Source organism: Canis aureus, chromosome X (assembly GCF_053574225.1).
Source record: "Canis aureus isolate CA01 chromosome X, VMU_Caureus_v.1.0, whole genome shotgun sequence".
Classification (NCBI taxonomy): Eukaryota; Metazoa; Chordata; class Mammalia; order Carnivora; family Canidae; genus Canis; species Canis aureus.
In genome coordinates this window covers 2,669,905-2,741,993 of record NC_135649.1, presented here as the reverse complement: position 1 = coordinate 2,741,993, position 72,089 = coordinate 2,669,905, and the positions used below count along the sequence as shown (strand labels likewise).

The window sequence follows — 72,089 nt, the reverse complement described above, 5'->3', positions numbered from 1 at the left end:
CTGCTTTCCCCAAGAGTCTTTTCCAAGGACAGAGAGAATACTTTCTCCATATGTGTATGCCTAGAGCGTAGCACAGTGCCAGGCACCATATAAATACTTAAAAGATGTTTTGCCAGAGCAAGAGAGCCAACAGAGCAAGGATACATCTAAGACGTGGTTAATAACTACCCAGAAGGCAGAAAAAGAGCTCTGGAGGTGGTACTATAAGCCCACATGCAGAGCTAAAGCTGGAGAATGAATGAATGAATTAATTAATGAATGAATGAATGCGATGCCAGGCAGAGAGGAACATTTTCCACATCCAAGCATCCTTCCTTAGCCTGCTATTCTCAACATGCTTCCCCAGCTCCAAAGGCTGCTCATTAAGCTTATACTCAGTCTTCAAGGTCAACAGCCTACAAACCAGGTGAAAGACCAAGGTGAATGGGGGGGGAGAAGAAGGGAGCAAAAGTGCATCTTCTACTGTCCTTACATCATTTTAAGTGTGTAGTTTGTAGGTATTTTATAGTGTAGTACATACTACACTACAGTAATAGCATGTATATTATTTAGAAATAGGTAAGTACACACATATTTAGGTGGAGGGTGTCCCTGAGGTTGAGTCCCCCAGGGACATTGAGAAAGCCTTAGGAGTGCAGTCTCTGTCACCCTTGAACAGATAAAAATTGGTTCTGCTTGACTTGCACACACTGCTTATATGTGTACAAATCTGCCCTACAGAAGTCTTCTGGACCACTTGCACTCAACCAGTTCCCCTTCATGCACCTCCATTGCCCTGAGGACCTCTCAGTTTGACAGCTATAACTGCAAATAGCATTGTGTGGTTATTTGAGCATCATCTCTCACCCCCCAATAGCCTGCAGACTGCATGAGGCAACGGACTGACTGTGTGAGTTTGTGCTTGCTGTGGTGTCCTCAGAGCTTAATGCTGCTGAACACACAGTAGGGGCTCAATAAATACTAAATGAAAGAGTAAGCAGGCAACATCATCCATTTGTTCTAGATCTCCTACAGCACTGAGCACCAGAATATGCACCTAGTGAGTAGATATCCATAAAGCTGAACTTGTGAAATCATGTATATTCTAAAACGACTCCATTGTGAATCAGCTCAAGAAGTAGTGACTCCAAAGGGAAATTATGATGACACAGCACATGTAAGGAGGAAGGAGACATGGGTTGAATTCCTGGCCCTACCAAAGTCCAGCCGTGTGACTTTGGCAAGTCTGCCTCAATTTCTTCATCTGAAAAATGGTCATACTGGGTTCTTGTGAGATGTTGACAAAATAGCCTACACAGAATGTTTGATTCTGTGCCTGGTGCATCATGATCATTCAATACTCACCTGTGCAGTCTGCTCATGGACTTCAGCCTCCTTTATCTCTATGCCATGTCGCATGTTCAGTAGCAATGATCCAATGAGTCTTTCATCTATGTTTCTCCTTAGCATACACGAATATATATTTACCTGTTCATTCTCAGGCTGGGTCATTCAGTTTCAGTGCTAAAGCACACACATCCACACCACGAGTCCTACACATCAAGAATGACTTCTAGTTACCTAGCTGCTGAAAACATCATTTACAGATTTTTAATTCCAAAGGATTTGAATATGATAAAACACTAAATTATGTTCTAAAATTACACTCAGAACTTTTGAGTCTTGGTCAATTTTAAAACCTCCTAGAGCGGGGATCCCTGGGTGGCTCAGCAGTTTGGCACCTGCCTTTGGGCCAGGGCGCGATCCTGGAGTCCAACGATCGGGTCCCACGTCAGGCTCCCAACATGGAGCCTGCTTCTCCCTCCTCCTGTGTCTCTGCCTCTCTCTATCATAAATAAAAATAAATCTTTAAAAAAAAGCCTCCTAGAGCTTTCAAAGGCTATCTTTCAAAGCCTTAACCTTGCAGCAAGTGCTGCCCCATGACATTAGAATAGCAGCTTCACATGTGGTGTATGTATATATATACACACACATATAGGAATATTATTCAGCAAACAAAAATGACCACATTTACATCGAAGTGGGTGGATGGAACTGGAGGGTATTATGCTGAGCGAAATAAGTCAATCAGAGAAAGACAATTATCATATGCTTTCACTCAGGGGTAGAATATGAGAAACAGCTCTGAGGATTATAGGGGAAGGGAGGAGAAAGGGAAGAAATCAGAGAGGGAGAAAAACCATGAGAGACTCTTTTTTAAGATTTTATTTATTCTTGAGAGAGAGAAAGAGAGAGAGAGAGAGAGTCAGAGACACAGGCAGAGTGAGAAGCAGGCTTCATGCTGGGAGCCTGACGTGGCACTCAATCCTGGGACTCCAGGATCACGCTCCAGGCCGAAGGCAGGTGCTAAACTGCTGAGCCACCCGGGCTGCCCAGAAGAGACTCTTAACTATAGGAAGCACACTGAGGGTTGCTGGAGGGGAGGTGGGTGGGAGAAGGGGGTAATTGGGTGATGGGCATAAAGGAGGGCAGGGGATGGGATGAGCACTGGGTGTGGTATGCAACTGATGAATTATTGAACTCTATATCTGAAACTAATGGTGTACTATATATATTGGTGGCTACTTGAATTTAAAAAGAATTTTAAAAAAAAAAAGCAGCTGCACAGGAGAAGACTACCAGTGCTGACCTGCCTGAATTTCTAAGGTGTTTCTCCACATCACCCTGCCCATGTGACCAAAATGCCCACTCCAGGGTCCCACCCCTGTGAGTCTGATTTGGGAATCCAAGCTGAAGCCCTGGCCTCTACATTTGCATAGGCCCCCTGAGGGTCTAGATGCACTGGTCATACTCCATGTGAGTGTTGGTGCTGGGAAGGTGCAGGGAGCTCACTGTGCCTCCCCTAAATCCCCTAACCTCCTACAGCCTCCAGACAGCCTGTTTGTCCACATTGCGATGCCCCCCAAGGGACCACTCAGGTCCCTGCTGGCCATGGCCCCTGCAACCTGGCCATGTCCCACGCTCTCTAGGAACCTGAAGGGCAGCTGGCAGTGTGGCTGAGACTGCATATCCTGAGGCTGGTCTGCCCGTAGGGCTTTCAGCTACCCTTCTGGGAATACCACAGAGCTTCTTCCCACCCTAGCCCTGAGCACCCCTGATGTGGTACAGGTTGCAAAGAAATGGGGAAAACAGTGCCCTATCCCTGGGAGCACTCCTGCTGGAGAGTGATGCTGAGGACACACAGTACCAGCAGGGAAGCAAAGGACCAAGAGAAGGGTGGCAGCCAGTAGCCCAGAGACTGTCTCCCGTAAGCCCCCTTCCCCACTCCATCCCAAGAGCACATTTCAAGATCTCCATTCTGAGAAATGGATGAGAAAACAAACTGAGGACCACAGGAGAGGCAGGGAAATGGTGTTTATTCAGGCAAAACGGGTAATCACCAGAAAGCAAGTCAATTGAGGAACGGGACATGCTTGAGTGTGCCTACTTTCATATCAAGAGAGGGATCCCCCGTCTATCAGCTCATACAGGGACATTGCTGCATCTGAGACCAGCCTGAGTGCTGTATATGTGCCTTCCCACAGGCTTGTTAGGAAGAAATCTTCAGTATAGTTGTTTCTTAAAAAAAAAAATATTTATTTATTCATGAGAGATACAGAGAGAGAGAGAGACAGAGACACAGGCAGAGGGAGAAGCAGGCTCCATGCAGGAAGTCCGATGTGGGATCTATCCCAGGTCTCCAAGATCACGCCCTGGGCCAGAGATAGCGCTAAACCGCCGAGCCACCCGGGCTGCCCCAAATACATAAAATCTTAAAAAAAAAAAATCTACATGGTCACAGAAAACCTTGCCCTCTTAACCCAATGCTGGGCTACAGTGGTTGCAGAACGGTCTTCCCTGTCAGAACCACTTGGAGAGCTTGTTAGAACTCAGCGTGCTGGGCTCCCCTCCCAAAGCATCCAGAGTGGGGTGAGGCCTGAGAATTTGCATTTCTGAACCTTTCTAGGGGATGCTGATGCTGGAGTTCCCAGGCCTCCATCTCACCTTACAGCCCACCTCCAGCACTGGTTCAGCAGTGCCCTCAATATTGCCCGAGGTCTTTTGCCCTTTCGAGAATGTTCCCTTCCAGGATCACTCTAGGGAAATCCTCCAGATCCACCCACAGCAGATAACTTTCTCTGACTGGTCTTCCCCCTGCAACAATCCTCTGCAACATCCTGTTGCTACTCTATGGAATAATGATCTTGTGGTTTTGCACATACTTACTTTTGTCTTATCTGTTCCCCGTGCTGAGAGCTTACTTTTTTTAAAGGAAGTGACCTTGTTCTTTTTATGCCCAACAGCAAGTACAGTTTAACAGAAATGCTTCTTGATGAATGCATGACTCCATCCTGCCTTTCAGGTCCCTCCATAGCCCTGGCTTAACACTGTTTCATTCTTCTTTTGACTTTCCTTTGACTTACCCTGCTGCTCCATATTGCTTTCCATGTTGTAATAGCATCAGACAGGACAGGTGAACTGATGAACATCGACAAACATAATGTGTATAATTAATGCTAATAGCAACCAGGGTCAGTGCAATAAATACATCCCAAGGATCCAGGAAGTAGGGAATAATGCTGGAATTCTCCAAGCAGACTCTGGGGAACCCTTATGGCCCTTTCACACAGAAGTCCACAAGATCAAATTTCTTGGGGCGCCTAGGGGGCTCAGTCAGTTGAGCATCTGCCTTGGGCTCAGGTCATGATCCCGGAGTCCTGGGATCGAGCTCCGCATCAGGATTGAATTTAAAAAGAGCCTACCTCTCTCTCTCCCTCTGCCCCTCCTAGTGCACTCTCTCTCTCTCTCTCTCTCTCTCACTGTCTCACATAAATAAATAAAATCTTTTTTTAAAAAAAGGTCAAATATCTTTTCATAATGATGCTAAGGTGTTTTTGCCCTTTGCACTCTCTTTCCCAAAGGTAGAATTTTCTAGAGGCTACCTAAGTGTGATACCATAGCAAACTGAAATCAGAAACAGGTATGATTATTCATCTGTCTCCTATTAAACTAGACATCTCCATTAGAAACAACAAATACCCACCATTTGCTTCAACGTGGATGGACCTGGAGGGTATGATGCTGAGTGAAGTAAGTCAATCGGAGAAGGACAAACATTATATGGTCTTATTCATTTGGGGAATATAAAAAATAGTGAAAGGGAATAAAGGGGAAAGGAGTGAAAATATCAGTGAGGGAGACAGAACGTGAGACTCCTAACTCTGGGAAACGAACTAGGGGTGGTGGAAGGGGAGGAGGGTGGGGGGTGGGGGTGACTGGGTGACGGGCACTGAGGGGGGCACTTGATGGGATGAGCACTGGGTGTTATTCTATATGTTGGCAAATCAAACTCCAATAAAAAATATACAAAAAAATACGTCAGAGAGAGTTGCAAAACATAAAACTCTTCCCACAAAATTTCATTTGTTTTGTATAGATTTTTTTCATAAAATAGCTTATGTTAACATATAATGGTTTTATTGCTGTCGTCTTTAAATGAGTGAAGTTTTTAATTTCTCACTTTAGATTTTAATACAGCAAATATTGATATGTATAATTCACATAAATAAGAGCCCCTGGGGGTCCTCAATAAATATTGAGTATAAAGGCATCCTAAGAACAAAAAGTTTAAAAATCTGCTTTGATGCTCTACATTGGAATGAAAAAAAGAAAAAATATTCATGGTATATTACGTTATGGGGTGAGATCTTTGCTTTTTTGCAGATTACTTTATTCCCCTCTTGAGGGTGGTGCAGGTGCCACAGAACATAAATTCAGGACGGCAAGCATGGAAGAGTTTTGTAAAATCCATGCAAAACATCAGATGTTTTCACTAACAATTTCTATGCCTTAATTCAAAAAAGTCTTTTAATTCGTCTTTATGTGGGAAGGGTATAGAAATGGAGTACAAATAAGGAATTATAGCTTATGCTGGAAAACTGCCTGCGATAAAGAAATGGGTTGCATTACACTGCTTGAGCTGCTGTAACCAAGCACCACAAACCGAGTGGCTTAAACAACAGAAATTTGTTGTCTCAGAGTCCAAAGCCAGGATTCCAAGATCAAGGTTTTGGTAAGTGCCTCTGAAGGCACCGGGGCAGAACCTGCTCCAGGCTTTTATCCTAGCTTCTCCTGGGTTTGCAGAAGTGTTACTCTGATCTTTACAATATTATCCCTGTACCCATGTGTGTGTCCAAATATCCCCTTTTAATAAGGACTCATCCTATTGGATTGAACCCACCCCAATGACCTCATTATAAGTCTTTATCTTTGGTGAAGTTCCTGTCTCCAAGTAAGGCCACATTCTGAAGTCCTGGGGGTTAGGACTTCAACATATCCTTTTCAAGGGGATACAATTCAGCCCATATCCATGGACCATGATACAATTTAGAGAAATTATAAAAGAAAGAGGTATGAGTTAAAACCATGGGGTTCAAATCGAGGAAGCTAATTCCATATTTTGGTCCATGGTAATGAGGACCTGAGGTTCTCAAGTCTGAACCTTAAACCTCCTTGTTGTATTGTTATTTGTCACCATGTGCATGAAAATATTACTTGCTAACTGGGTCTTCTGCTGTTAAGCTCTCTGCTGGACCTCACAGATGCCAGGAGGGTCTGCTGGTCTGGGGGAGCAAGTTCACATTCTTTTAAGTCATTCCTGCTCACAATGTCCACAATAGCCAAACTGTGGAAGGAGCCTCAGTGTCCATCAAAAGATGAATGGATAAAGAAGATGTGGTTTATGTATACAATGGAATATTACTCAGCCATTAGAAACGACAGATACCCACCATTTGCTTCAACGTGGATGGAACTGGAAGGTATTATGCTGAGTGAAGTAAGTCAATCGGAGAAGGACAAACATTGTATGTTCTCATTCATTTGGGGAATATAAATAATAGTGAAAGGGAATATAAGGGAAGGGAGAAGAAATGTGTGGGAAATATCAGAAAGGGAGACAGAACATAAAGACTCCTAATTCTGGGAAATGAACTAGGGGTGATGGAAGGAGAGGAGGGCGGAGGGTGGGGGTGACTGGGTGATGGGCACTGAGGGGGGCACTTGACGGGATGAGCACTGGGTGTTATTCTGTATGTTGGTAAATTGAACACCAATAAAAAAATAAATTTATTATTTAAAAAAAATATTTAACAAAAAAAAAGTCATTCCTGCTCAGATGATTCAGATGGGGGGAATGATCTGGACTTGCAAGTTGTAGAACCAACTCTAATACCATTCAAAAGTCTGGGAGAAGGGGAAAGTATGGAAGAAGAGACAGAAAAAACAGAAAAGTGGATTCTTGAAAATACTCTAAAACTTGCGGCCTCACAGCCATTTGAAGATACAGCTTATGGTGATGAGCAATGTTGCTAGGAAGGAAATGAGTTTGGTCAGTGACTATAGGGAAAGAGACCCTCATGAAGAAAGACGAACGAGTCAGAAGAAAGACAAACAGGCAGAAATCCCTGCCGAACTGTGCATTGTTGTGATCACAATAGTGAGCTGACCCAGGAAAATAGTTGAAAGTTGACCAAAGGGAGCCAGGAGACTGAGGGACACTGAGCCCAGTGCCCACCGTTCCTCTGGGCACTGGAGACTCTGTGGAGGAGAAAGCCACACCCATGGGCCGCATCCATTGGAAGGAGCTGCATTCACAGGAGGAGTGGGTGGTGCCAGTGACCTTAAGCAGCCTCATGTAACCAACCACTACAGATTTAAAAACTTAAAATAATGCCCATTTATTATGCATAATTGCCCTGGATCAGGACTCAGGCATGGCCTAGCTCTCAAGGGTGCAATCAGAGAGTCAGGTGGCTGGGGTCTTTTATGGAGGTTTTGGACGAGAATCTTCCCAGGTTCACAAAGACTGTTGGCAGAATCCAGTTCTAGGTGGTTGTCAGTTTGGGGTCCCCTTTCCCTTGCTGGATGCCATCCGGGAACCATTCTCCGCTCCTAGGGGCCACCCACATACCTTCGCACATTCATTCCCCTCCATCAACAAACAAGCTTCAAATCACTCTACATTTCCCTTGTGCCTTCAGCAGGGAGAGGGCTTTGCTCGTGGAGCCCCTACCAGAGAATCCTGGATAATCTCCCTATTGTAAGGCCAACTGATTAGTAACTTTAATTACATCTTCCATGCAACTTGGCGTGTTCATGGGCATGACGCTGGGAGGCAAGCATCATGAGACCAAAAGCCTGCCTACCACAGAGGGCAAGCCCGTGTCTCAGGGAATGCTATCTTGGGAGTCTATATCTCTCATTCATCAGAGGATTGTTTTGGTTCTGTCCTCAAAATCTCTCCCTCCCTCCAAACTGCTTGCTAGCCACTTTTAACTTGTAATCGCACTAGTTCCTTTAGCAGCAGCTGGAGTTGGCAACCTCTTCCTTGAGGCAAACCACCTTTGTGTGTTTCTCCACAGAATGCTCTTCCATAGCAGCTTTCAAAGGAGTGCCCTACCTGTTATGAAAAGCTTCATTATCACTTGATGCTTGCTGAAGAAGCACCACAAGACATGAGCGAACAGGCTAGCAACAGAGCCCAGTGATGCCTACCCACCCCCACCCCCACCCCCGCCTTCCCAGGACCTCCTGGCGTCCATCTCTGGGAAAGGGATGCCCTGGGCCTGGGTGTCCCTCTGGGGGGCTGAAATGATCGAAAGGACAGCAGGTTATTTATTTATTTATTTATTTGTTTGTTTGTTTGTTTATTTATTTATTTAGTGTACATACTTAGGTTTACTTTTTTCAGATTTATTTATTTTTATTTTTTACATTTTATTTGTTTGTTTATTTACATTTTTTAATTTAAATTCAATTTGCCAACACATAGTCTAACACCTAGTGCTCATCCCATCAAGTGCCCTCCTCAGTGCCTGTCACCTAGTTACCCCATTCCCCCACCCACCTCCCCTTCCACAACCCTTTGTTTGTTTCCCAGAGTTAGGAGCCTCTCATGGTTTGTCTCCCTCTCTAATTTTCCCCACTCAGTTCCCCTCCTTTCCTTTATAGTTTCTTTCACTACTTCTTATATTCCACGTGTGAGTAAAACTATATGATGATTGTCCTTCTCCGATTGACTTACTTCACTCAGCATAATACCCTCCAGTTCCATCCACATGGAAGCAAATGGTGGGTATTCATCTTTTCTGATGCCTGAGTAATATTCCACTGCAAAATACCATGGACTTTTAGGACTTTGTTCCAGTAGCTCATTTCACATGTTACCATGCCATGATCAAGTGGGAACAAAACCCAGAGTTACCTAAACATAGTCCTCCCATCCTTTAGTGGTGTCAATTGGAACACTTTGATGTGGCTTTTCCCTGTGCCCTGAAGTACCAGACATAGGAGGTGCTCCCTAAAGCTTGACAGATGGGATGTGAGAGTGGCGCATGGGAACACTCTGGTAAATGTGTAGGAAAGAGTCACAGTGGCCACTGGAACTTCACAGTCTAGTCTATGTATGCTGGGGGCAGGGTGGCTTAGGAGCTGTCCTGGCCTCCATTATAAAGAAACCACTTGGTCCTGGATCCACAGGGGGAAGGAGAAGGGACCGTTCCCACAAGTGGCAGGGGCTGCCTGGAGGAGGTCCCCACCTCCACTGCCCGATGGCCCCAAAACCCCTGAGCCCCCACCACAGAAGAGGGACAATTGGGCCCTTTTCAGGGGTGATGGAAACAGGAAATGGGAGCCTTGGCTCTGGTCAAGGCTGGATTAGATAGACTCAGTGGGACAGCACCCTCTGAACTAGGGTGTCACGAATGCCACTCTCACCCTCCCTGTACTTGAACAACAGGGAAAAGGAAGATCCTCTTCCCCTCACACCTATGTCAGCAGCTGGTATACACCAAGTTGGGCCGGGGACAGCCACTAAGAGCCCACTGTCCCTCAGGAAATCCTGGAGAGATGGGGACACAGCCTGAGGCAACGGGCCCCAGCTCAAGCTGTGCCACTGGAGCCCCCGGAGAGGGAGGAGCTGTCCCAGATTCCCCAGGGACAGGGGTGAGGGGACAGGGCAGGGGAGTATCCTGAGGGCTGTGCCTGATAAGCTTTAGGGCCTCCAACAAAAGGCAATGCGCTTGGCTCTGGGTCAAGGAAGCACAGCCTTGGGAACACCAAGTACAATGTGGGGGACGGGAGCTCCCTGTTTCCAAACTGTGTGGTTGTTGTGGGCCAAGGCGGTGGGGTGAGAGGCCGGGCAAGGGACAGGGTCCTTGGCACAGATGCGGCCAGTGGCCTGGCCCTGCTCACCCCGAGGCCCTTGTGGCCTATCTGGAGCCTTCTCCAGACCTCTTCTAGGGGCCAGTTTCTGCCCAGGGAAGGACCCCGAAGGCCCTGGGACAAGCTGGGCGAAGGTGTCCCCTTGGCCAAGCTGATGCCTATTGGCCCCATGGGAGGCTCCTCATCTCCCTATGCAGCCACACTTGGCCCCCTGCCCGCGTGCCCAGGTCCCCTCCAATTGTAAAGCTATACCAGGCCCTTGCAGACTTGTTCCTTAGCCTCTACCAGAGAGCCTGACTCCCATAATGGGGTGGGAGTGCAGACCAGGGTCATGAGTCTTGCCTGACATGCACTTCATACCCGAACCACCTATCTGGCTCCCTTCCAACTCCCAGCACCTCTGCCGAGGAGATGTGTGACACTGAGCAAGCCTTTAAACCTACTATGTCCAGGGTCCCCATCTCTAGAAGAGGGAACATAACAAATGCCCACTCACCTCCTAGGTTCCTGTGAGGACTCTTGGAGAGAGAGAAGGCCCAATTGCTCAGCTCAGTATCTGGGATATAGTCGGTGCTTGAAAATGGAAGGTCATGGGCATGGGGGATCCCTTTTCTCCAAGGCTCTAAACCCTCCAGTGCTTTTGGAGTAGATAGCTGGTGTGTGCGGGGTCACGAGTGCTACGTTGCTGCTTGCCCTTGTTTGGCCAGCCGGGATCGTGGCTCTGATTGCCATGTGAGACTAGAAGCAGAGCCTGGGGTGCCGTGGAAGGCAGTGGCATGAACAGTGCCGCAGAAGGTATGGCATGGAGGGCACGCAGGGTGATGATCAGCCTGCACAGAGCCCAAGTGGGCATGTGCAAGAACACCTGTGTCTGGGAACAGTGAGATCAGGACCCAGTCTTAAATGACACAACATGCCCTGGACCAGGGCCAGAGGCCCCGAGGGCACTCAGTGGTCATCTCAGCTGGCTGCCAGCCCTGACAGAGAGAAACCTGCCCTGGCCACAGCCTGGCACTAGAAAGCAATGTGCTTAGAGGGCTTATCCTCCCTCTTGGTGATAGGGGCCATGGCTTGCAAGGAGATGCTAGGGACACAGGGACCCATGGATTTCTACTGTGAGAATGGGAACCAAGAGTTTGAGCCCGAGTGATCAAGTGGGGCCAGGAGTAGGGCAGCCAGCAGTGCTGGCAGCCAAAGTGCTCATGGGAAGGGCTCAGGGACAGCAGGCTTGGCTGAGGAATCAGCCCTGCTCTGGGCTCCACGAGGAAGGGCTGGGGTCTAGAAGACTATGGTGGCCTGGGGAGGAACTGCGTCTCAAATGATGGGGCTTTGGACATGGAAAGGTTCAGATGGCAGGGCAGGCTCCTGGTCACAGGGTGAGCCTGGCTGGGGGGGGGGTGCAGGGCACACAGTTCTTGATGGGTCTCCAGCCACAGGGGAACTGGGATCACTGCCCAGGCCTGAGGAAGTGGCTGGCAATCACTTGGTCTTTGAACTTTCCCCTACTAGCCCTGGGTAAAGAGCCCAGGGCCCTGGACATGGCCATCCTGCAGAGAGGCATGAGGGAGAAAAGTGCACATTCATCTCCTTCCCAGTTCTTTTACCATGGAGGGGATAAGACAGTGAAAACCTGGGAGGAGGTAGCTGCTGGGAGCCTCTCTCTTCTGAGCCAGCCCCAGAAGGAGGAGGGCAGATTCCTAGGGCCAGACTTGGGGCCGCTTGCCCAGGGTCCAGGCCTTCTCCTGTCTCCCGTCCTCCACAGAGGCAGGAAAGTGACTGCCCCACTCAATCCTAGAAGGACTCAAACCCCATAAACCCCCAACACATGCACGCACTCACCTCTCACATGTTCACACTCCTGCACATTCTGCTTGCTCACACACTGACACGGTATTACACACTGGGGTATTGTCACATTCACTCACACTCTTACACACTCTCACACATTCATTGACAGTCACACTCGCTCACACATACACACACTCACACCTGTTCAGTGAACACACATGCACAGAGACACTCTGAGTGAGGGAGAGACATCACCCCTCCTCTTGTTATGCCACCCACCCCCCACCAGATCCCGGCAGGCCGGTGGAAATTGGCCAGTTGCCATGGCCCCGCTAAGACACACAGGACAGGCATGCTTCCGGTGGGGCCTTGCCTGAAGAAGGCAGGAGAACAGAGCCCACCTGGAGAGCTCACCCCAATCCTGTAGCACACCCTGATGGGACACATCCAAGTGTCCCCACAATATGGGGCCAAGACCACCGGGCCAAGGAGGCTCAGGCATGGCCATGAACACCCTGTTCTCAACCACCTCCTGCAATCCTCCTTCCATCGCCCATGTGTCTCATTACCCAGCATCTCCAGGAGCCCCTCCATCCGCACAGCCCCAGTGTCTGCAGCTCTCGCCATTCGACCCAGGTCTCCCTAGATGCATGGTTCCTGCAGGCTGGCTGAGGAGCTGTAGGCCGGGCCTCAGCTCTCTGCAAGGTCCCCGCTCTGGCTCATTGGCTGCTCTGGGGACTGTCCTTCACATGTACCGTGGGGGTGGTCAGAGCCCCTGTCCCTTCAAAACGGCTGGAGAACACCTGTAGGCACAGACCGAGTGAGCCCCCAGGACTCCCTCACCATTTCCGGGTGAGCAGTACTATCCTCTCCCCGAACACATGCAGGGAAGGGCTCAATTGCTCCTTCTGTGCCCTAAATACTCAATCAGTTCAAAGGCAGAGGGCTAGAGCAGGCTGCCCTTGATTTGTGGTGGGCAGGGCCAGGCGGGTTGGGGCAGGTGGTTCCTGGCTCCCCAATCCTCATGATGGACCCTCCAGGGACGACCCTCCAGCCTACAGCATTCGGGAAGGGGATTCCCAGATCACCAGTGCCCTCCACTCTGGGTGGGTGCCCTCCTCAGGTCGCACTGAGGGCTCTGTGACCTGGAGAGATCCATAACTCACCTCCAAGTAGGAAGACACCACTCCCCAGGCCCCGTCTGCACCCCCTACTCATGCCCCACCGGCCTCTGCCTGCTCCCAGGACAAAGGACTGGTGCCTCAGAGTTGGCTGGCAGGGAAGTGGGGCAGGGAGAGGGTGCCCCTTCTCCTCTAGGGGCGACCCTGCCCAGGATTCCGAGTGGAGGGCAGCCCTCCAGGCCTTTCCTCCTTCCTGGCAAGGCAGAAGCACCGAGAAAGCCCCAGCCAGCCTGCCCTCTGTCCCTTGACATCACAGCCCCCCAGGGACCCAAATGTCCCTCAGTGGCCAGACTGTGACTGGCCACTTGTCAGCTGGCAGGGGTAGGCTGATCACAAACAGATGGGGTATCCCCCCACCTCGGAGTCCTGCATGCAGCCCCCGACAGGGGAGTCTGACCTCATGCCCAGACCTTTCTGTGCCCAGCTGGTCCCTGGCATTCCACATGGGACCTCTCTGACCTGTCTGAATGCCCTGAACCACTCAGCCCCGCCCAGATCCTGGGCCATCAGGCCCTGCCTGCCATCTGGCCCCCTCCCTTGAATGTCTAACCTACTTATACCTGGGGCTCCCTGAGTTTCATGTGGACCCAACCAGATATCTCTTGTGCCCAAAGTTCCAGTCACTTGGCTCCATCCAGCCCAGAGGACCGCACAGCACCTCCCTGCCCTGACCATACCCCGATGCCAACTGGGCGAACCAAGCTACTGTTGCCTCCCACCACCTCCCCCAGGAGAACTTTCCTTTGATGGCGCACAACAGAGACACGATGCAGCTGAAACACTCAATGACATTTATTGAAGAGAAACATTTACTGCAACCATTTGAAGGACAGAATGACAACAGAGAGAGGAACATCTAATGGCCACTAGAACCCATAGGTCACGGCCCCGCTCCTGCCACACCTCCTGCTCCTGCCACACCTGTAGCTCCTTTCTGACCTTCATGCTCATCCTCACTTGCAGCTCCTGTGACACCTGCAGCCCTTTCTTTACCTACAGCTCCTGCCTCACCTGCCTGGCCGGCCCTTGCTTCCATCTGGGGCTGCACAGGGAAATCGGGTCTATCCTGTGAGTCTGAATCAGGAGCCTGGGGCAGAAAGACCACAGGCCAGGGTCCTCCTTTGCCTGCTATTTGTCGGGGGATCAAACTTCGGTTTAAATACTGAGCAAACTCCACTAAGGCGACCCTGGATCCGAGCTCCTTTCTGAATGCTTTGCCCAGCACTCGGTATCTGCCCAGGGGCCACAGGGCAGCCTTCACGGCATCCTGGAATTCCTCTTCCTCACAGTCATCTGGGATGCCCAGGATGAGCAGGGAATGGTGCGTGCCTTGGCCTGCACCACTCATGCAGCACTGCCAATGCCATCATGGATACCTGGCGGGGGAAGGAGCCCAATTGGACAGGGACGCTCACACTTTTGCAAAGAGTGCAAAGAGGAGAGAGGGACATTGGTGCCAGACAGCCCACCCTACCACCCCCCACAGTGACCTGGATCTCCTCCCTGACCAATTCACACACTCTATGCTCTGGCTCTTACCCCCACCACATACCCCTCACCTCTGCAGCAAGGAGACCCCTTTTCACCTTGGTCAACGCCCCTGATCTGGCCACTGCAGCCGGAGTCTCTCCCAGTATCATCTGTAACCCCGCAGCCAGGAGCCCTCTCTTTCCTCTTCCATCCTTTCTTTCCTAGCACCTGACCCAGAGCACCCCTGCTCTGCTCAAGCAACCTTAAAACCGGTCCCGTGCCCCCCACACCCTGAGTTGGAACCTCCTCCTCTCCCACCAGCACCTGCCCCTCTGCTACTGGAGCCACCCTCCACAGCCAGGAACCCTTCCCACTCCTCCCCTCCAGCGCCAACTGGGATGCCCCTCCTGCCCTCACTGACTGCCCTGGCAGTGATCCAGCCCTTACCCAGGGTGCCCGGTAATTCTAAGGTCCCATCTGAGCAAAGTCCCCGGTCTCCTGCTCACTGTCTCTGACTCTGCAGGAGTCGTGGAACCACCTACAGGCTGCAGGGCGACTCTGGGGGCCACCTTAAAGCCCTGGAGCAAGAGAATCACAAGAACACACCTCAGCTCCGCAATCCAGGGCTGCACAGTCCAAAGGGTCTCCCAAGTCCTTGTTGCTAAGGCCACTAGGGAGACGAGGGAGAAAGATCTCAGCATCTCTGCGCAGGGCTAATGCCTGGATCAGGAGAGCATGGGAGGAGGCATCGATGTTGCCATGGCAATGAGACCTGCTTGGTAAGGGCTTGATGTGACAAGGCTTGGAGCCTCCAGAAGCAACAGGCACACCCACTGCCCTCCAGCAACAAAATATCCCTGATCCATAATTGTGGCCATTGTGTGGGGGCTGCAAACCAAGAGTTAGGAGACAGAGGAACCTATGACCAGGTCCCCAGTACCATTCCGCCTTCACAGCCTGCCCTCATTCAGCCCAGAATCTCTACAGTAGACACAGGTTGGGTGTCCCCATGTCAGGAGACTCATCACACTTTTTTACACCAAAAAGCCAGCCCTCAACCACTCAGGCAGCCATTGCGTTGGAAAGTGTGTGGCACCGTGTCATGTGAATATAGATTCACCTAACAGCTGGCTGGCCTGTACAAGTCATTGAACATCTTGTGTCCTGAATCTGTAAATAGGCAGTATGTAATAGGCTTTCCTTTTATATAGTGTTGAATTTGATTTGCTGATAGTTCAGGATTTTTGCCATACTCTTCTTGAGGGTGATTTTTCCGTGATTTTCTTTTTTTACATCATCTTTTTATCAAGATTTATTCCAGCTTCACAAAAATGAGTGAAGAATCGTTCCCTGCTCTTCTGCCTTCTGGAAGGGGTTGTGTAAGACAGATGATTTTCGACTGCCCTCCAAATCCCGCTGCAGCCATTGCCGCAACCACGATGCCCAAACAAAAGAAGCAGAATCAGCAGCAGCCGCCGCCACAATAGCCCCCGCTGCCAGAGCAGGGGGAGACTGAAGACGAGGAGGATGGGAGTCCCATTGGACCACCCAGCCTTCTGGGCCCTCCACCCATGGCCAATGGAAAGCCTGGTGATCCCAAGTCAGCCCCAAACTGGAATCCACCCACATGCCCACCATCAGTAGAATGGATAAATAAGTTCTTGTGTGTGCATGCAATGGGATACTACACTGCAATGAAAATGAATGAACTCCTGTTACAGGCAACCTGGATGAATCTCACAAACACGGTGTTGAGCGAAAGGAGCAAAGGAGCCAGACAGAAAAGAATGCAGACTCTCTTCACAGAGGTCCTCCAGGATCAAGGGGACCAATGATTCCACCACTGCTGAGCCTCCCACCTCCTCCCAGGGGCAGAGGCCCAATCCGGGGAGGCCTGGGCCCCAGGTGCAGCCCATATGGTCGTGGCTGGTGGGGGGCCAATACTGAACCTCCTTTTCCTGGACCAGGCCATGGGGGTCCTTCCAGAGGAGGCTTTCACAAAGGGCAGAGAAATCCCTGAAGGCTCAAAAGTTGGTCTTTTATCAAAAATACCTGCCTGCCCAAGGAAGGCCCCCAAGTTATGGAAGACAAATCCAACCGCCCTGTCTGCCGACACTTTGCCAAAAAGGGCCACTGTCGATATGAGGACCTCTGTGCCTTCTACCACCCAGGCATCAATGGACCTCCTCTGTGAGACTGTGCCTTCCCATCCAGGCTGGAAGGAGCCCTCTGACCTAGCGGCCATATATTTCCCTGTGGCCCTGTGACAGCTACTGTGAGGCTGTTCCACCCACCACCCTCAGTCAGTGACACCCACCCCCATCTCTCACCTTCCCCATTTGGGGTCCAGAATTTTGTTTCATCACTGGTGCCCAGCGTGTGGGCTTTCTTCCGATCCAGCCTCCAGAGACTCGCCTTCAGGGCCCCACCTTTGCTCTCTTCAACTGCCTCCTGGATCCTCTTCCCCTTCGCCGATTGCTGAACAGGAAACCTCTTTGGAGCTGTTTCTTGTGCATCTGTCCACCCAGCCCTCGGCACTGCCCTCAATTCCTAAGAGCCCTGGAGCAGTTTCCTACCATTCCCTTTTTCTAGCTGCTTGTTTTAAGTCCTTTTCGTGTGACAAACCCTACCCCCAAAGTTGCCAGTTGCTCTGTGAAACTCACCAGGTTGACCTGGGGTCAAGTACGGATGACTGGTGCGGAGTTACTCCCTGAAAGGCCACTCTCCCTGCTTTTGGATTTTGTAGATCATGCGTCAGTAGCACGGTCCCCACCACTCTGGTCTGTGATCACTGTGCTTTGTGAAACTGTGCATCCCGTCGTACGTAGCCTTTCTCAGTGTCCGTGGCATCATTGTGACTTCCCAATACTAGAGTAGGTTTTTCTGCCAAAATGAGTGAGGCTTTTGATGCCCTCTAGACTTTCCACACCTCCCAACATGGGAGAATTGTGAAACTTTCCGCAAGACTGCCTCCCTGGTCTCCCCATTCTCCTGGTGTCAGTTTTTTGGGGTTTGACACAAGCCCATGAGATGTCCTCTAAAGCCTCTTAAGGGCTCTCCTATCTCCTCTCCAGCCCACTTTAGTTAGAGTACGTCATTGTGAGGCCACTAGCTCTTTCGTCTGAATTCTGTGAATCTCCACCTGGCCTACCCTTGGGTGGTACCTGGACGGTACTGTCGCCCTCGTCTAACCTTCTTCCCTACATCTCTGGCACTGGTTGTTTTCTGTGAAAACGGCAGTGAACAGGTTCGGTTTTGCACTGGCCCTGAGGAAATGGGTCAGGAGTTGTGTGGCCAAGAGGGAAGGATGAGAGCCATTGGAGAACTGAGAATGAATTTTTTTTTCTTATTAACATTTTTTTATATTAGTAATAAATGCAGTGGAAACAAGCAAAAAAAAAAAAAGATGATTTTCGTTAAGCATTTGCTAGAACTCACCCATGAAATCATCTGGGCCTGGATTGTCCTTTTGTCATGTGTATTCATTTTGTTTTTAGGAATGTTTTTTGATAGTAAATTAAATTTATCTATAAGTAATAGGGCTATTCATATTTTCTGCTTGATCTTTAGTTAATTTTTCTCAATTGCTTTGTTTCCAAGGACTTTGTCAACTTTATCTAAGTTATCAAAATTATTGGCATGAGGATGATCCTAATAGTCCCTCATTATTCTTCTAATACCTATATGATCTGGTGATATCCCTCTTTCATTCCTAATATTGATTAGTGTCTTTTTTCTTTTTTCTAGATTAATCTTGCTAAGTGTTGTGTATTTCATTGCTTTCTAAAAAATGTATGGCTCAGTCAGTTGGATGCCTGACTTTTGGTTTTGGTTCAGGACATGCTATCATGGATTGTGAGATTGAGCCCCATGTTGGGGCTCGTGCTCAGCAGGGGAAGTCAGCTTGAGATTCCCTCCCTCTGCCCTTCCTCCTGCTCATGCTATATGTCTCTCTCCCTCTGTCTGTCTCTCAAATAAATGGATAAATCTTTTTTTTTTTAAATGCATGGCTTTGGGATGCCTGAGTGGCTCAGCAGTTGGGCGCCTGCCTTTGGCTCAGGGTGTGATCCCAGATACTCAGGTTCGAGTCCCACAGTGGGCTCCTTGCGTGGAGCCTGCTTCTCCCTCTGTCTGTGTCTCTGTTTCTCTCTGTGTGTGTCTCTCATGAATAAGTAAATAAAAATCTTTTTTAAAAATGTATGGCTTTATAGGGGTGCCTAGGTGGCTCAGTTGGTTAAGTGACCAACTCTTGATTCCACTCAGGTCATGATCTCTAGACGGTGGGATCTCTCTGGCGTTGGGCTCCATTCTCAGCAGGGAGTCTGCCTGAGATTCTCCCTCTCCCTCTGTTTCTCCTGCCCCCACTCATTCTATAAATAAATAAATAAATAAATAAATAAAATCTTTTTTAAGATGTATGGCTTTGCTAATTTTCACCACAGTTTCCTGTTTCATTTATTTCTGCTTTTTTACCTCTGTTATTTCCTTTTTAAAAATTTAGTTTGGATTTACCTGGCTTTTCTTCTTCTAGCTTCTTTAGATGGAGCATTAGAGCATTGATTTTATGCTTTTCTTCTTTTCTAATATAAGCATTTAAAGCAATTAATCATCCTCTAATCACTTTTTTACCAGCCTCCCACTAATTTTGATGTTTTATTTTTAGTTATTCCAAATGAAATATTATCTAAATTCCTTTGTGTTTTCTTCTTTGATCCATGAGGTTTTTTTTTTAGAGGTGTGATGTTGAAATCCAGATATTTAGAGATATATTATTGTTGTTGATTTGTGATGGAACTCCATTGTGGACTCAAATAACTTATTATGTAAATTTTCAGATTTTCAAAATTTGTTGAGACTTGTTTTTATAGCTCAGCATTTGATCTATACAGGTGAATGTGCAATGCACCCTTGTAAAGAATATATTCTGCTGGGATGCCTGGGTGGCTCAGTGGTTTAGCACCTGCGTTTAGCCCAGGGCATGATCCTGGGGTCCCAGGTTCAGGTCCCACATCGGGCTCCCTGCATGGAGCCTACTTCTCCTTCTGCCTGTGTCTCTGCCTTTCTCTTTCTCTGTGTGTCTCTCATGAACAAATAAATAAAATCTTTTTAAAAAAGGATATATTCTGCAATTGTCAGGTATGGTGTTTTATAAATATCAATTAAGTAAAGGTGGTTGCTAATGTCATACAGATATTCTAAATATTTTCTGATTTCTTGTCTAGTTGTATCAACTGCTGAGGAAAGGGCATTAAAATCTCCAACTATAATTGTGGAAATATCTATTTCTTTCCTTGTTCTGTCAAATTTCATTTCATGTATTTTGAAGCTCTGTTACTGGGTGTATAAAAACTCATGAATTTTTTGTGGTTCTGATTAATTGACCCTTATATCTCAGATAATAATCTTTGTCTTTAATTCTACTTTGGTATTAACAAAGCCATTTTCACTTTTTTATGATTTTATTTATTTATTCATGAGAGACACAGAGAGAGAGAGAGGGGCAGAGGGAGAGGCAGGCTCCGTGCAAGGAGCCCAATGTGGGTTCGATCCCGGGACTCCAGGATCACACCCTGGGCCGAAGGCAGGCACTAAACCACTGAGCCACCCAGGGATCCCCCATTCTCACTTTTTTATGCTTACTCTTTACATAGTATATCATTTTGCATTCTCTTACTATCAACCATTTGTGTCTTATATTAAAATTGCATCCTTTTGTAGACAACAAAAGCCTTGCCCATTTATCTGTTCTGACAAGATCTGCCTTTTAAGTGCTTATCCCATTTACATTGAATACAGTTGTTGATATGGTTAAACCTAGGCATATCCTTTTACTATCTGTGCCCTCTATTTTGTTCTATGTTCTCTCTTTCCTGTTAATCATATTTTTTTAAATTTCCATTTCCTCTTATATTTTTGGCTATACCTCTTTGCATTGTTTTTCAGTTGTTGCTCTAGACATTAATCCTTAAGTTCTCACTATTTACTTAGAGTTAATATTGTACATAAGTGTAAGAATCTTTCCATCATACAAATTCATATCCCCTTTACCTCATCCTTTATGCTATAATTGCCATATATATTATATCTACATATGTTATAAAACCTATAACGCACTATTACATTTCTTACCTTAAAAAGTCATATGTATTATAAAGAATTTAGGAGAAAACTTTCTTTAGTATTTACTCACATATTTACCATTTCTGGTGTTCTTTATCTCTACCCAAAGATCAAGGTTTCCCTCTACTATTATATTTCTTCAGGTTGAAAGACTTCCTTTAGCATTACTGTTAATGCAGGCTCCTGATGAATTCTCTTAGGTTTTACTTATTCTCAAAATAGACTTATTTCACCTTCATTTCTGAAGAATATTTTCCTCAGATATAGAGTTCTGGATTGGAAGGTTTTTTTTTTTCTTTTATCACTTTAAAGATGTTGTTACACTGTCTCCTGAATTGTTTATGTCTGTCTTCACTGAAACAGAAAAGATATTTTCTGTTGTTTTCTGATGCATGCACGTGACTAGAAAACATTCAGACCCTGAGGCTCATGGAACATGACTTTTTTGGCAGGATGGTTTAATGGTTTTGGTTGCTGTCTTAATTTAAAAAAATCTATTTGGTTGGGACACCTGGGTGACTCAGCAGTTGAACATCTGCCTTTGGCTTGGAGTGTGATTCCAGGGTCCCAGGATCGAGTCCCACGTCAGGCTCCCTGCATGGAACTTGCTTCTCCCTCTGCCTCTTTCTCTCTCTCTCTCTCTCTCTCTCTCTCTCTGTGTGTGTGTCTAATAAATAAAAATAAAATCTTTAAAAAAAGACCATCCAGTGAATTTTTCACTACAGACATTGTGTTTTTCAATTCTAGAATTTACAGTTTGCTCCTTTCAATAGTTTCTTTTTTCCCTGTTAAAATTTCCTATTTCATAAAGTCATTACTATTCCCTTGGAGTATGTATATTTTGCTTTTACATTTTGACATTTTACATTTTTGCATATTACGCCTTACATTTAAAATTTTTACATTACACACTTGATAATAGGTTAACCATAGTGAACATAATGAATGAAATAGCCAAAGTGTTAAAGTAGTAGGGTTGTTGTATATAATCCATTCATTCATTTATTCATGTATTCACCCATTCAACAAGCATCTACTGTGTACCTACTGTGTCAGGCATTGTTCTAATTGTTCAGAATTTGGAGACAAACTGGAAATGGTCCCTGTTCTTAAAGAGCTCTCAGAATAGTAAGAAGAGGTAGGCATGTATATGAATTGGTTAATATGATATTATGGGGGTAGGGCTTATACAAAGTACAACAGGGACACCAAGTGGGCCAATCTACCTTGGGGAGGTGGTCAGGAAAGCCCTTACAGTGAAAGTGACCCTTGAACCTGGCATAGAGGAGCTTGAAGAATATTAAAGAAAGGTGACCAGTGGGCAGACAGACGTTGGGAATTGAAAAGCAGAAGAGAATTAGGTCCTAGACATTCAGGTTTGATGGTCTATAGCTTTCAGGTGGTTGTGTGAGGATAAGGGAATGGCTGAGATTTCCCCCAGATGGCATGACAGGCAGCATAAGAAAATGAGGGTGAAATGAGTTGGTCTGAGCCTTCGTCAATGAGGGAGACTGGGGCAGATTATGTTGGAACTGAGGACCAGTCTCCAAGCCTGAGAATGCAGAATAAGTTTATCTTTATACTTTAATAACACAGACTCTGGACTCAGATCGGAGTTTTAATGTCAGCTGTGTGACCTTAAAGAGATGGCTTAAACTCTATATGGCTCAGTTTCCATAACAATAGAATGGAAGTAATAATAGTAATAATAGTACCTGCCTCGGGGTCATTGTAAGAATAAGATGAAATAATATTTATAAAACAGTGCCTGGCACATACTGAACAATCATCAAATGGTAGGTGTTGTTATCAATTCATTATTTAAATGGATGTGAAAGACTAGGAACAAATTTTAATTTCTTTACCACTAGATTGGAACACAGATACATTATTCAAGAATATTCAAGAAATATTTTTCAAGGGGCACCTGGGTGTCTCAATCAGTTAAGTGTATAACTCTAGATTTTGACTCAGGTCATGATCTTGGGGTTGTGGAATAGAGACCTGTGTTAGGCTCCATGCTCAGCATGGAGTCTGCTTGAGTTTCTCTCCCTCTCCCCCCAAAAATAAATAAATAAATAAATAAATAAATAAATAAATAAATCTTTTTAGAAAGAAATATTATCAAGTGTCTATGCCAAGCATGGTTTTTTGTTCTACTTGGGGAAAACAGTATCTGTGACCTTAAGATCTTAACTGGACATTAAGAACTCAAGGGATCTGAAACTTCAGGGGGGATGCATTATTTTTACTAAACTAAAATTTAACAATTCCTTCTATTATGAATGTAAACAACAAACCATAGTAGTATTAGCATTATGTGTGACTTTGTCACCACCAGATGTATTTTCATATCACATTAGTTATTGTAGGTATCTAGAAATACTTACTAGAAATAGCATTACTTCAAAAAAAAAGAAATAGCATTACTTCAAAATTAGGGAGTTAGTAGACCACTTTAGATACTGTTATTTTATATGTTTATGAAATATATATGTCACTGTAAAAATATAATTATGAGCATGCTTTATATCCATAAGCATATTTAGAAAAGCTGTTTTGAAAATATTGTCTATGAATTACAGTGTCGGGATCATCTCAAGGTCAGTTTCCCTTAAGAATTATTTTTCTTAAAAGTATCACCACATTGTTTATGGTTTTTTCTAGTAATTAAGCATCATATCCTGGACATTGTCAGCAATGTTTTCTAGTAGCTCTGGCTTCTTGCTTTCTGTTATATTTTTCCAGAGAGGTGGTGGTGGTATCACTGCTGCTGCTTTAGCAGGCAGTTAACTTAGCTAAGCTCAAACCCTAAACTGTCTCCTCTTTGTTGGGCATCAAGTGTAATTTCTGGTTAGTTCTTTTCTTGGAGTCTGCCCTGTGCATGCCCAGAGATTTGGGCAGAGTGTATATGCTAAATTTGGATTCCCTGTCTATGGTTCCCTCCTTTCCAGGATTTTCTCTCTTGCTTTCCCTTTGAAATGGTCACCATGAACTCTGTCCTCTGGGTCCCTGAGTTTCAGCCACCCAGCATGACATCCTCTGTGGCCTGCCCAGAAAACTCAAATTCTATGCATTTTTTAAGAAAGAAATAATGCCAATATTATACAAACTCTTCCAGAAAAGTGAGGAGGAAAGACTACTCCCAACTCATTCAATGAGGCCAGCATTGCCTTTACATCAAAACCATACAAAGACATATGAAAAGAAAACTACAGACTGATGTTCTTTATGAACATACTTGCAAAAATTCTAAACAAACTTTTAGCAAATTGAGTTCAACGAAATACAAAAATGATAACATAATATAGCATATCCTATCATGAGAATGCAAGCTTGGTTTAAACATTTGAAATTTTGTCAGTGTAATCCAGCATATTCTAAACAAACTAAAAAAATTTTAAAAACACATGATTTATGTCTTAGTCTATTCAAGCTGATATAACAAAATACCACAAACTGGATGCCTTATAAACAACATAAATTTATTTCTCACAGTTTTAGAGGCTGGAAATTGAAAATCAAGGTACGAGCATGGTCACATTCTGGTGAGGGCTCTCTTCCTGATTCATAGCCAGAACCTTCTTGTTATGTTCTCACATAGTGAAGGGGCAAGGCATCTCTGGAGCCTCTTTTGTAAGGGCATTAATCCTACTGGGGCGTACTTACTTCCCAAAGGCTCCACTTCCTAATACCATCACCTTTGGGGGCTAAGATCAACATATGAGTTTTTTTTTTTTATTTATTTTTTATTTTTTTAACATATGAGGTTTGGAAAGATACATTCAGACTATAGCAATCTTCTCAATAAATGAAAAAAAAAAGAATCCACCATCTATTCCTGAAAAAAACTCCCAGAAAACTAGAAATAGAAGGAAACTTCCTCAACTTCATAAAGAACACCTACAAAAAAAACCTACCACTAACATTCCGTAGTGATAAAAGACTGTGTGCTTTCCCCTCAATATCAATACCTCAAAAGACTGTGTGCAACAAGACAGGGGTGTCCACTCTTACACTTTCTGTCCAACATTGTATTGGAGGTCTAAGCCTGGTAAATTAGACAAGGAAAAGAAATAAACAGCATCCAGATCGGAAAGAAAGAAGTAAGTTGTCCTTATTCATAGATAACGGGATTATCTAGGTAGAAAATGTGATGGAATTGTCAGAAGAGTTACTAGAATTAATATGTGACTTTAACAGGTTGCAGGATATAAGATCAATATATATAAATCAATTGTATTTCTATATAATAGCAATGAACAATCAGAAATTTTAAAATTTCAAAACAATGCCACTCATAACAGCATCAAAATATGCAATATTTAGGAATAAGTCTGACAAAAGACATAAAAACCTGAACACTGAAAACTACAAAATATTGCTAAGAGAAATTAAAGACCAAAGTGAAAGAAAGAGACCTTGTTCAGGGGTTAAAAGACTCAATATTGTTATGATATCAATTCTCCCCAAACTATTCTACAGAATTTAATCCAATCCCAATCCAAATCTCAGCAGACTTTTTTTTTTCTGGTCACTAAGATGATTCTAAAATGTGTATAGGAATGCAAAAAACCTGGACTATTAAAACAACACAGAAGAAAACAAAGCTGTAGAACTTAAACTATCTGCTTTCAAAGATTGTTAGAAAGCTACACAAATTAAAACTATAAAGATAGAAAATACAACAGCAGAACAGCAAAGAGAGTCTTGAATCTACACATTTACTGATATTTGATACAGGCACACACACACATACACAAAAAAAAAACCCCAGTAAGGAAAGATAGTCTTTTCAACAAATGATGCTGGAAGAGCTGAATATCCACAGGCACAAAAATGAACCTGGACTCATATCTCACACTATATTCAAAAATCCACTCAAAATGGATCAGAAACCTTAATAAGTATAAAACCTAAAACCATAAAACTTCTAAAGGAAAACAAGATCTTTGTGACCTTGGGTTAAATTAAGATATCTTAGATGTGACACCCAAAGCACAATTCATAGAAGAGCAAATTGATAAATTTAAAATCATCAAAATTTAGAATTTCTGCTCTTGAAAAGACACTATGAAGAGAATGAATAGACAGACTGGGAGAAAATGCTTGCAAAGTATCTACCTGACAAAGGACTTGTATCTAGAATATGTAAAGAACTCTTATAACTCAATGAAAAGAAAAACAACCCACTTATAATAAAGAGGGCAAAAGGATTAAACAGATGTTTCACCAAAGAAAGGTATATGATGGCTAATGAGGACATAAAAATATACTCAGCATCATTAGTCAGGGAAATCTAGATTAAAAGCCGAATGAGATTACACTATACACTTGTTAGAATGGCTAAAATTAAAAAGACTGAACATACCAAGTACTGATGAGAATGTGGAACTGGAACTCTCCTACAATACTATTGGGAATGTAAAAATGGTACAACCACTTTGGAAAACAGTGTGGTAATTTTTGAAAAATTTAAATGTACCTCTACTGTATTATCCAGCCGTACCACTCTTGGTATTTACCCAAGGAAAAATATGTACATATAAAGGATTATACACAAATGTTTACAGGAGCTTCATTTGTAGTTGCCCTAAACTGGAAACAACTCAAATGTCCCTCAACCAATGAATGAATAAACCCATTATTGTACATCCAAAAGAACATTGATTTTATGGTTCCATTTCTATAAAACTCTAGAAAATGCATACTACCCTATAGTGACAGAGAACAGATCAGTAGTTTCTTGAAGATGAGAGGAGCCAGGGAGCAAGGACAGGAGAGAGGGAGTATAAGGGACACCAGGAAACTTTGAGTGTAATGGATGGATATGTTTATTGCTTTGATTGTGGTGATAGTTATATATATATCAAACCTTATCAGATAGCACAGTTTAAATATATCCAGTTATCATATGTCAAATATACCTCAAAATGTTTTTTTAAATACACCTACAAGTAAATAAAAAAGACAAACAACCTTATAAAAGTGGGCAATCTATCTGAACAGACACTTTACAACAGAAAATATAGAAATGGCCAGTAAGCACATGAAAACATCATACTCAACATGATTAGTCATCAGGGAGATGATAATTAAAATCACAATGAGTTGCCACTTCACACCCACTTAAATAGCTAAAAATAAAGGCTGACAACCACAAATGTTGAGGAAGATTGGAAAGAAAAGGAACTTTCGTGCATTTCTGGTGGGAACATAAATTGTACAACCACTTTACAGAATATTCTGGCAGTTTCTTATAAAACAACTATCCCATGACGTGGCAATTCCCTTTCTAGGTACTTATCCGAGTAAAATGAAAGCATATGTCTACACAAACTTGTACACAAATGTTCTTAGCAGCCTTATTTATAATAGTCCAAAATGGAAACCGCCCAGATCATAAACTGGTGGTGAATGAATAAAGCAACTCGGATACATCCAGAGAATGGAATACTACTCAGTAATAAAAGGAAAGAAGCAATGACACATTCAACAACATATATAAATCTCAACATCATACTGAATGAAAGAACCCAGATACAAAATAGTACATTCTGTATTATTCCATGCATATGAAGCTCTCAAATAGGCAAAAGGTATTTATGGTGGAGCAAAATTAGAGCCACGGTTGCCTCTGTGTGGGATTGTGGCAGCAGCTGACTGGAAATGAGCACAGGGGAAATTTCTGGGGTGTTGAGTGTTCTGTATTTTAACAGGAAACTGGAGCATGCATTTGTCTAAACCCCCTACATGGGGCGGTTAAGATTTGTGTGTTCCGATGCGGCAAATTTTACCTCCAAAGAACAGCACACAGGTATTCATCTCTAGCTAATGCTATGCCTGCTGAAGTGTTTGGAGGCAAAGCCTACTGGTGTCTGCAGCTCACTTTGAAATGGATCAGTAAAATGAGGATGACCTTGCAATCAAGCAAGTAGAGCATCAAGCTAATTGTGGAATATTAGTGATTGGTCCTTAGGTACAGATCTTTGCATCGATCTGTATATTACAAAGTCTTCATAATAAAACCTGAAGGAGGGGATCCCTGGGTGGCGCAGCGGTTTGGCGCCTACCTTTGGCCCAGGGCGCGATCCTGGAGACCCGGGATCGAATCCCACATCGGGCTCCCGGTGCATGGAGCCTGCTTCTCCCTCTGCCTGTGTCTCTGCCTCATTCTCTCTCTCTCTGTGACTATCATAAATTAAAAAATTAAAAAAAAAAACCTGAAGGAAAAGAAGAGTAAAGTCATTAACACATAATGGATAAAATTGTTTCAAGAATATTTAAGAAGTTGGTTATCATCATTGCTAGTAAAGCATTAAATGCTTATTAATAACGAATGAAAAAAATGTTAAAACATTTTGCTCAGACTCAATTCTAGTGCCCAGCCTAAGCCCACCAGTATGGCTCTTCTTTTCCCCCGTGGCTAACTACAATCCAGCATTTTCCTTTTGATTTTTTTTTAAGATTTTATTTATTTATGACAGACACAGAGAGAAAGAGAGAGAGAGGCAGAGACACAGGCAGAGGGAGAAGCAGGCTCCATGCAGGGAGCCCGATGTGGGACTCGATCCCGGGACACCAGGATCACGACCTAAGCCAAAGGCAGGCACTAAACCGCTGAGCCACCCAGGGTTCCCCTCCTTTTGATCCTAGAATATTCCCAATTTGTTTGCACTTGCTGTTCCTTTTGCCTGCAGATGCCCTTCCTGTCTTCAACAACCTTCGTCCCATGGTTGAGTCCTTGTCATTCAAGTCTCACATCAACGGTAGCCTCACTGAGTTCCCCTGCGTATCAATCCGAAACATCACCGTCATTGAAGCTCTTCCCAATTCTTATCACTCTTAGGTGTTGTGTTGTATGTTGATCCTTGTTTGTTACTGTCTTCGACACAACTGCCTACATTTCTGATGCCTGGCAGCCAATTCTTCGGAATTGACAGCTTCGGAACTGGCTGTCACTACTTGCAACGCCCCCCCCCCCCCGCCTCGCATCGAAGAATCCTGTTGGGTTTTTTTTCATAGTATGACCTATCTTGAAATTAAGTCAGATACTTCCCCCTCTACCCCCGTTCCCACACACGTGCACGCATACACACACACACACTCGCGGGAGCTCTTGGGCGCCAAATGCGCGTCCCTTGAGGGCAGGGATGCGGCCTGGTTTTGCTCACAGGCGTGTTCTTACCGCCTGGCCCAACAAGGGATCACAACAGCCTTCGTGACTCAGTGAGGCGCTTTGACCCCTCCCGTGAGATCTGGCTTTGCTCGGCTTCGCTCGCCATTCCCACTCCTGACCCTCACCTCCAGAAGGCTCCCGAGGGGGCAGGGTTCTTTCCATTCCTTCCTTCCTTCCCTCACGGGCTAGTAGGTTCATCCACTCATTCATTCATTCGTTCGCTCGTTCGTGCGTTTGCTCATTCATTCACTCGTACATTCATTCCAGGCCTCCCCCCTCCACCCAGGCGTCTGGGCCGCACGCGCAGATCCCCCGCGGGCGCGCCTGGCCCTCCCCCCGGGCCTCGGCCCCGCCCCCGCCCCGCCCCGCCCCCTCTCCAGGCCAATTGGGACCGGCTGGCCGGGCGGGGCCGGGGCCGGGGCGGGGCCTTGCTCCCCCACTACCCGCGGCGGCGCCCGCGGCTCCGGAAACGCGCCGTGGGGCTGCTGGGCTCAGCCGGGCGCGGGCGGCTCCGTGGCGTTTCCTGCCACGCCGGGCCTGCCTGGGCCGCGCCAGCGCCGCTCCGCCGAGGGCCGCGCGTCTGCCGCCACGGGGCCCGGGTGAGCGCGGGGCCACGGGACGGTGTGCCCAGGCTGCGGGAGGGTGTGCAGGACTGGGCCACGGGAGGATGCGCAGGGGCGGCCTGGGAGAGCGCGCGGGGCTGAGGCGAGGGTTCCGCAGAGTGTGCGGGGGGTGGAGGCCAAGCGTCTTTGGGGGGCGTCCCGGGGCCCGCGGGAAGCTGCTCGGCCCTGAGGCCATCCGAAGTGAAGGACGAGTCCCAGATGGCGGGTACGAGGAGGCCCGAAGGCCTTGTCGCGGCGGGCGGCGGGCGGCGGGCGGCGGGTGGGGGGCGGCGGTCAGGGGCGGGAATCGCGGATGTGCCGAGGCCTAGGCTGCTTTGGGGGAGATACTAGGAAGCAGGAACTGGTCATTATGGGAAGGAGGGGATCCTTGCCCCAAGGAGGCTGAGGGGGAGGGGGCGGTGATTAGGTTAAAGGGCTTTCCCAGACTGCTGGGGGAGGGGCTGAGCCGCAGTCAGGGGTGCTGGGTGGACGAGCTGGGGACAGTTCCTGCTGATGGAGTTCCTCCTTTCCTTTTGGGTGGGGGTTGAGCCTCAGGTTGGTGGGGAGGAATGGGGGGGATAGTCCAGAGCCCAAGAGCTGTGAGGGAGCGCTGGGGAGCTGCGCTTGCTGGGTGAAGATGAGCTCAAGGCTCTAGGTCTGAACAGGGCTTGTTCTGTCGCCCTTCTGGGGGCCACCATCTCCTGCTCCCGTGCCTCCCCCCTCAACTCCTGTGCTGCCTCCTCTAGTCTATATTTGGGTGATTAATTACATGTCTTTTTCCATCCTACCCCCACAAATACACACTTGCCTGCGCCCAGACCCATGGCCCCTTTCAAACAACCCCCCCCCAAATGCTGGCCCTCTTCCCAGAGGTCCCACCCTGTTCCAACTGACGCCCTCCAGCCAGCGTTGGCCTAGCCTGGCTGCCAGCCCCCTCCACTCTCCTTGGTCAGTGAAATATTTTCTCTTAAACCTCAGACCCGACATTTTTCCTTTACCAAAGGATTTCAGATGAGATTGCCAGAACAGCACCCCCTCTGGGTACTAATGCTGCCTCACCCCATTTCCCATCCTCCCCTCCCCTCCCCCATTGAGCCTTTAAGTAGAAGCAGCTTGCACACTGCCTGGCACAGTCCAGTCCATTCCCCACAAATGTCCCTGGATCTATGTTTAGAATCCTATGGAACAGTGATTTGCAGCCTTCTTTGCCGGAGAGACCCCTTGGAAAATCACTAGGAAGCAGTAATTCTCTTCCCAGAAGTCTGACAGCAGCACAAACACTGGGATCCCACACGGGAAGCTCACAGGCCTGAATCCTGTCTGCTGACTTCTGGTGGTGAGAAAGACTCCAGATTCTAGATAGGCCAGTATTAACAAGGCACAGTACTACAGCCCAGGCCCCAAACAAAGTGTTGCTTGCAAATGCAGATTCCTTGGCCCTACCCACACTGCTCCTCTGCCCCTTGAGTTCTTACAGGGTTCCAGCGCACTTGATCCAGGCCTGGTCCTAACTTGCCTGGGCTCCCCAAATGAGCATCCCTCATACCCATGTAGACTCTCATACCCAGGGCAGTGTAACCTAAACGAACTCATACTTCCCATTTATTTTGATTTTTAGAAAGATGCCATGCGTCTTCTTGGGAAAGAGGGAACATAAACCTTTTCTCAGTTTAAGGACAACAAACACTACAAAATCCCCTTCTGGTCTACCTTCTGGCTTTTTATAGAAGGGAAGGAAAACGGAAACCTAAAAGAGAGAAGGACAGGTGCCCAGGCAAAGGGAGAGAGGAAAACTGGGGAAGATGGAGACAGATGCCTCCCACCCACGCACATGGAAAAAGACACACACAGACACAAACATCCCAAGAGAAACAGACTTTCCTGGTGAAACACCCTCTCCTGGCCCTTTAGGATTCTGTCACTAATAGCCGCAGTGCATTTGCACACAGCACAGGTGGGCCCTGTATCGGGACCTCAGCGCGAGCCCAGGGGCTCAGGTCCGCATCCTGGCCTCGCCTGGCTGGAGTGGATCGGGATCCCAGCAGTGCGTGTTGTCTCAGCCTGTCCTTCGGTCAAGCACTCATGACCCAAAGACATGTTCCTGGAAGGTGCACCCAACTCTGCTTCTGCCCCCCCACCCCCGAATTATTTCAGTCCAACAGGCGGGGACTTACCTGCCTGACTTATCACTCAGAATTGTCTGGAGACACAATGAGCCATCCTTGACCGTCTCTTTTGGGTAAGCCTGGGAGTTTACAGACCACATCTGCTGGCCTTAAAGCTGGTCGTGCTGTCAGAGGCCCCATGGGTGAGGATGCAAGATGATGCGAGATGTCCTTCCCTTTCTGGAAGCACTTATATTTTCATATATGCCGGTGTCACTGAACCGTCTTTGCCCAGAGACAGTTCTCAGTCTAAGCAACAAGACTCAGAAGAGAACAGATACCCAGTAAGGAGAATTTGGGATCTAGGTGATCCTTTGTCTGGGACAGAAAGCCGTAGGCACCCATCTGAATTAGATGCTGAAGACTGAGGTCTCTTGTCTGACCTATAAAGACGCCTTCCAGGGCATTTTTGCTCTGGCCCAGAACTGAACTGAACACCACAAGCTACCTATTGTCTTCCAGGGCCTAAGGACATTCTACTACAGGTCCTTACTTAGATATTCCAGGGAATCTAGGTATTTCCAGCCTCCCTTAGAAGTTTCTGGAAGCTGCTAGATTGATCTACTTTGGGTAGCCTTGCTGCCTCTCCCCTGTCCCACTGCCCAGACAAAAATGGCACCTGCTGGGAAGTTGCATGACTGTTTGTGCCATGGAATTGATCAGATACTGCTCTTTTAAGCTCAGATGCAAACTTTGCTGGTACATTCTGAGGAGGGGTTCTGAGCTCAAATGCACCCAGAAGACACCCAGTTCATACTCCTTTTGACATGAGTTGGCTTTTGTCTCCATCAAATCCAACTCTTAATTTCTATTCTTTCATATCAAAGTGGAATGGTTATTTTGGTTCTGTTAAACATTTCTGATTCTAGACAGAAAATTCAATTTGAAGAAGTTGATTAAAATTTACACTGCCACCAAAAGCACATATCGGAAACATTTCTATGCTCACATGAGCTCTCATGTTGTAGAGTCCATGATTTTTGATTGTCAGGCAGTGGGTTAGCGTCGAGAGGATCTCACTGTGTTCTTCGAACAGCTAGTGTCTGTGGCACTTCGCTTAGTCCGGGGTGGAATCCGAAGTCAACCTTTGATAGGGCCTTTACTCTCCGGAAGTGTACAGTCATTAGACTACTTCAGATCCCACTTAAAGAAGGCAGATAATATTTATATTAAGAGGCAGAGATTTGTTTTCCCTTAATCTTTCTCCAAACTGCCATTTCCTGGGTGGGTGTAGGAGTGCCCCTTATGAGACTTGGGTGAATGAAAGTGCCTTACAGTCAAGGTCAGCCTCACCCTCTGTACCCATCAGGTGCATTACTATGGTTTCCTGTTCTTCCTGGAATTGCTTTGCCCTTGACCCCTGAAAGTCCACTCTTGGAAGGCGGTGGACATCTGTATTTGTCACTTTTGTCACAGCATCCAGCTTCTTTTCCAGATCAGTTCCACCATTTCAAAGTAGAGCGATTGTATGGCATGGCTTCTAAGTGATCGGATGATCTTCGGGATTGGTGATCATTTTACTGTTAACTACAGTGGGGGTTAATGTGTATTTAATCTTTTTTAATGATCTTTCCTTTCCTTTCTGTCTCCTAAAGGTTTTACCCAATACACTTGGTTAATAATACAGAATTTGGCTCCTTTTCTGAAAGCAGGGCTCACTTTTTCCCTCCTTTTTTGTGAGAACTTTGTAAATGATCCCTGTCTATCCATGAGTGCTGTTACTGTGGGTGGTGATCTGAAGTTCTCTTGGGTTAGGTCCCCTGGGCAAGCCTTGGACAGGAAGGGCCACTCCTGTTGCTACGAGGGAAAGGATAATCATTCACTTGGGGGTTGTGGCTTCAGGATATCAGCAGTTAATCATGCCAATTAAGCAAAAACACTTCAATAGGATCTGCTCAATTAGAACACTTCAGGAGGATGTGCTCAATTAAACATGGGTGGCTTGAAGAACTGTGTATGAGTGTGTAAGAGAGAGAATGATATGTGTGACTATTGCCCAGTGAGGGTCTGTATATCAGTCGGATGATTTAAAGCCAGTCCCCAAAGCCCATATATACCATTAGGCTATGAGGACATTCAAGAACTGCCTATTCTCTGGGTCTGACCTAGTGTTAGAGGGCTGCATATTTCTTTTCTTTGGTGTGGCTCGAAAAGTCTTAGATCTTGGAAGCTGGACCTTAGGCAAGTTACTTAACCTCTTAGATCCATGACTTCCTTCTGTATAAAATGGAGGTAGTGATAACTATAGGTTGCAGTAATTAAATTATGTGAAGGGGGAAGCACAGTACCAAACACGTGATAGGTGCTCTGTAACTAGAGGTTTGCTCCATTTAACAGGCCTTCCCCCTACAGTTTATCCCATGTCCACTCAGTGCCAGGAGCTCCTGCAGATGCTGGGGACCCAGGGATGACCAAGAGAGAGAAGGCCTCTTTTCTGTGGGAGGTGACATTTCTCCTGGGGAGCCCAGTGAAGACAATTTCATTTCAGAGGATGATTTTTAGGTAGTGAAAAGTGTTATAAATGAACCTTGATCGGGCTCAAGACTGAAGACACTTTGAGGAGGGGATACTTGAATGAGGCCTGAATTCTTAGCAAAGAACTACCTGTGGCGTGTTCAGAGCCCTGAGGGGCATCACCTTGGCATCTTCAGGACAGAACAAATGCTAGAGTGTCTGGAAGGGATGACTGAGATGTGGGGTGCAGGATTTGGGTCCAGTGGGCTGGGCCAGGGTCTTAGGCTCTGGCTTGAGGACGGTGAGACCAGTTTATAACAGGCCATCTTTTTCAGAAGGTAAATGTGAGTTGTTCTGTCCATTCCCTCGAAGTGAGTTTTCTTGAATTGTGTAAGTAATCGATGACCAGTTTGTTTTGTACTGGAAGCCAAAGCCAAAGCAGACTTCACATTCATCCCGGGAAGAATCCAGCTGCTCAGAGGGGACCCTCCCCAGGTGACAGTGGGACACAGAGGCCTTGGCTGCTAGGTACCTGGGGCTTCACTCACACCAGTGAAGCACCTGTGCTGGGCACTGGGTTAAAGGTGGGAGTGGGGCTCCTGTGGATGTTGAGACCAAAGGAGGCCTTCCGCTCACACTCACCCGCGGCACTGAGCCTGGGGAGACGAGCCCAGGAAGTCCCTTCCCCAGGGTCCTATCTCTAAGCTTTCTGGGACTGCCCACACATTCTTATCAGCCTCTCTCCTCTGTGTCTGCCCTTCCCATGTGGGTACCTCAGGATGTTGCTCAGCTTCGAGGCCCATTCCCCATTGTCTCCTTGGCCTCAACCCTGCTCTCTCCCAAGCTGAGAATCTTTCTTATCTAAAGCCTACCCAAATCTTCGTAAATTTTTATTCTTTTCTGATTACTAAAGAAACGCAGCTTGGTTCCTAAAAATTCACAAGGTACAGAAACAGAAAGCAGAAGACCTTGCTAAATCTAGACTCTACCCCAGTATGGCGCACATTACAGTACAGGTGTGCTTACTTTAGCTACAAGTCACTCTGTTTATTCCTTTTTTCTCCTAAAATGTTAATATATATTTAGCTGTTCTCTCCCCTTCCCCTACTCACTTTGGATTTTTTTTTAATAAAGTTACTGTCTGTCTGTATCTTCTATGAAGGATTTGCATTTTTTTATCTGTGTCATCCGTATTAGCCACCTGTTGATTTTTTTTTCATTTTTCTTTCTTTTTTTCTTGTTTTCTACCACTTGTTGATTTTATATTCAAGCACTCCGGTTTTCTCCTGCTCTAAGTTCTAGGACTCTTCAGTAAGGTCTCCAAAGCTCTGAGCCACATTCATCATTCACTCCCGCCTCTTATTTTTGACATTGGGATTATTTAGACCTATAGTATATTGTTTTCCACCCTTTTACTTTTCACCTATCTATGTCTTTACAGGTAAAGTCTTTACATCTAAAAGTTTCTTACAGACAGCATAGAGCTGAGTATTGTTTTTTAATATAGTCCAATAATCTCTCCCTTTCATTTGGAGTGTTTAGCCCATTTACATTTAACTTAATTATCCATGTGGTTGGATTTAAGTTTGCCATCTTGATATTTGTTTCTGTTTGTCCCATCTGTTCTTTTTCCTTCGTTTCTTTACTTTTCTTCTTTTGGATTATTTTTTAGAGTTGTATTTTATTTCCACTCCTGGCTTAGCATGCACCAGAGTCTCAGAGGGCTTCTTAAAACACACAATCATGTTTTACTTATATGTATGTTATAAACCCCATAGTACCTTATTATTATTTTTGCTTTTAATGGTCAGTTATTTTTTAAAAGATTTAAAAGTAAAGGGGGTAAAAGTGTTTTACATTCCTGGTCTTCTTCATTCCTTTGTGTTGATCCAAGTTTCCACCTGGTATCATTTTCCTTCACCTGAAGAACTTTTTTTAAAAGATTTTATTTATTTATTCATGAGAGACACACACACAGAGAGAGAGAGAGAGAGGCAGAGACACAGGCAGAGGGAGAAGCAGGCTCCATGCAGGGAGCCCAATGTGGGACTCGATCCTGGGTCTCCAGGATCATGCCCTGGGCCAAAGGCAGTGCTAAACCATTGAGCCACCCAGGCTGCCCCACCTGAAGAACTTTAATATGTCTCATAGTACATGTCTGCCGGTGACCAATTCTCTTAGCTTTTTGTCTGAAAAAGTTTTATTTGCCCTCATTTTTGAAGAGTATTTTCTCTGAATATCGAATTCTAGGTTGACAGGGTTCTTTTTTTCCTTTAGCACTTTAAAAATGTCATTCAATTGTTTACTGGCTTGGACATTTTCTGATAAGAAGTCTGCAGTTACTCTTATCTTTGCTCCTCTTGTTTATCACGGGGTTCCCCTCCTCTCCCCTCCCCCCACCCACCCCTGGCTGCCCTAAGATTTTTCTCTTTATCACTGGTTTTCAGCAATTTCATTATGATGTGTTTTGGTGTACGTGTGTGGTTTTTTTAGTTTTGTCATCTGTTTAGTCTTGATAGGGTTTGGTTGGGCCTATTTCTTGAATCTAGTTTTCATCAAATTTGGGGAAAAAATTTCAACTATTATTTCTTCAACTATATTTTTATCATCTCCCTCTTTTCCTCATCTTTTCAGATTCCAGTTATATGTGTGTTAGACAATTTTCTGTTATGCCCAAGTCACTGAGACTGTTTTTTTAAATATCTTTTTTTCTTTTTGATCTTCATTTGGTATAGTCTCTATTTTCTATCCTCTAGTCTTTTTTGGGGGGAGGGGGAGTCATTGTGTCTAATCTGATGTTAATCACACCCAGTGAAATTTTCATTTTAACTGTTATAGTTTTCACCCCCAGAAGTCCCATTTGGATCTTGTTTATATTGTCCATTTTTTTCATTATGTTTGTTTTTCTTTCAATATTCATGCGTAGTTAAACTAGCCATTATCCTTCTCTGTAAGTTCTACCAATAATCATTTTTGAGTGTTTCTGTTGACCTGAGTTTCCTTGCCATGGGTCACATTTTCCTGGTTCTTGACATTTCAGTAATTTTTTATTGGATGTTGGGCATCATAGAGATTATATCATTGAGTGTCTAGATTCTGTTGTTTCTCTTTGAAGAGTGTTGGACTTTGTTTTGGAAAGTAGTTATTTGTGGAACAGCTTCATCACATTGAGGCCTATTTTTAAGCTTTTCTAGAGCAGGTTCAGGGTAGCTGTGGCTTCAGGAGTCTATTATAAGTCCTACTGCTAAAGCATGGCTCCTCTGATTCCCAACTGAATGTCCCAGGTGATCCTGGAGGACTCCCTACTCTGGTTGCTTGGACTCTGAACATCTCCCTACCTGTGTGTGTCCTCTGATTGTTCAGCCTAAAGCTTCCTGGCCATTCTTTTCCTAGCCTTTGGGAGTGTTATTATGTATGTGTGGCTTAGGAGTCAGAAAAGGCTCAAGGGGAGCCTTATGCTGATTTTTTTTTTTTGGAGCTCTTTTTTTCCTGCGAAGTTCCCTCCTTTCTGGAACTCTGCTCTACAACTTCTAGCTGCCTCAGCTGCTCTTAATGCTAGTCTGTGTCTTGATGAAGCCACCAGGCTCTATTTGAGTCCACCTTCCCTGCACTCAGTCTGGAAATTGCCTCCAGGCAGAGCCAGGGCCACGATAAGGCTCTCACCTCAGTTGTTTCTCTCGAGAGATGGTGATCCTGCACTTCCTGCTGTTCAGTGTCTGAAAACTTGTTTCACATTCATTTTGTCCAGTTTTATACTTGTTTATGGCAGGACATTGTCTGTTCCTTGTTATAATATCATGGCCAGAAGTAGAAGTGTCTGTCTATCCCTTTTAATATAATATCTAATTTTGTGTAAAAGTCTTTCTGGAGCGTCTGGGTTTTCTACTCCGTGAGCTAGTATAAGAATGCCTCCTTTTCACTTAGTTATGAATGGAATTGAATTGACCGGCCATCAGAACAGAAACTGTGTTCCTCCTGTTTCTTTGAATTTGCCGAAACAGGAGGCCTATATAAGGCACATACATTTGTGGTCATATAATTATAACATTTCACATATTTTGCAATCTGGAAGAAAAAGGTAAATTGTTCATACTGTTCAGATCTTTTATTCAGCAACTTTGTGTTTGAAGATCTTTGAGGCTTCTTTTTCTAGCTGTTTTGTTTAACTTTTCATTTTGGCATATATTTCGCAGAAATGCTCTTGTGTGCACCTGTCTCACTGTCACCTACTTGATTGTTTCAGTTGGGTGGGCTGTGAACCTTAAAGGGCCTGGCCTCTGGCCAACAAGACCTGGATCCTGCTCTTTCGTTGCCCATCTTCCTTTCAGTGGCCCCGTTTTTTTTTGTCACCCTTCCAAAGTTGGAAAGATCTTTCACTTGTCACTTAGTTATTTCTTCTGATACTCTTCTGGGGACACTTCCTTCCTGCGCAGTGGTAGCATTGACCTCTTTGGGGCTGGCTGCTAAGAGGCCTGTGGCCAGCCTGCCTCAGAGAGCCAGTCTCGCTGCCATTGGCTATCCATCTGTGTCTATATTCTCTGGGCCGTTTCTAGGCTAACATTTGTTTGTCTTCTCTGGGTTCTCTCTGGCCTGCCTGTATTAATTCTTTGCCAGCCTATTCTCCCCAGTGTTTGGAGTATGTTTTCTTAGGTACACTCATGCTCCGGCTTGTCACTCAGCTGCAGTGCAAGCGAAGCCTGAATAAGTTTTAAAACCAGGGAAAAGGAAACCACTAGGCTTGTCCTAGGGAGCTCAAAGGCAGGGTAGCTGTCACTCATGGCTCTTTTCACTTCCCTTAGCTCTGCCTGCCCCTCAGAGTCTTGCCCTTTCCCAGGATGGACCCCCTGGAAACCAGGTCCTGGCAGGCCCTCTTGAAATACTTGAGGCCCAGGTGAGCTGTGCTTCTCTCTGCCTGGTTAGGAATCTGTCACTGCTCCCTGATTCTGGCCTTGGCCTGTATGTGTTTTCCCAGCATGACATACTACAGGACCAGAACTCCAGCTTCTGCCTTCCCTCCCTCTGCTTTCTTCCTCAGAGTCTACAGAGAAATGGATGCCTGCTGGGGTTGTAATTCCCATTGAGCTGGGGGTGGAGAGCTGCATTTCAGTCCAGGAAAGCGATTGAGCCGAGGTCCCTTGGGAAGACAGTGGGAGGCCCGGGCCCTGGCCCAGGTCTTGTGATGCTTGGTCAGATTCTCTTTCCAGGACTTCTCGAGGCTTATGCTTCAATCTCCATGCTAGCAAAACACACACCACTGCAGACCCTCGCCTCTTATCCCTGCTCTTACTAGTACTGCCCCTGCCTCATTCTAGAGTAGTTAGAAGGACTACTTATCCCTGGGAATTCTTTCAGGATTCAGTGACATTTGATGACGTGGCACAGTACCTCACAAAAGGAGTGGCTGAGACTGGACAGTGAGAGGAGGATGTTGGCATATTGCAGGAGTGCAACCTCTGGGTAAGGATGCCCCAGCCCTTCACCACTTCTCACAGCTGAATGGTCCTCCACGGCTGGGTGTGGGATGAGGGCCACCTGGAGTAGGCCTACACAAGCTTGCCTTCCGGGGGCCTATGCCCCCCACGTTGGGGATTGGCTGGAAGAAAACCCAAAGGGTTTTGTCACCCTCAACCTTTTTTTCCACATTTCAGAGTAGCAGGGCTCCCTCCCACTTCCTAATGGCATCCAAAGAAGCCCCCTCAGTGCTTCCTTGGCAAAGAAATGAGAACAAACTGGACACTGTCATTTAGAAAAAAATTTTTTTAAATCACAAATGACACCAAAATTGCGCGGCCGATTTGTTATAGCATATTGTCAAGAGTGAGGTTGACCCAGCAAGGTCGTCTGCCCTCTTCCCTGTGCAGGAGTTCCTGTTTTGAATCCTCCCTGGTGTGAGGACACCTGCTGCCGGCAACCGCCCATCCCTTAATGCAGATTGGGCGAAGCATTCTGGTGAGTGAGGGAGAAAGAAACCGGAAAAGTGAACCCATCGTGGGGTAAAGCCCGCTGCGCCTTTGGGGAGGGCTGTGGCTCCTTCTCAGCGTAGAAGGCGGGGAGCTCCTCGGGGCTACTTTGGTGGCAGGGAGTGTGGGACCCTAGGGACGTCGATGCCCCTTTCGTCTGTGGTCCTTGCTTCTGGGCGGATGGGCACCAGCCATGCTGTCCCCCGACCCCAACGTCCCCTGCACCCCGTCCTTACCCCCGCCGTGCTTGGGCCCCAGGGTCACCAGCCGTCTCCGGAGGAATGCGATTCTTGACAGAGGATCGCCACTTCGGTCCCTCCTCCTCTGCAGGGCGCGGCGTCTTGCGGTGCTGGTGTCCGAGCGGAGCGCGCGGCTGAGCCCTGAGCCGGTGGTGGACGATGGGCGAGGACGCTCAGCCGCAGGAGATGGCGTCCACGAGCTCCCCGCGGGCCGGCGAGCCCGGCCCTGAGGTCAGAGCCAACCGGGACCCTGAGGGGCGGGCGGGCGGCCTGCAGGAGCTGCCCATGGAGCACCACTTCGCGTGTAAGGAGTGTGGGGACGCCTTCCGGCTGAAGGTCCTCCTCGTCCAGCACCAGAGGATTCACAGCGAGGCCAAGGGCTGGGAGTGTGCGGACTGTGGGCGCGTGTTCCGGGGGGCGTCCGAGTTCAACGAGCACCGGAAGAGCCACGCGGCCGCCGAGCCGCAGCCGGGCCCCAGCCGCGCCCCGGAGGCCGCCCTGGAGAAGAGGGAGCAGGTGGAGAGGGAGGCGAAGCCCTTCGAGTGCGAGGAGTGCGGGAAGCGGTTCAAGAAGAACGCGGGCCTCAGCCAGCACCTGCGCGTGCACAGCCGAGAGAAGCCCTTTGACTGTGAGGAGTGCGGGCGCTCGTTCAAAGTGAGCACGCACCTGTTTCGCCATCAGAAGCTGCACACGGCCGAAAAGCCGTTCGCCTGCAAGGCGTGCGCCCGGGAGTTCCTGGACCGCCAGGAGCTTCTCAAGCACCAGCGCGCGCACACGGGCCACCTGCCCTTCGACTGCGACGACTGCGGCAAGTCGTTCCGCGGCGTCAACGGCCTGGCCGAGCACCAGCGCATCCACAGCGGGGCCAAGCCGTACGGCTGCCCGCACTGCGGCAAGCTGTTCCGCCGGAGCTCGGAGCTCACCAAGCACCGCCGCATCCACACGGGCGAGAAGCCGTACGAGTGCGGCCAGTGCGGCAAGGCCTTCCGCCAGAGCTCCAGCCTCCTGGAGCACCAGCGCATCCACACGGGCGAGCGGCCGTACGGCTGCGGCGACTGCGGCAAGGCCTTCCGCGGCCCGTCCGACCTCATCAAGCACCGGCGCATCCACAGCGGACTGAAGCCCTACGAGTGCGACAAGTGCGGGAAGGCCTTCCGCAGGAGCTCCGGCCTCAGTCGCCACCGCAGGACCCACAGCGGAGCGAGGCGCTGCGAGTGCAGCGAGTGCGGCCGCGTGTTCAAGCGGCGCTCGGCGCTGCAGAAGCACCAGCCGAGCCACCGCGACTAGACGCGGCCCCGGGGCGGGCGGCGGCCTCCTGCGAGGGGGCGGGGGGCGAGGCCCGGGAGGGGCAGGGCAGAGTCAAAGGAGATGAACACTTTTGTAGCGCTTCTATATTTTCTCGTCAGAGAGGTCGGAACCGATTTATACCGTCACCAGCAATTTCTAACTGTCCGTGTTGCCCATTTTGCCTATCGAGAGTAGCTTCGATGACGTTCTGATTTATTCTGACTAGCTTGACTCGCTTACAGCCCCTGCAGGGTACTTAAAGCCACGGGCCTGGAAACGGAGAGGGAGAGAAGAGAAACGTGCGTGTGCCGGGGCGGAGGGGGGCTCGCGGCCCGCCTCTCCGAGCCACCCCCTCCGGGAGCCAGACGCAGAGCGCGTCGGCGACGGCCGCCACATCATGTGACCCCAACTTGCCTGAAGACAAGAGAGCCCCAAAGTCGTTTGGCCTACTTGAATTTAGAAATGTTTAGGGATGTAAATAGAACACTCAAAGAAAGGTCTTATAATATTTAATTTATTAATTCAGTTCTGCATACATACTGTAAATCACATATTGCATAGAATAATATATTAATTTAGAGAATACCCCCCGTTTTCCCTCACGCCACTCCCGAAGACCATCGTATTCTAAATCCTCACGTGCGTTTCTCACCACCGTCCTCACCGTCCTCACCACCATCGTAGCCCCTCTGGAGTCACCCGACAGTTTCAAAGCACATCCAGTGGCTTCCGTTCATCCAAGCTGTGTGCCACGTAGCACTGTGACAATCCCTGCACAAGGCCCTCTCTAGAAATTTCCTCCCAAGCCATAAGTACACGGTCACATTACATTAGGACAACTGTTGTTGTTTTCCTTAAATTCATCCCGTAGCTCTACAACGTAACCACTTAACGTGTTTTGCTTTCTGAAAATGACCTTCAAAAGACTTTTCTGAAGCATCTATAACTTGTCATCGTGAGGTCATATGCCTAGGAATAAGTATTGAATCTGGGTTAAATTTCTTTTGCAGTCATTTTTCTGAAACCAATTCATTCTGGTGACTTCCATGTGCGTCCAAAACTAGCATCGATTGGGGTCTGTTTTCGGGCTAATAGGTCTTGTCCTCAAGCAGCACTATTTGGTTCAAACTCAAGTAGTTGAGAGAGCATCCCCGTAACAGGGACATCTCGAGGACTCCAGTATAAGCTGATGGCTCGTTTTCAGGAATGTGAGCCTCCCCGCAAACGGAGCCAGCCCTCCGTTTTGGGCTCTGTAAAACAGGGGTGATCACAGGACTACCTCCTAAGGTTATCGTGAGAACCGCGACGCCACGCCTGGCCCGAAGGTGCACCCTCAGTGAAGGTCATCTGCCGTCACCACCATAATTATTGCTGTCATTCTATGGCTCATTAGTACCAGAACTGGGGATGGACCCAGGCCTCCTGACTCCTAGTCTCATCTTCTTTCTCTCATGCAATGACTTAAATCGTGTTCCCGTTTTCTTGCATGCAAATCGTACGTTCATCTCCTTTGACCAGTTATCAAGTTACCTTTGGATATATTGACTTTATACAGCAGTTCTTTCTAGATCGATTGTGATTATCTTTTTTCCAGTTTTATTGCTTTTGCCCTTTGTAGCCGTTTTATTACATTTTTGTCATGCAAATTTTAAGTTTTCATATCCGAGCACTCACCGTTGTCCGTTAAGCCGTAACTTTCATTGCTTCAGTACTTAGATACGATGATGTTTTCTTCTAGAATTTTAATTACAAATGAAAAGCTGAAAGCCCTGCCCCACCAGAAGGTGGATGCACCAGGTGGGCAGGCTGGATGGGAATGGGCCAGAGAAGCAGGCTCTCTCCTCATCCAAGATGCAGACTCTGTGCATGTCTGTGGGCAGTACTTGACTCTCCAACCTGGCCACGCAGACACGCAAGAGAAACTTCCATCTCGGATTGGCCAGAACATTCTGACTGTTCCTCAGTATAGCCCTACCTGTCAGCAGCAGGGCTGGGCCTCCACTAGATCAACGGGGGGTGGTCCAAATGTGGTCTTGGCTGCACCTGGCTGTCCTTCAAGCTTCTGGGAGCTTTGGCCATGCCCAGCATGGATTCAGTGCCTGAGCAGCAGATCCCCCCCCCAAGACACATCTCCTCGAACATAAGAAGACTCACCTAACTGATGCTGTCGTGTGGATTGCATCCTCCTCTCAGTGAGTGACTCTGGAACCAGAAAGAGGTCGGCTTGGTGGCTTTTGCTTTGGGCAACTAGGGGGAAATTCACCCACATGTTCTGATGTTACCTCCTGCAGCTATACCTAAGAGGAACAACAGAGCAAAGGCTCGGAGAGGAACCGTGCTCCTCTGATGCCGTGTGTGTCTCGGTGATAGAAGCTGGCCAATAATAGGCCCCAGCTATGACATTCAGCGGCCATGCCCAGGAGGGGCAATAAAACAGGGGTCTGGAGGGCAATGATGCCCTTCTGATGGCCCATGTGGCATATACATAGAAGCTGATCGTCCCGGGGTCAGGCTGTTCCTTCCAACAGCCTCCCTCGAGAGGAACAGCAGCAAGGGCTGGCCAGAAACCTGACCCCCAGTGACCTGCAGAACCTGCAGGTGGAAGCCAGCCTCACTGGGGCTGTGGTGTGACTTCCCAGCAGCTGTCCCCTGGGGCCTCTAGAGGGCCCATGGAGGAAGTGTACCCTTCTGATGGGCCCACCCAGGTTGAGGCAGAGCTTCCCGGCAGGCACATCTGGAAGAGCTTCTCAGGCCCCCATCCTGGGAAGCAGGGTCCCACGGTGACCCCTGTGACCTTAGCCAGAAGGTACTCTGGAGTGGCCCCCAGGCCACAGTGGTGGCTCTCTGTGACGTCTCCACCCTGACCCTCAGGCTGGAGAGAAGCCAACAGCACTTGTTACATAGCCGCTCCTTTTGCTCTGTGGCTTCAGTTCTTGCAGTAGTTGTGAAACTGTGTCTGAAATCACTGCTTCCTTCTGCATCCGTTTTCTCTTTTCAAGCTGTCAGGACATGTTCGACACAGCTGTCATCCGGTAAGGAATCTGACATTCACGAGGGGCAAGTCTGGCGACTGTCGCTGGAAGTACTCTGCCATTTCTTGCTTGTTCACTAGCCATTTTGCCAGCTTTCATGAAGGATCCAGATACAGTATTAACTCAGAACTTAGCGTTGTCGCCACCGCTCCATTCCTCCCCAGCAGGCAGGACACGGCATCCTGGCAGTCGTGCCGTCCTTGAGGTTTTTCCGTTCTCGGTTCTGTCGTTTTCTCCAAAACCAACCCTCCTCTAGAGTTAACACTAAAGACCGCGTCTTTTCTGCCACTGTGTTTGCGGGTGAAGTCCGTGCTCTCTCCCGCGCAAGCATGCGTGGCTTTAACGTGTGTCCCGTAGTTGTGCCAAGTTTCGTTTTTTGCCTCTGGTAACTTGGGGGTGGATTCCTTGGATTCTGTAGGTGTACTGCTACGTCAGATGCAAAATGTGATCAAGCTTCCTGTTGTGTGTGCTCGTCTATGCATTTGTGTATCTACCTCATTTCGTTTTTTTTCTTTCTAATCACACACATTCCTTTTGCAAGGGAAATGAAGAGCAGTTGGGTTACACAGAATGCCGACTCTCATTAGAAATAGATCCTTTTCTTATTTTCCGAAAGAAACCTTCCATTGCTTTTATTACAGTTTTGAATACTTGCTGACATTTTTTCAATGAAAGTTGTTGTTTACCATTGTTGCTGCTTATTAAGATTAACTGTGTTGATTAGTTGTGTCACACCCTCTTCTGCATTTCCACAGTGAGCCCCACCCAGTCACAGTGTTGGCATTCCACGGGCTCGGGGCTGCAGCCCTCACCCCCCACTTTTAGGCCATAGTAGTTGAACCAGAACTGAACGCTTGACTCGGGCAGCAACTGGTCATCAGAGCTGGCTGGAGGCGACAGGCTGGGCCGTTCAGTTCCTCTGTTTGTCGCAAAATGGAAACAAGAGACACGGGAGAGAAGTTTCTAGTTGGTGTTACAAGACAGAGGGAGCCACGCGGTATTTAGAGGAGTCGACCCCGTGGGTGACACCAGTTGGAAGATCTGCGGGCTCCTGCTCAGCACTCCAGAGAGCTGCCTCAACTCCCGCGCCCCGATGGAGTCCTGGCCTCGTTATGTTCTTGGATCTCTGGCAGTTGCCCTCACCAGTTCGTTTGTCTCCCCACCAGAGTCTCCCTTGACCGAAGCCAGCTTGAGGGGGGCTCTGCTTTCTGCAACCCGTCAAGAGTCAGTGGCCTTTTACCACCTGGCCGCCTCCTGAGAAGAATCACATGGCTGGTTTCCTCATGGTCCACCCCGCTCGAGCTCCTGGCCCCAGCCCCACCTGATGGTCGCAAACACCTGTTTAAATGTGGTCCTGTGTTCTGTTCGCTCCGATGGGTAAAAATCTATGCCTTTTACTCTCAGCGAGTTTGACCAATGCCTTTCTGTCCGGGTACCGTGCCTGTACGGATCCCCTGTTTGTCCCGTGAAACGAGTGTCAGTCAACACCCGCCCTGTTGTTCATTTTGGAAGTCTCGCTACTTCCGGAGAATCTGTTAAAGTGGGGAATTGGGAATTTCTCTATTACTAGTATACTCACGTGCTGTACTTCTCATCATTGTATCGGTGTAGGTGTTTACTTTCCAAGCTAGAGATGGTCTCTTTTAACTTGGCCTTCAATGCTCTTTGCATATCTAAGAACAGTAGCTGGGCCCGCCCCAGTCCATATTTCAGTTGTTGGCGCTCTTCTCTCATTCCTCCCTGGTCTCCTTAACTTGTCTGTTTTACGGCACTTACTATAATCAGCCTTGCACTAGAGCTTCGCCCTCCCTGCCCTCCCCACCCACCCCTCCCCCGTTAGATTGTGAGCTCTTATAAGACAGGGGTGACCCTTTATGTCTGATTCCCCTACCAGATCTAGCACAGTGCCTTGCATCAAGTAGATTTCAATAAATATATGTTAAATGGCATTGGTGTTCCTTGACTTCTTTTGTCAAAAGTTTAGGTCAACCGCTCTTCCCTTGCCCCTTCCCCCGTGCTCTGAAGTTCTTGCCCCTTCCTGGGGTCCGGGTGTTATCTTGTGCCCTCCACCCCTTCCTGGATGCCTGGAGGAGACAGGAGGTGCCCTGATGGGAGAGGGCTGGCTTCCCTGGAAATGTGAGCCGCCCCTTGGCAGAAGAGGCCTGTCACTCGGCCAGGTACCTTCTCCCACCCTGGCTAGGGCTCTCCCTCGAGTCTGTATTCTAGGTGGGAGCAGAACACCGAGCTGGACCCTGAGCTCCTCCTGTGGGGACCAGGGGGGATAGAGTGACACAAGTGGCTTCTGGAACTTGAGGACCAGCCAGCCTCTCTGGGCTAGGTGAGGGTGGGAGTGGCGAGGTCAGGCCTCTTGGCTGGTGGCTGGCCCTCTTTCCAATGACCATTTCCTCAAAAAAGGCAGGTAGCAAGGACAGGCCCCTGGCTTCCTGGCCCTCCCAGATGCAAACAAGGCTCAGCTATGGAGTCAGCTGCCCGGCCCCAGAAGGACAAGCACAAACGGGGCCCCAGGAGTGCTTGGGTTGGGACCTCATGGGCCATGATGTGCTTGCAAGAGCAAGGAGCAAGATTTTGGAAAGGACCATGCTTTCGCCCACCATCCCAGTCTCCTGGAGGCTCCCAGGCAAGGCCTGTGTCATCTTTTCTCCAGGGTCCCATCCTCATCGGTCTGTCAATCATTTTTCTACCCCAAATGCAGTTTCTGGGCAGGAGCTGTGGTACTGCCTTACCCCCCTGCCAACCCAGCCATCTCTGCTCGTGTGCCGGTTATTGGGAAAGAAGCATTCATCTGCTTTGCTGGATTCATGATGTACTTGCCACTGAGAAGTCCGCCTATTTTTTCTTAAAATGTGTGCAAGCTCTGTTCAGGCAAGCTTTGGTTGTGCTAAACTCAAGGCCACAGGTCCGTTTGGACATCTAATACTGGGCCCAGAGGGTAGGGGACAGCCTGGGGCTTCTCTCTAGGGGCCTTGGAGGCTTCTAGTAGGGGTTTCAGAATGTTCCCCTCTGCCCCTCTCTTAGTGCCCCTGCCCTCTGGAGCCCCGTAGCGGCTTCAGCACCACTCTACTCTGAGACACCCCCCAAGAAGTCTTGCTCTTCTGGGAGTTCCCAGACCCCCACCTCATGGGCCAGCGTCTGGGCCTCCCTCATTGCCCACAGCCCTTGGGCCGAGCCCACTTGTATCCAGCTCACTCCCCAGCTGGGAAGGGCCAGAGGCATTGTCTTAGCGTGTTCAGGCTGCTATAAGAAAACTGCCATAAAGGTGGCTTCCTAACAATGACTGCCCGCGGTTCTGGAGGCTGGGAAATCCAAGACCAAGGCGCCAGCCAAGCCAGCGTCTGATGGAGGACCTGCCTCCTGATTCCTAGATGACGGTCACTGTGCTGTGTCCTCACATGATGGAAGGGTCAGAGAGCTGTCTGCAGTCTCTTTTTCTAATTTTTTATTTTTATAAATTTATTTTTTATTGGTGTTCAATTTGCCAACATATAGAATAACACCCAGTGCTCATCCCGTCAGGTGCCCACCTCAGTGCCCATCACCCAGTCACCCCCACCCCCTGCCCACTTCCCCTTCCACCACCCCTAGTTCATTTCCCAGAGTTAGGAGTCTCTCGTGTTCTGTCTCCCTTTCTGATATCTCCCACTCATTTTTTCTCCTCTCCCCTTTATTCCCTTTCACTATTTTTTATATTCCCCAAATGAATGAGACCATATAATGTTTGTCCTCTTTCTAAGGGTAATAATCCCATCCATGGGGGCTCTGCCCTCATGACCTAATCACTCCTAAAAAGCCCCACATCCTGATGCCATCACATCAGGGGTTAGGATTTTGATGTATGAATGCGGGGCAGGGGAGTGGACAGACATTCAGAGGTGAGGGTACATGGGCTTCTCTTGGGTTTATGCACTTACAGTGTGATTTATACATCCGTGAACTGTTTGAATTTCTTTCCACTGAGCATGTCCTATTATTGCTTTGATTAAAAGATTTTAAAAATCTATAATAAAAAAAAAACACGATCCCCAATTTTTCTTTGCAGGCAAGACAGGTCAGAAAATCCTGGCGTTGCCTCACCCCTCTTCTGACCTTCCTGCAACGAGCATTTATTGAGCACCTGCAGTGTGCCAAACTCCAAAAGCAGCTGAAACAATCCTCACCCTCAAGGCCAGACAGTAGCCAGAATGTTATAAGTGGGACCTATACTCACCGAGCTGGGCTCCTAAGATTCGTACATTTTTGTGGGTGCAGCTTACGCTTCAGTTAGAAAAATGACAAAGCTAAAGGCACAAGCTCAATATTAGCAAATTACCCGCCCACCCCTCATCTGCAGGTCCTGTTGATTTTATACCTCAACCTCCACACCCGGCCCTGGCTGGAAGGGAGCGCTCCCTCTGCCCTGAAGCCCCCCCACCCCGCTTTCCAGGCTCGCTGCCTGGGAGCCCAAGGCAGGGTGGAGCAGAACCCCTCGGGGGCGAGGGGGCCAGCACCCAACCCAGGGCCGGGCCCGGAGTAGGCCCTTGGTGGAGGTGTCTCCCTGTGCATGGGTGGGAGGACGAGGCTCTCCCAGCCCAGGTCAGGACCCAAGGGACCACACTGCACGGGACGAAGCCTCGGCCTGGGCCGCCCCTCGCCTCCCTTCTCCCCCCCCAGAACGAAGCGGTGGGGATGATGGATCAGATCGTGTACTGGGTGCGGGAGGCCCCCTCGGGGCTGGGCCGGCCCTGTCTCCCGGGGGCCCCTGCCTCTGAGTCCATGGCGGTGCCCATGATGCTGCTCAACCTGGTGGACCAGCTCGGGGAGGCGGACGAGGAGCTGGCGGGAACCTACGCGGAGCTGGGGGACTGGTGTGCCCAGAGGATCCTGCAGCATGTCCAGGTGGGGGGCACGCCGGGGGGGGGGAGCGTGGATAGGAGGCTGACACTTGCCTGCTGAACGGGGCCTGGGAGCTGGGGAGCGGGGTGACCCCAGTCCCCACTCTCTGGGGCACCTCCTGTGCCCACACCCACACCCCCAGCTGGGTCCTGACGGCCCCCTTTACAGATGGGGAGACACGGCGGGAGGGGAGAGCTCGGCCTAGACCCTGGGAAAGGTGGAGACCCAGGGGAGCCTGGTAAAGGGCCTCTGGCACCTTAGAGAGCAGGAAACCCGGCCAGATCCAAGGCCTTCTGGGCCTCTGCGTGTGGCAGGACAGCACCTTCGGGGGTGGTGGCAGGATCTCCTGGCTGGAGATGGCAGGAGTTGGCAGGTTCCTGGAGAATGACCTTCAAGAAGCCTCATGGCACCCAGCTGGCTACGAAAAGGCATGGAGATGTATTTGGCCAAATCTCACTATCAGAGAATGAACTTCTGAAATTCAATGAGAATTCTGAAATCTCTCTCCCGATGCAACTGTTGCTATAGTTTTGTCATCCACTCTGCCCTCCACCTTTCAGGGTCCGCCTGCTGGTATAGGAGCCGTGGCTTCAGTTGCCTACAGCCCGCTCCTTGGGTTCCCACACTGTCCTTGCCCGCTCTACCCCGGCGGGTGCATGACAGCCTGATGCTTTTCGAGCAGCCCACCGGGTTTCAGAAGAAAAGTCTCCGTAGTGTGTTTTCCAGAAGGAACTTCGTACCTAGGACTGACAATTTGGTCAGATCTCAAAAAACACTTTACGTTTAGTTCCTTCGCAGTCCTTGTGACCAAGATTCCTTTTAAAATTTTCAGCAATTGTCTCCCTAAAGCATTTTATAGAGTGTTGTTTGAAGGCTGTTTACTTGAGATCAAATGTATGTTAAGACCCTTATTTTTCCTCCAAGACTTGGTTCTTTCCTTCATGCGTTCACATTCTTTCTCATTTCAAGATCAGAGATGATTTACCAAAGAAACAGTTGTAAACAGCTTTGGAGATCTGACCCCCTGGAGGTTCTGCTTCGTTCCATTCTGGCAAAATGAGAGCCTTTCCGACATGTCTTGCACGTCTATATGCGGATGTATACATACGCCCTGGAGGGTTTCTCATACTCTATGCTTATTCTGCAACTTGCTCTCATCACACAAGGAAGCTGCCTGTGAGAGAGGCTTGAATTACAGCTCAGGGTGCTCCCACTTCCCCTCCTGGACGCGCATCTCGAGGTCTGGCAGGGTTTCACTCGGGGGAACAAAGCCGCGTGGACACAGCCAGGAGCATTGCTGGAGGACAACGCAGAGTCAGGTGGCGGCGCTGGATGGCTGCAGCCAGAGACCGGCAAGCATGCAGCCAGCGGCTCAGAGAAAGAGGCCTGAGGATTCTTACTCACGGAAGGGGAGCTGAGCAGTCCGGGTTGAAGGGCTAGCTCCCTTGCACACAGTCACTTGGGGACCCCAGCTTTTTATCTTGTCTCTCCTCCCATTTGTGCCGCAAGACCAGTTGACACCACCTCCCTACACCCGTTTTGGACTAAGGCTTTTGCAGAATGCAATAAAGAGATCAGAGGGTGCTAGGCGGCTCAGTCGGTTGAGCAACCTACCCTTGATTTCGGCTCAGGTCATGATTTCAGGGTCATGGGATCAAGCGCCCTGGCAGGATCCATGCTCAGCCGGGAGTCGGCTTCTCTCCCTCTCCCTCTGCTCTTCTCCCCACTGGCACATGCCTGCCCACAGTGCCCTCGCTCTCTCTCTCTCTCTAAAGTGAATAAGTAAATCTTTAAGATAATAGATACCATGGCGATGTTGAATTGTTATAAAAGTGTCACAGCACTCCTTCCTGCTATCTGCACTAGCCTCACCTTGGCCCACTGCAGGCGGCCCAGGAGCTCAGCCCGAGGGCATTGCCTTGCCTGCACGGTGGGCTCCCCACACAGGCACCTCTGTGCCCTGGATCCTGTCAAGTGCAGGCAGGAGGATGGTGCACGTGCACGGTAAGCACCCCGGGCAGAAGTTGGGCACACCCCCACTCTCGGCATTCCATCTGTGAACTCTTATTCACATGGCCACCGTACCTATCCCCCAGGCAGGCTGGGAGACAGTCTAGCTGAGCCACCCAGCACCCAGGAAGAAGAGCCCTGGACGGACACAACAGCCCCCACCCAATAGATTTGCATTGACACCTCTGCAAACTGCTTGTTGTTATTCTTTGCCATTTTTCCTATTGACTTGTAGGAGTTTTTTTTTTTAAGATTTTTTTTTGTTTATTCATGAGAGACACCGAGAGAGAAGCAGAGACACAGGCAGAGGGAGAAGCAGGCTCCATGCAGGGAGCCCGACGTGGGACTTGATCCCGGGTCTCCAGGATCACGCCCTGGGCTGAAGGCGGTACTAAACCTCTGAGCCACCTGGGCTGCCCAGGAATCTCTTTTCATCTATGATATCTGTTTAGAATCTATTGTTTTGTTTTCCTTATGTGGACTGCCAATTGTCCCCACCATCCTTTCCCCTACTAACTGAAATGCCAAATTCATTTATAGAACACAAGCTCCACACTTCCATGAGAACAGAGGCTTTGTTTTATTCACTCCACAGGATCTGATGCATTGTAGACAGTCACTGTTTGTCAAGTGAATGAAGAGATGGATGGATGGATGGATGGATGGATGGATGGATACTACATTGCCAAATTTTCTTCTGTGTGTTTCTAGAATTTCTATCATTCTATCAATTAGTATGCTGATTCTGGCACTTGACGGGATGAGCACTGGGTGTTATTCTGTATGTTGGCAAATTGAACACCAATAAAAAATAAATTTATTATTAAAAAAATAGTATGCTGATTCTGGTATCAATGCTATTTCAATTCACCATAACATTATAATATGTCCTGATATCTAGTGGGTTTTCTTTTGAAACTTTTTTGTCCTATCTTGTGCAGTTCTCTTTGGAATGAATTTACAAACCAGCTCATCAGTTTCCTTTAAAATCTCCTTGGGATTTTTATTGGGATCACATCAAAGTTATAGCTCAATTTCAGCAGAACCGACATATTTCTAAGCTGAGTCTTTTTCTCCAAACACATAATATATCTCATCTTTTATTCAGGCCTGCTTTTATGTCCAAAGCATTCAATAGTTTGTGTTGCATGTCAGACCAGGAGGGGTTTTTTTATATGACATATTAGTTAATTGCTAATTGCTGAGAAGGGAGAGCTTGTGAAAAGCTCTCATACGAGCTCTAATGATTTGCCAGACCCTTCTTTTAGATTCTCTAGACAAATGAGCATAAGATCTCTGAATAATTAGGGTTTTTTTTTTTCCTCTTCCAGTATATTTATCTTGTATTTCTTGTTCTGGATGAATCCTTTACAAAAGAGTGGCAGGAATAGCATGAATTGGTGTTGATTTTTAGCAAATGCTGTTCCTACATCAACTGAGATAATACATTTATGTTTCCTTTTTAACTAGTAATAAAGTGAATTACATTAATAACTGTGGATATTAATTTGTCATTGCATCCCTGAGGAAAACACTACTTGGGCATGATAAAGGATATGATTTAGTGTCTTTTTAAAAAATTTATGTGACAGAGAACGAGAGAGCACAAGTAGGAGGACAAACAGAGGCACAAGTAGGAGGACAAAGGAGAAGCAGACTCCCCGCTGAGCAGGAAGCCGGATGTGGGGGGCTCAGTGTGGGGCTCAATCCCAGAACCCTGGGATCATAACCTGAGCTGAAGGCAGATGCTCAACCACTGAGCCACCAAGTTGCCCCTGATTTAGTGTCTTTTTGTAAGATTGGTCTGCACAGAGCTTTTACTCTACGATCTTAGCCTAATTTGGGAATCAGGGCCATAATAGCCTTAAAAATGTGTTCAAATGCTTTCCATATTTTCCAATGCAAACAAGGGTTTGGACAATATGATTACCTATTTCTTTTTAGGTTTAGTAGAATTTAACCATAAAACCACCTGAGCCTGGTGCACTTTTGAAGGATAGATCTTTGACTATCTTTACGTCACGGATATTGGTTTATTCTGATTTTAACACCTCTTGACCAATTATTAGCGTTTGTATTTTCATAGAAAGTTATCTATTTCATCTACATTTTCCAATTCATTCATACAAAGTCGTACGTAATTGGTATTCTTTTACAATTCTTAGAAAAATTGTATCTGCATCTGAAATTATAACCCACCCTTTTCTTACGATATTTTTTAATTTCTTCGCATTCTTTTCTCTTGACCAAAATTACCATGAGTTTGTGCATTTTTAAATTTTGGTTATTCAATTATTCTGGGCTTTTTGGTCTTTATTCATTTCATTAGTCATTGATTTCAGTGTCAGGGGCTTTCCTTTGGTTAGTAACTTTTAATTTTAATGTTTTGGACTCAATGAGTATGATTTCTGCTTTTGAACTTGTTGGGATTTTCTTTGTGATGAAATACATAACCACCTCTGGCTAATGTCCCATATACATCTGACAAGAAGCTGTATCATCTGATTGTAAGGTGCAGTTGTACAGACGCTGCATATCTGGTCAGTGGAGCTCATGACTCGTGTTACTCAAATTACTTACCTTTTGTCTCCTTGACCTGTCAATCCCTAACAGGAGTACAGTGTCTTCTACTCTGATTATGCCCATTTCCTTCTGAACTTCTATCAGGTTTTTTTGCTTCATATATTATGAAACCATGTTGGGCACAAAAGTTGATGCCTGTCATAACCTCTTTGGGCTTATATCTTATATAAGAATATTTATATTTGTCTCGTTGGAAGCTTTTGGTTTTGGATTCTATTTTACATGGTAGTAGTATTGCTCTACCCGCCTTTTTTCTGTTAGTATTTTCCTGGCATTTTTCTTATCCATTTATTTGACCCTTCTCGTGATTTCTTTTGTAGCAAGACTCTGAGTTTGTTGGGGATAACAATGTGCCAAGTTTCAAAACTACATTTCCGAGCCTCCCTTGCAGATAAAGGTGGCCAATGAAATGAGAGTGGAAGTTATTGGGTAAGGCTTCTGGAAAGTTTTTTACAGGAAGCTGAGTTACTGGGAGCTTCCCCTCTTTTTTTTAAAGATTTTATTAATTTATTCATGAAAGACACAGAGAGAGAGAGACAGGCAGAGGGATAAGCAGGCTCCATGCAGGGAGCCTGACGTGGGACTCAATCCCGGGTCTCCAGGATCAGGCCCTGGGCTGAAGGCGGTGCTAAACTGCTGAGCCACCCAGGCTGCCCGCTTCCCCTCTTTTGATCCCCTTCTACCCCTTTTACTCTCTCCCAACCTGGAACACATATTTGATGGCTGGAGCTTCAGCAACTATCTTGGTGTATTAAGGAAAAATAGCAAGAAAATGATAAAGACCTTTCTTTTGATACCCTCGAGCAACTAATCAAAACCAGCCTCCTTTCAAACACCTTTGTGTTTAAGCAACCATTGTTGCATGTCTGTTACTCCATCAAACACTGTTCCTATGCTTTAGTGCCTGCACAGGTAACCAGGGTTAGTAGTTTCTTGTGTACTCCTCTAGAGATATTCTTTTTATTTTCGTTATTCTAAGTACATTTTTTTACTTTATATTATTTAAATCTTCAGACACACATTAAAAAAGCAAATAGTATAATTAACTTCTATGTACCCATCACCCAGCTTCAACAAATGTCCGTCAATATTCTATGCATATACATGCGCGTGCACACACATATGCTCTTGTTTTACACAAATGCCAGCATACTATTCACGTACTCCATTGCCTTCCTTTTGAAAGCTAACAATGTATGGTGGAGATGGTTCCATATCAGCACATAGTTTCTTCATGCTCTTTAATGTCTATCTGTATTTCTTTATCATTTCACATGTGTGCAGCTATATCTGTAGAATAAATTCCTAGATGTGGAGGTGCTGGGGCAAAAGGTATATGCATTTGTAACCTTGGTAGATGTCACCAAAGTAAGCTTTATAGAAGCTGTGCCAGGTCCGACTCCAATGAGCAATGCAAGAGAGTGCCTGTTTGCCCACATCCATGCCAATAACGTATGCTAGCAAACTGTTCTACTTTTGCCCATCTGATAAATGAAAAACGGTATCTCAATATGGTTTTGATTTTTACTTCACTTATTTAGAAGTCATTTGTATTTCTTTCCTGTGAGCTGTATTCCTAGCTTTTGCCCATTTCCCTATTGAGTTATTGGCATTTTTCTTACTATTTGGTAGGAGCTATTTATATAATAGAAAAAATAGCCCCTTTGTCTCTGATATGAGTTGCAAATAATTCTGATTTATCATCTTCCTTGGACTTTTTTTTTTCCCTTGGACTTTTTAACAGTAATTTTTGTATTAAGGAAACTTCTTGTTTTTTATGTATTGAATGAACCAAGCTTTGTTTTTTTGGCCTCTAAGTTCTAAGTTGTCTAAGTTTAACTCTTAGAGTTTAAACTCTAAGGTCTAAGTTTAAAAAGTCTTTCCTCCTCCAACATCATATTTCAAATCTTTTTTTTTAATGTTAGTTTTTTTTTAATTTTTTTTAAATTTATTTATGATAGTCACACAGAGAGAGAGAGAGGCAGAGACACAGGCAGAGGGAGAAGCAGGCTCCATGCACCGGGAGCCCGACATGGGATTCGATCCCGGGACTCCAGGATCGCGCCCTGGGCCAAAGGCAGGCGCCAAACCGCTGCGCCACCCAGGGATCCCCATATTTCAAATCTAACACAGGTTTTCTAGTATTTTTAGAATTTCATTTTTTTTAATCTTTAAGTCTGGCCCATCTGAAATTTAGTGAATAGGGTTTCAACTTTATACTTTTCCCAGGTGGCCACCTACGTGTCCATTTTTCCCCAGTGAACTGAAATAACATTTTTATCATATACTAATTTCCTGTTTGGACTTAGGTGTATTTTAAGTACCTATTTTTTTCTACTGTTCTGTCATTCTATTTATACACTACTACCACACTGTTTTTTAATTACTGTTCTTTTAGTATGTTTTATTTTATTTTTTATTTTATTTTATTTTTTTATTTATCTATGATAGTTACACAGAGAGAGAGAGGCAGAGACACAGGCAGAGGGAGAAGCAGGCTCCATGCACCGGGAGCCCGACGTGGGATTCGATCCCGGGTCTCCAGGATCGCGCCCTGGGCCAAAGGCAGGCGCCAAACCGCTGCGCCACCCAGGGATCCCTTAAAATTTCTTTACAAAAAATAAAATAAAATTTCTTTACATAGATCTTGCATATTTCTTACATTTATTTCTACATATTTTATTTCTTTTTTTGTTAAAGGGAGGCTTTTCTTCGATTATGTCTTTTTTTTAATTTTTTTTATTTATTTTTATGATAGTCACACAGAGAGAGAGAGAGATAGAGAGGCAGAGACATAGGCAGAGGGAGAAGCAGGCTCCATGCACTGGGAGCCCGACGTGGGATTCGATCCCGGGTCTCCAGGATCGCGCCCTGAGCCAAAGGCAGGCGCTAAACCGCTGCGCCACCCAGGGATCCCTGATTATGTCTTCTAACTTGTCATTCATCTGAATGATTTTGTACCAGCCCACTTACTGTATTCCCCTTACTCCATGTAACCCTTTTTTTAAAGATTTTATTTATTTATTTAACAGAGAGAGAGAGAGGATGCATATGCTCAATCGGGGAGTAGCTGAGGGAGAGGGAGAAGCAGACTCCCCGCTGAGGAGGGAGCTTGATGCAGGACTCGATCCCAGGACCCCAGGATCACGACCTGAGCCAAAGGCAGACGCTCAACCACTGAGCCACCAAGGTGCCCCTTGGTAACATTTTTTAAGAGTAGATTCTCTTGGATTTTCCAGACACAGGAGGCATATCATCACAAATAGCCATCATTTTAACTCTGCTTTTTAATGTTAAACTTTTCAAATTGTGAAGCACAGCACAGATGCAGAAAAACGTGTAAATCATATGTTTTACATGCATTTCCTGCATCTTATATGAAAGAACATACTTGTGTAACACCCCCCAGATCAAGAGCTAGAGCCCCACTCTCCACCCCCAGCATGTCTCCCCACAATCAATTCCCTAACTTCTGGGGTAATCATCAGAGTTTTGCCACCTACACGTACATCTATTCATAAATAACATGGTTTAATTTTGCCTGCTTTTAAATTTATATAAATGCAATTCTAATATGTGTATTCCGTATCTTGCTTCTTTCACTCAACACTATGCCTTTAAAATGTATCCATGCTGTAGTATATAGAGAATTCATTCCTTTTTATTCTGATAGAGTATTCCACAGTATAACTTTACCATAGTATATTTACTCACTCTCTCCCTGCTGGATATTTGGGCTGTTTTCAGCACACAAATGCGGTGGCAAACCTTTGTATTAGTTTCCTGTGGCTGCCATAACAAAGCAGCACGAACTTGGTGGCTTACAACAACAGAAATTCACTGTCTCAGTTCTAGAGGCCAGAAGTCCAAGATCAAAGTGTCAGTGAGGCTCTGCTCCCTCTGAAAGATCTAGGAGAAAATCCGTCCTTGCCTTTTTCAGTTTCTGGTGGCTACAGGAGTCAGTCCTTGGCTTATGACCACATCACTTCAATCTCTGCCTCTGATCACATGGCCTCCTCTTTGTCTATCTCAAATATCCCTCTGCCTTTCTCATATAAGGATACTTGTCACTGAATTTAAGGCTTACCGAGATATCGCAGGAGAATCTCACCCATATCAAGAGCCTTAACTTAATCACAACCGCAAAGACCCTTTTTCTAAATGAGGTCACATTAACAGGGTCTGGGAGTTGAAGTGTCATGCACATATCTTTTGGGGGGCCACTGTTGAACCCATCACAACTATTTACACTGTTTCCTGCTGCCAATGTACTCAAGTTTCTCCAGAATGTGTACACTTGGCAGTGAAATGCTAGCTTATAGAGGAAGCATGCCTTTAATTTTTCTACAAAGTACCAACCAGTTTTCCAACACATACTCCCATCAGCAGTATGTGAAAGTTTCCATTGCTCTACGGCCTTGCCAACTCCTAGAATCCTCAGACTATTTGGTTTCCACCAAAAAGTGGGTGGGTGGGTGTGTACTATCTCGTGGTACTATTAATTCTGTAATGGCAAATGAAGTTGAGTACCATTCATATATTTATAGGCCATTTAGGCTTCTTCTACTATAAAAAAGTCTGTCCAACCCTTTGATCCATTTGTTCTATTGCATTATCTGCATTTTTCTTGTTATTTCGTTCCTTCTATCTTCTATTTATGAGAATGTTCTCAGTTACCTGTGTCTCCCTTCTCTTCTCCAAATCTTCCATCAGAATCTCTCACAAGGGGTGACAAAACATGAGAGACACCTAACTCTGGGAAACGAACAAGGGGTAGTGGAAAGGGAGGTGGGTGGGGGGTTGGGGTGACTGGGTGACGGGCACTGAGGGGGGCACTTGGTGGGATGAGCACTGGGTGTTATATGTTGGCAAATTGAACTCCATCAAATAAATAAATAAATAAATAAATAAATAAATAAATAAGTCTCATAAGGACCACCTGAACTGAAACCTAAAAGAAAGGGAATTCTGGGAAATGTAGTTCAGGCTAGCCAAGTTGACACATTACAGAGCTTCCTCAATCCCTTTAAGTAACTCTCCTCAAATTACTTAGTTTGCATATGCCATCCATTTCCTGTCAGACCACTTACTGATTCAGATGTGTAGTATTTTTTAATCATTCAATAAAATATTTCCCAATTTCCATCATGTTATTGTCTTTGAACCATAGGTTATTTAAATGTATATTTCTCTTATTTAAAAAAGATTAAACTATTTAATCTAGAAAGTGAGCGACCATGTGCCAGTGTGGGGGAGCAGAAAGAGAAGGAGGGAGAGACAGAGGCAGACTCCCTGCTGAGCACGGAACTCAATGCAAGGCTCAATACCAGGACCCTGAGATCATGACCTGAGCCGCAATCAAGAGTCAGGCACTTAACCCACCAAGCCATCCAGGCACCCCTTTAGTGTGCATGTGTTCATTTCTAAACATGTGGGAATTTTTCTAATTATCTTTTTGTTAGAAGTGTCAACTCCCTGATGCCAAAGACACCCAGGAACCCATATATAGGTGAACAAGTTGGGCCTATTACTCTTTGCACTGAGGGAGACCACACCATGTGGAGCCGTGGGGTGTCTCAGAAAGAGTGTATAAGGAAGAATGACATCTGGGCTTTATGTGTTCTTGGGGAGAGTCCAGGGAGGTAAGGGTTTGTTCTAGATGCTGTCAGAAAGCAAGGGCAATTCTGTGATTAAATATCTCAATAAATCTCCTTTATAGGGAGAACAGACTATAGCAAGGCTAAAGCTGTGATTAGGAAAACATATTAGCCAAACAAGAGGGAGATGTTTGGTATTTGTGGGTTGCACATTGACCTTGGCTTTATCTGTGCTTAGAAAAATTCATGAAGTAGCCTTGCTTCATCTCTTTTTATCACGGTCTCAGAATAACCTTGTTTGAGGTTTGGTGTTCTGTGAGATTGTTTATATCCAGTAAGAGAACAACATGGCCTAGCTGTGAGTGCCAGGCCAGTGTGCAAATGTCAGAAGCTGCTGTTTTGTTCTTTCTCCCCCCTTTCTCACGTGTTTCTAGCTTAATTACACTGTGGTCGGAGATCATGCTCTGAATAATTTTGATCCTTTGAAACATGTTAAGACTTGCTTTAGGTTCCAGGATATGGTCAGGTTTTTTGTGAAGTTTCCATGTGTGCCCAAAAGAATGTGCAATGTTCTGTACTTGTTAGTTAGATTAAGCTGCCAGTGATTCAAATTCATATCCTTACTGATATTTTGTGTGCTTGATCTGCCAATTACTGAGAGAGGTTTGTTAAAGTCTCCCCACTCCATATATGAATTAGTCTTGCAAAAAAAAAACTGGACCTGGATCTGATCAGCCCACTGATTCCCACTACTAATTTACAGGAACTATCTCAGGTTCAGAAGAACTCCTTGAACTACCCCCACAGAGATGCAATCATCAACATCCAGGCCATGGGTAGAAACAATATAGTTTTCTCAACAAATAAATCACAAGAAAAAAATAGAGCTAGAGGGAGAACCTGCAGGTGAAAAGAAACCTAAAAACATATCCTTCGGTATATGGATGCCAATTGGTTCCTGATTCAAACAAACAAGGTAGAAAGACAACAAATGTGACAATACACAGGATACAAAATCAGTATACAGAAATCTGTCGCATTTTTGTACACTAATAAAAGAAATTAAAAAGCAATCAATTTACAACTGTACCAAACATAATAAAATACCTGGGAATAAACTTTTTAAAAAGATTTTATTTATTTATTCATGAGAGACAGAGAGAGAGGCAGAGACACAGGCAGAGGGAGAAGCAGGCTCCCTGCAGATCGCCCGATGCGGGACTCGACCTCGGGACTCCAGGATCACGACCTGAACCGGAGGCAGATGCTCAACCGCTGAGCCACCCTAGTGCCCCGGTCACGGAAATAAACTTAACCAAGGAGGTGGAAGACCTGTACTCTGAAAAGTATAAAACACTGATGAAAGAAACTGAAGACAACACAACGTAATGGAAAGATAATGCATGATCAGAGCAAATATTGTTAAAATTGCTATGTTACCCAAACATTTTTCACAGAACCAGAACAAACTGTCCTAAAATGTATATGAAACCACAAAAGACCCCAAACACACAAAGCAATTTTAAAAAAGAAGAGCAGAGCTGGAGAGATCACGGTCTCAGACTTCAAAATATATTACAAAGCTGTAATAAAAAAATATGATACTGGCACAAAAATAGACACATAGATCGATGGAACAGAATAGGGAGCTCAGAGATGAGCCCACGATTATATGGCCAATCAATCTGTAACAAAGGAGACAAAAATATGCAATGAGAAAAAGACAGTCCCTTCAACAAATGGTATTGGGAAAACTGGACAACCACAATGAAGAAGGATGAAACTGGACCACTTTCTTTCACCAGGCACAAAAATAAACTCAAAATGGGTGAAAGACCTAAATGTGAGACCTGAATCCATAAAAATCCTTAAAGAGAGCACAGGGAGTAATTTCTCTGACATTGACTGTAGCAACATTTTTTGAGATATATCTCCCGAGGCAAGGGCAGCAAAAGCAAAAACAAACATTCATTTATTCATTTATCTCTTATTTTGTCATTGGTTTGTAATCACAAGTTTCCATTTTTTAATGGTTTATGGTTTGTTACTTTCCTTACTTATTTGGTGCTCAAGGTGCCCCAGATTTAGCCAGTGTAAGCTCATTGAGGCTAGCTCCAGTGTCCTTTTGACACACCACTCAAGGAAGGACTGCTCCAGTTCTGAGATTAGCCATTTTTCTGAGGAGCCCCGGTTTCTTTCAGTGAGAAATGGTAACAGGGAGCAACATCTGATGGTTGGGTGTGCTTGTTGCTACTGGGCTTTTTCAGTGGAAGGAGCTTAGAACTATACTCATGTCCTTAAATGTATACACACATGCAGGGGCGCCTGGGTGGCTCAGTTGGTTAAGCGACCTACTCAGTTTCAGCTCAGGTCATGATCTCAGGGTCCTGGGATCAAGCCCCAAGTTGAGCTCCATGCTCAGCGTGGAGTCTGCTTGGGATTTTCTCTCTCCCTCTCTCTCTGCCCCTCCCCTCTACTTGCTCACTCACTGTCTCCCTCTAAAATAAATAAGTCTTTAAAAATATAAAAATAAATAAATAATAAATTAATTAACGTATACACATAGACGTATTTCCATATATATGGAATGTGCATATATACGTTTGTGTACATACACACATGCATGCGTCTTCATCCCACACCCATCCCCACAGGCTGCTTTTTTGTCTTCCTCCATTTCCTGTGTGTATCTCCCTCCTTCCACAGTGAAAACCCCATTCCCAACAATGACACGTTTACGCCTTTACCCAGTCCTATGAGACATCAGAGGTAGTTTCAGAATTGCTTCCAACTTCCCACTACCAAAAGCAAACTTACTAAGAGCTTGGGATTTCTTGGCAATCCCCCTTGCCTCTGCAACTTTGCCCAAGACTGAGAGTAGAGAGTCAAATAAGCTTTCAAAAGAATCTTCAAAAATAGTGTTTATGAGCTACGTGGTGTTCTCTTTCCCTTTCAATGTGGCTATAGTATACAGTTGATACACAGGTTCGTTTGCTCTCAGTTTTTTTCCCCTCTCCCATTCTTACTGCTTTTTCTTTCTGAATATGAAGAACATTAACATGATCACAAAAGTCAAAACTTATCAAAAAGGCATAGTCAGAGAAATACAGCTCCTTCCCATACTCCCTCTGCTCCCTTTCCCCCACCCCTTGTAGATAAACAACTTCTTTGTTTTCTGGGTTATCCTTTTCGTGTTTCTTTTTGTAACACTTAGCAGATGCCTTTCCCTTCTTTATTACACAAAAGACACCACACTGTTTATTAACTGAGACACCACACTGTTTATTAACTTTCCACTTCACTTTCTCCACTCAACAAGAACCCCTGTAAACCACCCGGTATCAGTTCACAGAGAGCTTCTTCATTGTTTACAGTTGTGCAATCCTCTGTTGTGTGTATATACCATAGTCTGTTCAATCACTCTTCTATGTTTAGACATCTGGGTAGTTTCCAATATTTTTCAAGTACAAATAAAGCTGCAATAAATAACACTGTGTATATGCATTTTCATCTTGCTAAAAAGCATATCTTGAGAGTAGATTCCTAGAAGTGGGATTGCTGCTTTGAAGGATAAACTTGACATATATATGACATATATATATATATTTTTAATCTTATATATGACATATATATATATATATATTCCTGCTTGTTACTGTTCCCTCCCTCATACACTACCTCCCACACCTGCTTTATCTTAGCTCTTCTCAATTACCACCATCTGATAATCTATACATACACGTTTATTGTCAGCCTCTTCTCTTTAGAGTGTATGTTTCATGAGGACACAAGACTTCTCACTGACTGGAATATAGTTGAATGAATGGATTGCTGTGCAGCATTTCATCACATAATCACAATGTCTTATTTCTCTATTTTCCTCCTGATGGATATTTGGATTGTTTCCAATTTTGCCCTATTATTTAAATAATGTCTCAGGGAAAATCCATGTGTATGTCTCCCTGCTTACGTGGACAAGAGCTGCCCAAGCATGGATCACACAGATTTCACACTTATTTTACTTTCTATTGTCAAACTGTTTCGTAGAACAGAACGGCTCCATCAAGTTACAGCCCTCTTAGAAATGTAAGAGAATAAATACCATTTTCTCTGCACCCTGCCAGCATTTGAAATTTCTTTGGTCAATTTGGTGAATAGAAATGGTAACTTGCTGATATTTTACCTTATATTACCCTGATATCTAATCATAGCTAGTATCTTTTTATAGATGTGTTGGTCATTTTTATTTCTTCTTCAATGAATTTTCTGCTTAGATCTCAGCCTATTTTTCTGTTGTATGATTCGCCATTTTCCTCCTAATCTGTAGGAGTTCTTTCTAAAGTCTCGAAATGAATTCTTTGTCTATTTTATACACTGGTAATATCGTCTTCCAGTCTGTCATTTGGTTATAAGCCATGTTAATGGTGACTTTCATCAATCCAGTTTTTAACTTGGATGTAGGCTCTTTGCCTTTGTGCTTTTTATGTCTTATTTAAGAATGTTTCAGAAAATTCTTACTACAAGACCATTTGTCTTGGAATTTATTTTAATGGTATTTCAATTTCGCTGTTTCACATTTATATATTTAACTCCCCTGGAAGTGAGAGTAAGATAAGAACTTATTTTCTTTTTGTCCATGTGGAGCACTGAATTGTCCCATCACTGTTTACAGAAGACATTCTTCTTTACTACTTGTTCATGACACCTTTTTTGTCATATACTAGATATATAAGGGTCTCCTCCTATTTCTGAGCCTACATCAGGATGCTTTAATTACAAATGCTGAAAATTTTCTCAAGATCTGGTAAGGCAAGTACTCTTCTTCATTCTTTTGAAAACTATTCTATACAATCTTTATCACTTTACGCATCCATATAAAGTTTAGGATCTGCTTGTCAGGTTCCCACAAATATATGGAATTTATATTTAATTCAGAGCTTAATTTGGGTAAGAATTGTCATATTTGCAATGCCACGCCTTCTCATTCATGAGTATAGTATATCTCTTCAAATATCTCCTTAGGCAGTCTTTTACATTCTTCACATAAGTTTGATAATTATCTCCATAAAAGTGTTACACAGTTTCTGTTAGGTTTACTCACAGATACCTTTTCATGGGTATTGCTCTTGTGAATTGTATATCCTTTGTCTCTGTCTCATTTTCTACTTAGTGACTAATAGTGTCTAAGAATATTAATGATTTATACCTGCTGATCCTCTAGCTACCTTGGTGTGGTTTTTATTGATTTTATTAAGTTGCTCATTGATTCTCTTCTCTCTTTTTTGTAATACAAAATCCACAATTCAATAATCTTCAAATACTGATAATTTAGTCTCCTTTTTAAAAATCCCCATCCTGCCCATTTCTTTTTCTCATTGCATTGGCTAGTGCCTCCAATGCAAAGGTAAACAGTGGCGGTGGTAGCAGGCAGAGGGAATTTATTCTCCAACAACTATGATGGCTGCTGTAGGTGTATTGGTAGCTAATCTTTATTAGGTTAAGGAAGTTGTCTCTATTCTCAGTTTGAGAAGGATTTTCATCAGGTACAAGTATTTATTTATGTCTAATGCCTTTTCTGGACCTATTGAGACAGCAGTATGATTTTTCTCCTTTAGTTAGATATGCATTGAATAACAATGATACATTTTTCTGATGCTGAACTACCCTAGTGTTCCTGGGAAATATCTTACTTAGTTGTAATATGTGTGTGGCTTAATATACAGTGGGATTCAGTGTTTTCTTTTTTTTAAGATTTTTTAAAAGATTGTATTTATTTATTCATGAGAGACACAGAGAGAGAGGCAGAGACACAGGCAGAGGGAGAAGCAGGCTCCTGCAGGGAGCCCGGTGCAGGACTCGATCCCAGGACCCCGGGGTCACATCCTGAGCCGAAGGCAAATGCTCAACTGCTGAACCACCCAGGGGTCCCAGATTCAGTGTTTTCATAACAACTTTATTGAGATATAATTTTTTTTAAATTTTTTATTTATTTATGATAGGCACACAGTGAGAGAGAGAGGGGCAGAGACACAGGCAGAGGGAGAAGCAGGCTCCATGCACCAGGAGCCCGACGTGGGATTCGATCCCAGGTCTCCAGGATCGCGCCCTGGGCCAAAGGTAGGCACTAAACCGCTGCGCCACCCAGGGATCCCGAGATATAATTTATACACCACAAAAGTCACCCTTTTAAAATGTACAAACCAGAGGCTTTAGTTATTGAATTCTATTTGTAAATATTCTCTTTAGGATTTTATAGCTGTAACTTCCTATACCTGTCCATTTTTATGCTATACAGGATTTATAAAAATAAATTTTGGTAGATTCTCTTCATTTTCTTATAGCTGATATAGTTTGTATAAATTAGGAAATCCTTGAAATCTTGGTAAAAGAAAAGTTTTTTTAAGTGCTTGGAGCCTATTTTTTTCTGGGAATTTTTTTAAAAGATTTTATTTACTTATTCATGAGAGACACAGAGAGAGAGGCAGAGACACAGGCAAAGGAAGAAGAAGGCTCCCTGTGGGGAGCCCGATGCGGGACTCGATCCCAGGATCCCAGGATCCCAACCTGAGCCAAAGGCAGACATTCAACCACTGAGCCACCCAGACGTCCCTTTCTGGGAAATTTTTTAATACTGCTTTAAATTCTTTAATGGTGATTTTTTTTTTGGACTTCCTCTAATCCATCATTAACAGCCAGCCAACAGTTGGATGGCAGCCTGGTGGGATCCTGAGCAGAGCACCAGCTGAGCCCACTTTCCTACCTCCGCAACTAGGAGATAATAAATGTGTGCCATTTTAAGCCACTAAGTTTTTGGTCATTTGTTATGCAGCAATAGAAAACAAATACACCTCTTGTAAAGAGTTGATTGGTGGTCCCCCAAAAGACATGTCCACGTGAAAGATGGGAATGTTAGCTATTTGAGAAAAGGGTCTTTATAGGCACAATTAAGTGAAGGATCTCAATATGTGATCATCCTGGATTAGGATGGGCCCTAAACCCCATGACCAGTGTCCACATAAGGTACAGAAGACAAGAAAGACAGAAACAGAAGAGAAAACCATGTGAACATGAGGGCAGAGAGTGGAGTGAAACGGCCACAAACCAAAGAATGCTTAGGATTGCTGCTACCTGAAGATGGAGAAGCAGACTGTCCCTGGAGTTCTTAGAAGGAACCAACCCCACCCACATGTCCATCTCAGACTTCTGGCCTCCAGAGCTGGGAAGTTGGGGCTAGTGCTACTGCCAGTTGTGGCCTCTTCCCTGGGGGCAGCAAGGGGCTACTGAGCAGCTTTAAGCATGAGGCAAGAAGCAACTTACACTTGTCAAGGATCTCTCTGCTTCTGGGTGGCAAAGGGCTTGAAGGAGACCAACCTGGAGGCCGGGCAAGCCAGAGGAGGCCATCACAATGGTCTGGAGGAGAGAGGGGAGACATGTGAGCAAAGTGAATGGAGAAGGTGACATGTGGGAAAACTGAATCGGCCAAATGGCAAGATAAAAGGAGGTGGGAGAAATGACTCTCGGGCCTTGAACTAGGGTGACAGAGAACCCGAAGCTGACAGGAGGGACAAGATGTACAGTGTGCGCAGAGCACTTCTGAGGCCAAAGACGGGCCTCAATTTTTGTACCAAAGGAGACGTTGCTTAATGCTTACTAACCTGAAGAAGCAGGAAAAGCAGCTAAAATGGGAAACAAGTCAGTTATGAGAGGCCACCCCACAAGCCTGTCTGAGCCCCAGGCAGTCTCCAGTAGACTGATCAATTCACCAACTTCATCCCAGTCAGGTGACTGCCATGGCCTTTCCCTCCACGGGCTATGATTCTGAGGTCATTGGATTCCAGCTGGGCCAGGGCCTTCCCAATCTTTCCATGTTCCCAAATAAGCATAATCAACTCCTAGGTACACAGGACTCAGCTGTTGCAGGGATTAAATATTTTCGACCTGTTCCCCAATCCCTACATTCCTTTTGAATTGTGCTAGAAATCCTGGCAGGGAGCAGAATTTTCCAGAGAGGGCCGGCTCTGCCCTGGCTGAGCTCCCAGGCTTCCGTCCCTCCCTGAACTGCTCAGGGCCCATTTGACCAAGGCCAGGAGACATGTGGTGGCCCCCCAAAATGTTCACATTCTAATCCCTGGAACCTGTGAACACGACCTTATATGGCAAAAGGCACTGCCGAGGTGATTAAGGACTTGAGATGGAGAGGTGATCCTAGATCATCCGGGTGGGCCACCATGCGTATCATCTTAGAAGAGGATGATTTGAAAGACAAGTAAGAAGGCAGTGTGATGGAAACAGAGAGATTTGAAGATGCTCTGCTGCTGGCTTTGATGAGGGAGGAAGGAGCCACGAGCCAAGGAATGCAGCCCCAGAAGCTGGAAAAGACCAGAAAATGGATTCTTCCCCTGGAGCCTCCAGAGGGAACATGGCCATGCCAACACCTTGACCTTGGCCCAGTGACAATGAACCCCCTTACCCCCGCCGCTGACTGTATAAGCTCCAGGGCCCCCACCTACACAGGCTCCTTCTCGGGTCCTGAGATGATGCCTAGCAATTTTGTAGTTATAATTTTACCTCCTTTTTCTTAAAAAAGGTCCTCCAAATTGCATAAGCCCCCCAAACCCAGATCCATTCATGCCCATGCCTAAACCAGCCACTGATAAACAGAATGAGACCCCCGTGAGTGGTTCACCGGGTCAGCAACATTCCTAAATGACCTTGACAAAGACCCGCCTTGGTAAAAGTCTAGGCAGGCTCCTCATTGTCCTCTTCCTGACCAGGCCTCACCCTTGGCCTATAAAGACTTAAACAAAACACTAACATATTTTAAACAGCTCAAATCTGTGTCCCTAGGATGAGCCTACTCCCCCTTAACGTGCTGATAAAATTCATGGTGGCCAAAAGAATTTCCATTTTGTTGCAGCCAATATCTGAAGATAAGACCTGGGGCTCTCAGTCTTGGTAGGACGTCAGGAGCCTAACTTCCAGAAGCACCAGTTAGCAAACTGAGACAGGCTTCATATGGCTCACCACCCCTTCTTGCTCTTTGTGATTTTTACTCCCCTTACTCTACTGAGCCCACTAACTGCCCTCCCTGCTCCTTCCTTCATCCTTGAAAATCCACACTCACCTCCTATGAATCAAAACTCTGTTGAGTTTACACTGGGCTCTTTTCCCTATTGTGGTACCATATTATTAATTAAAGTCTATCCTTGTCTCTTTAGGGTCCAGCTTTTATTTTCTTTATTATTTTAAAATTTTTTATATATTTATTCATGAGAGACATAGAGAGAGAGACAGAGACACAGGCAGAGGGAGGAACAGGCTCCCTGCAGGGAGCCTGATGCAGGACTCGATCCCAGGACCCTGGGATCACGTCCTGAACTAAAGGCAGATGCTCAACCGCTGAGCCACCCAGGTGCCCCTCAGCTTTGATTTTCTTTGACCTCCCCCAAGTTCCCTGCCCCCTGGTTTATACCCCATATGTGATGCTCCAGCCTGCAAATTGAATAGGCAGCCAGGCCCACCACCTAATCCCAGGAGCCCTTTGAATCTGGATCCAGAAGCCAGAGACAGGGAAGCCAGAGACTCAAGTCGTGAAAGGGATTCAAGGAGAGGAAGATTCTCCTGCTGGCTTTGAAGATGGAGAAGGCCACATGACTATGAAAGCAGATGGCAGGGCAGCCCAAGTGGCTCAGCGGTTTAGCGCCAGCTTCCGCCCAGGGCGTGATCCTGGAGACCCGGGGTCGAGTCCCACATCAGGCTCCCTGCATGGAGCCTGCTTCTCCTCTCCCTCTCCCTGTATCTCTGCCTCTCTGTCTCTCTGTTTTTTCATGAATAAATAAATAAAACCTTAAAAAAAAAGAAAGAAAGCAGATGGCACTTGGAAGCTAAGCGCAGCCCCTGGCTGACTGGCTACAAGAACCAGGAACCTCATTCCTAGAGCCACAAACAGGCAAACATGGCCAATGACTTTCATGAGCCTTCAGACTAAAAGGCAACCTGGCAACACCTTGACTTACAGCCCTTGAGACCCTGAGAAAAGGACCCACCCATGTCCTGCCTGGAACTTTCAATCAACAGAACTATGAGCTGATAAATGGGTGCTGGTTAAAGGCCATTAAGTTCGTGGTAATTTGCTATGCAGCGATAGCTAACGCGTACACTTAGCAGTCATGATTTGGCCCCTGGCTAGAGAGGGCTGAGCACATGGCTCCAGCAGGCTAAAGATGAGGACCCTTGTCCTCCTCTTCCCGCAGACTGTAGCACCAGGGTCACCCCTCCAGGATCGTTTCTTTGCCCCCTCTCCTCCCTGGCTACATTTGCCTACATGGCAGTTCTATTTGTAACCGTGCGTGTAACTGTGAGCCTACTATTCAATCCCAGAGAGTGGGGAGCCCATCATGTCCCAGCTATAGACTAGCACCTAGCAGAGTACCTGGCACACAGTTGGTGCTCAATAATTGGGATGAATAGGCGGGCACGTGGGAGGCGGGGATGCTGAGGAGGCAGTCAGAGGGCAGCCCTGGAATCCCCGGTGGCAAAGAAAGGAAGCCTGGAAGAGGCTGGGCAAAGGTGGGTGGAGGCAGGGACTGGCACTGTCTCCCATCAAGGTCAAGGGGTCTCAGAGGAGCAGAGGTGGGTGGGGGATCGGAAGGAGGAGGTGTGGGCCCAGAGAAGGCACCTGGGGGCGGGGAGAGGTGGAGTGGGCGACGGCAGCAGGCCCAGGGTGTGCCTGGACAGCTGGGAACCAAGGCAGCCGTGGGAGGAGGGGGTGGACACAAACAACAGGGACACTCGAGAGGGATCCGGGATCCAACTAGGTGACATGAGCCTAAAAGGGCCGGGTTCTATGCACACGGGGAGAAGTACAGCTACAGGAAGTTAACGCTGTAGGGCAAAGAGGGTGCCGGTCCCCTTTTTTGTCCCCGTGGTATGTGGGGCAAGGGAAGGAGTGCAGTGGCAGCCCTTCTGAGGCAGGAGGCGGAGGTAAGAGGTTCCAGGCGCAAGGGTGACAGGCCCGGTGGAAGGTCCGGGGAGGATGAGGGAGGGAGTGGGGAGAGGACGGATGCCCAGCACTTGGTGCCCACCCGCCCCGCGCAGGGCGTGAGTCTGGGGCAGGCAGCTGCGGCCACGATTTGCAAGGGACCTCCTCCACGGTCACTGGCAGCCCACGCACAGGGCCCAGGCCTGCAGGGGGCTTCCCTGGTCCCTCCCCAAACCCCGAGCACCAGGTGTGTGCCCCAAACCCCGAGCCCAGGGGGGCCAGAGTGGGTGTTCCGTGAGTGTCGGTGTCCTTGCAGGCCCACCTCCCAGGTGACCCGGCCTGAGGACGCAAAGGCTCAGAGCTGGGGGTGCCTCGGGGCGCCAAGCCTTCCGGCCCTCACAGAGCTTGTGGGCACAAAAGGGGAAGGGGCGTCTCTCCAGGAGAGAAGTGGGGTCAGGAAGTGACCATGCTGGCGACAGGAGCTCCGAGCAGAGCAGGACTCTGTCACGAGACCCCACACAGCGGAGCCACTCTCTGGCCGAGCCATCTCGGGCACGCCGCTCACCAATGCGAGCCTCAGTTTCCCTAACATAGTCCACGCTTTGGTCCTCTCTATCACGGCTGGTAACGGCGAACTGAGGCTAAAGTGTGGAAGAGCGCTGCGAGGCGCTTCTGGTATTTCCTTGAACACTGAGATCTGAACGGAATGTGACTTTCAGAAAGTCGGTGACCAAAGCAGGGGACTCCAGAGCTTTTCCCAGCAGGGAGGCTTCAATCACCTGACCACGTGGCCGTAGAAGCTGCCTGGGGCCCTCCCTGGGCCACCCCAGCCTGAGTCACGGGACTCCCCAGGTAAGAACACAGGTTTCCATCAGCTGAGCTGCTGACCCCAGACACATCTTGTCACCGCTGGCCACCCCCCACCCTGTCCCCTACCCTGGGAACTATGGTTCCTGACTGAGGGCCACTTCTCAACCTGGAGGCCTCGGGGTTCTGAAATAGAAACCACCGGGTTGACTGGCTGGCTCAGCGGTTTAGCACCTGCCTTCAGCTCAGGGTGTGATCCCAGGGTCCTGGGATCGAGTCCTGCATTGGGTTCCCCACAGGGAGCCTCTCTCTCCCTCTGCCTGTGTCTCTGCCTCTCTCTGTGTGTCTCTCATGAGTAAATAAATAAAATCAGAAAGAAAGAAAGAAAGAAAGAAAGAAAGAAAGAAAGAAAGAAAGAAAGAAAGAAAGAAAAGAAGAAAGAAAGAAAGAAAAGAAGAAAGAAAGAAGAAAGAAAGAAAGAAAGAAAGAAAGAAAGAAAGAAAGAAAGAAAGAAAGAAAGAAAGAAAGAAAGAAAAGAAAC

General features: G+C 46.5%; 1 protein-coding gene and 1 pseudogene across 1 annotated transcript; both read left to right on the top strand.

Moving 5' to 3' along the window:
- The first annotated feature begins 16,081 nt into the window (after positions 1–16,081).
- Positions 16,082–16,940, top strand: LOC144307749 (proline-rich protein 3-like; annotated as a pseudogene).
- A 12,464-nt stretch (positions 16,941–29,404) lies between these two features.
- Positions 29,405–46,629, top strand: ZNF275 (zinc finger protein 275). The gene is made up of 4 exons (XM_077889062.1): positions 29,405–29,540; positions 39,515–39,619; positions 40,024–40,111; positions 40,453–46,629. The coding sequence occupies exon 4, from the start codon at positions 40,521–40,523 to the stop codon at positions 41,646–41,648; it is 1,128 nt and encodes a 375-aa protein (XP_077745188.1). The 5' UTR covers positions 29,405–29,540; positions 39,515–39,619; positions 40,024–40,111; positions 40,453–40,520; the 3' UTR covers positions 41,649–46,629.
- Positions 46,630–72,089: the final 25,460 nt, after the last annotated feature.

Bases quoted from the DNA above. Each gene is read 5' to 3' on its own strand.
- ZNF275 (XM_077889062.1), top strand. From the start codon at position 40,521: ATGGGCGAGGACGCTCAGCCGCAGGAGATGGCGTCCACGAGCTCCCCG.